The sequence below is a fragment of the Quercus lobata genome, chromosome 10 (genome assembly GCF_001633185.2).
Source record: "Quercus lobata isolate SW786 chromosome 10, ValleyOak3.0 Primary Assembly, whole genome shotgun sequence".
Lineage (NCBI taxonomy): Eukaryota > Viridiplantae > Streptophyta > Magnoliopsida > Fagales > Fagaceae > Quercus > Quercus lobata.
In genome coordinates this window covers 13,359,350-13,413,691 of record NC_044913.1, presented here as the reverse complement: position 1 = coordinate 13,413,691, position 54,342 = coordinate 13,359,350, and the positions used below count along the sequence as shown (strand labels likewise).

The following is a 54,342-nucleotide window of genomic DNA, read 5'->3' as shown; positions in this document are numbered from 1 at the left end:
TCATTCTGAAATGATAGCCAGATAATTTATTTAGCATAAATAAATAAATTTTTGTCTATAAAGGGCAAGATAAAAAAGAGTTTGTATTTTTGTTTTTTAAATTAATAGTTTAATACACCTAAAATGAAATATTCTCATGAGAAAAGATTTTTTTTTTTAAATTTATTTTTTATAAATGACTAATATTAATATATGATCTCACTATAAAATAATTATATATTCTTTCACATCGGTCCACAATTAGTTCCATTAAAGAATAGAGATTAACGCATTTGATTACATAATGAACACATGACTTTTTTTTTTCTCATCATCAATATTTTTGAAATTTCATTATTATCATGTACACACTATTAATACATTACTAGTCACAGATCCCTGCGTTGCGCGTAATAATTTTTTAGGTAAAATACTATTTGTCTCTAGACTTTATAAAGAGTTTTTTTTTTTTTTTTTAATAAGTTTTATCATATTTTTCATAATCTTGTCTATAACGTTTTTTTTACCATTATCATAAATTTATTGGTTGATTATTTGCATAACATAGACATTAAATAAGATGAAGAACTATTCAATAGATTTTTTAAAGTCATGGTGTATGAAGATTATGATTATATATATATATATATATATATATAAGGTTAAATGAAATGTCAAAAAATGAGATTATAAAATTTTCCAACTTCATTTCTAATATAATTTCTAAATTACTAAAGAACATCTCATTTTTAGTTATGATAGGAAATATAATTTCTCTAGTTAGAGTTTGATTAGTTTTAAGTTTAAATTTTGTATTGTTATATTTAATTCTTGATTACTGATTATTGATTTAATTAAGTGAATGTAATAGTTGATTTTATTGCGCTATAAAGTTTTCAATGTCCACGGTATAGCCATTTCTATTTTATTTCTTACTCCTCTTAACCACCTTTTTATTTTCCAATCAATGATTACTAATTGACGTTTAGTTTTTTTTTTTCTTTATCTACTCTTTATTACTTTGTATTGGTTTTTTTTTTCTATACCATCTCTCTCTCTTTCTCTCTCCATTGGCAACCTATCGTTTTCCAAAATCTGATGATGATTCTATGACATTAAATATATAAAAAAGGAGTGGAAGTATAAATAATTTAATGATATATATATGGGGGATGTGGCTGAATTTAAATGTTAAATAAAATTATATGAGAAAAAAATAAAAATAAAATACATAACAATAAACACTAACTTATCCAAATAATTCTATATAATATAATAATAGTAAATTCTTATATACTATTTTTAATTATTTATAATGCAATATAATAATATTTAACAATCAAAGTCATAAAAAAAATAATAAAAAACTTAAAACACAAAACTAAATCCCATCAACCAAAATAGAGTTCTAAAAAATACAAAACTTTATATCAAGCTAAAATTGAGATGCAGGAAAAATAAAAATAAAAATCCACCAAAAAATTGAGGGAGAAAGAGTGGGAAATAACCACTTTTTTTGTGAGAGAAAATTATGTAAAAAATGGAAGAGTGAATGACAAATTTATACTAAGAGGATGATAATAAAAAGAAACAAAATAAAGGAAGATAAAAGAAAAGAGGAAGAGTGATATCAAGGTAGAATGTTTGAGGAGATGAAAAAGTAAAGAGAAGGAGAAAGGTTGGAGAAAGTGTAAATGTTAAAAAAAATAAGTACAATTTGATGAGCACAATTTTCTTTTATTTGAATTTAACTAAAATATTACTTTTTTTTTTAAACAAAAAGAGAGAGAAAATATAAATAATTTAATGATAAGGAGAATATGGTTGAATTTCAATATTGAGTAAAATAGAAGAGAAGAAAAAAATAAGAAAAATTTAAAGATATAACAATAAACACTAAATTATTCAAATTATGCTATATAATGGAATACTATTTTATTTTTATCTACTATCTTTAATTTTTTATAATGTAATCGGATAAAATTTAACAATCAAAGAGCAAAATAATAATAATAATAACTTAAAACACAAAACAAAATCGTATCAACCTAAATTAGAGTTCTTAAAAACACAACAATTTATCAACCTAAAGCAGAGATGCAATAAAAAATAAAAATCCACCAAAACTATGAGAGAGAGAGAAAAAAAAGTGACAAATTTATAATAAGAGGGAAGGGACAAGAAGAGACAAATAAAGGAAGATGAAAGGAAAGATGAATAGCAATATTAAATTGGAGAGTAGTGGGGAGATGAAAAGGTAAGGGAGAAGAAAGGTTAAAGAAAATGTAAATATTTAAAAAATAAGTGAATGTAAAAAAAAATTATAGGAAAATTGGAAATAAAAAATAAATATATATAAATGTTGAAACCGACAAAAATGAATATGTAAAGTCAATAATCTATTTATATATATATTTGTAAAAAAAATAGGAATAAATAATAATTAATAATTATGTGACGAATGACGTGGCGATGAAGTGGCGCAATAGGAGATTAGCAGCAATAAATGTCATCCTTCAGCTTTTAGTAATATATAAATAGATAAGAGTAAATCTGTCAGTCTTAAAATTAATAATAATAGAATGTCTAATATCATGCAAACATGATATTTGTAAAAAAATATTTGTTAAAAAGAGAGAGGGAGGATCATTTTCAAAAGTCACACATTCACTTTAGTGACTGGTTTCAACTTTCTCAATGTTTCCTTCATCTGCTGAAAAAGAAGACTACAAGGTGTCCCGGTTCCCTGACTGGTGGCAGACAATGTATTGGGTGCGTCCAGCAATACCCATCAGAGACCAGCCTTTAATTTGGAGGCCCCAACATCAAAATTATTACCCCTTCAGAGCTTTATAGCATTTAGCGTCCATTCAATTGACAAAAGCCTGAAAAATCTCTTTGGCCCAACAGAATAATCATCCCCTCCCATATGAGTAGTTCCATTCTGTAAAATTCCAACAAGAACCAATTCCAAACAAACTACAAGCAAGTTTTGTTTACATATTGATATGTCAACATCCAACCTTAACTTTTTGTATTCAGAAACCTAGTCCAAGCTTCAAAATTTTGGAATTAAACAAAGTCATTTGAGGATAATGTACAATAAAACGCCGTCTATGTGTATAACAATTCAAAAAACTATGTTATGGATTCTTTACAAAATGCAATAATTATCTTATGCATAAGATGTATGCATCCTGCTCTCATAGCGTGTGGACATGCTATGAGAGAGAAGATCGGATATACACTTGGTGAGAAAATGGATGCATGTATTCGTTGATCGGCCCATTTACTTATATATACAAGGCCACAGCCTTTGGTGTGTGCCTGAAGATTCATAAAGGTAAAGGCCCAGCAGCGTTTGAAGAGAAACACCAAAGATGACAAATATAAAAAAAGAAGTCAATACCAAGGAACAGACACTCTAGCCATAGAAAATGAAGCCACACCAAGCTTTATATCAAAGACGGAAAACAGGAAAATTGGGCTTGCCAAATGGTTTGTAAAAGGAACTAAACACAACTCTACATAGGAACTATTCAAAGCTCACACTCAAAATCAGCAACGTACTGCAACTCTACCAAAGACTTAATACCTTATGAACACATTACACATATAGAAGAAACGCAATTCTAAAATCTCTTCTTGTATGCTATAACAGTTGCATCTCAAGTCTTGCTTAGAACCCACCATCCGTGTGATATAACGTTATAATATGAAAACTTTCACAGTACTATTCTGCTGCTGCATTCTCAGCTACAGCTACAGCTACCACCGTAACTTGTTCATTCTTGCCATTGCCAAATTGGCTGAAGTTTCCCTTCTGCTTGAATAGTTGGGTGTGGTGGTGCTTACAATACAGACGATGTTCATGGGCTACATAGTTTGATGGGCTGATCACACACCCTCCATGAGTGCACCTGAAGCAAGACTTATGATATGATTCACCATCAACCGCCACCTGTAAAAAAAGGCAGTCAGGGTAATGTACCAAGAAATTACATTGTTTTCAACATGCACATGAACATTGAAACTCTCTCTCTCTCATAGATATGCACACACACAAACACAAACACTCTTTTTGAATCTTTAAGGCTGATTTAACAATTTCATGAGGGTTTATCTTCAGTCAGTAGTATCTTCTCACATTGGAAATTTTGGTTTAATCGTTTTGGGTTGTGGTTTACTAATAACTTCATAATTTTCCACCAAAAGAAATAATTAAAAAAAGGCTAATTTTCGCTTATATTCTTCAATAGTGGGAAAATTCAAACAGGAGTACCAACTTAAATCTTTGAGTGTGCTTAAATTTTGTCACTCATACTGTAGATATGAAGTAATCAGGGCATCTGATTGATGTACAAGTTGTACCAGTTGTCCACATATCAGGGAAACTATTATGGATTCTCATATTTAAAATTTTTTAGGTACCTCCATCTATCTGATATCATTGTAATGACTGCTAATTGATCCAGAGAAGTGGCATGTAGTTAGAAATATTTTTTTCAGACCAGGTGATTGCATTTAAAATACAACTAAAATAATTTCTACTCCACTATTACAAATGAGAGCTAATTGCAAGAGGATATTGCTTTCAAATTAAAGTACCCTTTAAGTACAACAAAGAGTAGTGAAGCATAGATGTCAATTTATGAAAATATTATGTAGCAAATGTCAAATAAGCAGCTTGTAAATAGCCATTTCACACATTGTTCAAATTTTAAAGCTTTTAATCTATCTTTTATATCTCAAACACGCTTCTTTATGGTGTTCTATTCTTCACTATAATCTTATTTTCCGATTACACTTTTTTTCTTACAGGACCAGAAAAAATGTCAAGTTTACTTGGACCTCTTCATAGCTGGGAAAACAGAATTACTTTTTTTTTTTTTTTCTGTTTGAGGACACCTGGTGGTTGACCATGACCTAGCAGTTTCTGAAGCTCCCATTAGACAGGCGCAGATGCCACAAAGTGACACTGCTTATAGTAATTTGTGAGCAAATACTAAGATTAAAAAATAAATGTTATATTCTGACTACTTGAAAGGTACTTCAAAATGGATTGGTTTATACATTTGAAGCTCAGTGTAACAGTCAAATGAGAGCATGAAAGGTACTCAAATTGAGGACAATAACTTTCATGCTCCTTAAAACTAAAAAACTTTAATAAATAAATAACTTATGAAGAGCTCAACAATTGTATACTAAGATATTAAGATTTACCTTTTCAATTGGGTAGACAGTTTTATTGCAAGCAACACATTTTTCTTTAGTCCCACCAAACAAACTTGAAACTCTGCTGTTGGTCTGGACCTGAACAGTTCCATTCCCAATAAGAAACAATTTAAGTAACTATTTAGGACTTCAATATCACTTATAGGGAACATTTCATTCCAGTTGATAGTTATAATTTCAATGAACAAAAAAGAAGAATTAGCAAAATCAAGCCTTCAAATACCTGATTGGCAGATCTGTCAGCTCTAACAGTTCTTGGAGTACCTGCAGAGGGGGAAAAAGAAAGAACAACATATGAAATAAGCATATTAACCAGATCAAAGCAGAGGTAAATATGCCTAAAACAACTCAAAACAGTCAATCACCTTCAAAACTTTTATCCAAGCTGCCAGTCATTTTAAACAGTTGATCAAAGTGAGGCTTGCAATACAAAACACCCTCAAAGGAGCTATAATTGCTCAGCTGCAAAGAAATTGCAGAAAATGAGAAATAAGGATAAAGTAGAAGCAGAAAAACCACTCTCTCTCTCGCTCTCTCTCTCTCTCTCTCTCTCTCTCTGTATATATATATATATCAGCATGTGTTGTGACCAGTCAATGGAAAAGCAGTTCCTGAGATGACGAACATCCAAATGTTGAGGTGAAGAGAATTATAAATAAATTACAATTAAATATGAGATATGCTATTAGTGTTCCAAACTTCCTATTGTTGAAGACAGAGACATAACAACCATTAACCTTTAACAGGTAAGAAGGCAAAAGAGCCGAATAAGACAAAAATAGCATTCGTGTAATCCTTATATAATTCTAGAAGTTAGTAAGAGCAAATGATGAAAATGGTAAAGTTAGTTATCTAATGACCTAAGGCATCAACCGTTGGCTAGTTAAAAGAGATGTCACTCTTGATCTAAAAAATGAGATACTGCAGAAATATGAAATTTGAAGTTCTATTAATCATTGTAATAAGCTACAAAAGTTTTACATGATTCCACTTTATTGCTGAACAAGCCAAGAATTGACCCCAAGATTCAAGCACTTCAAGAATGAGCAATTAATTAATGTCATGAAATTGGAGTAATACTTGAACAATGTATCTATATGGCAGATAAATCTACTGGCAGATTGACAGTGAGTTTAATCTTTATTCCATTCATTTTGTCTTTAATTTCAGCTATTTGGAAGTGCTAAGAGATTGTGGTTGAGTCACAACAAGGAGACAACTTCTTGATACTTATATGGCAGAGAAGAATATAAATAATGATTATTGCACTGAAGAACAAGTGATTTGAAGAGTTATTTTTTATGTTAGGCAGATTATCTTGGTGTAGAATGTGAAAAACACCACCCAAAACAGGACCCTTTGTAGCACTTGGAGAATCCCTTTTTTGTGCTTGATCTATGATCTGGACTGGTGTTGCTTAGTTAATCTCTGGTTGTTGTCTTATCCAAGTTGTGGTCCTGTTCATGTTGTATTTTCTGGTTATGGCTTGTGTTGTATTCTAGTTTGATGCATAAGCAGTGTGCTTTACTGGTTTTGTTTCTGAGTAATGAATTATCATTCATCAAAAAAAAAAAAAAAACTGCAGTCATTCATTGAGGCAGTCATCTTAGGCTCACAAATTTAATATCTCGTTCATGTCTGATTCTCTATAGATGAAAATAGAGCTAAATAATTTAAATTGACACTTCCATTTAAAGCATGGTTTCCTGGGGGCTTCTACTTATTAACATTCTGAATAAATTCTCTAAATTTTGATTTATTTCTGAATTACATTCAAATTTTCAAAGAACAAATTCAAACCTACTTTACCGCTTATAATTCCTTGACCATTCAAAATATAGTAAATCTTATTTGATCCAAATTTTATATAAAAAAATAGTCCAATTGAACCCATTTATGCAACACAGAACTAGCCAACTTCTTAACAAGTGAAATCATGAATAAAGTTAGGATTGTAAATAGAGAACTAAATATAGCAATCATCATTAATATTCACAATCAGAACAATAATTATCAAGATGCATGAACCCATCATCAAGCTAACACAGTCAACCCACTTAACATAATAAAATATTTCCAAGTACTCCATATAAGTTCATGTCTTCATGATCATAATCCTTAAACAAAACCCAGATATAAGAAGATCCATAACCAAGTACAGAAGTGACAAAACAAAGACTTGCATGGTTACATACATATAAAATCAAATAGAAAAAGCCAAAGAGCACTATAAAAACCATGAAACTTCAATGTCAAAGAAGTGTACCCCATGTGTCCCAATGTTCAAAAGACTCCATCTTTATGGTTATTACCTTAAGGGTACCCTTACAGTGGTGACATCTGAAGCAAGCCTTGTGGTAGACCTTGCTATCAGCAGTAAGCTGATCAACAAAGTACACAGTTTTCTCACATGCCTTGCACTTTTGGGTAGTCCCTGCAAACGTTGCCATTCCCAAAAATCTTCCAAACCCAGAAATCTAATAAAATTCCAAAACAACAACAACAACAAAAATATGAGCAATATTGGAAACTGTCCTAGTTTGATGACTTTGTCTCCTTCAAACTCTTTATTGTCTCTTTCAAACTCTCAAGTATGAGATTTACAGCTAAGAACATGTCAGAGCAAACCAAACCAACTCACTAGTAGTGGGTCTGACTTTAGGCATATACAAACTGCCAGCTGTGCATACCATTTGGACCAAACTGTATTAAATTATGATTGTGCCCTCAGGAAGGTCAGGTGTCTTCGTACAGTTTTTCACTAGAGAACACTGAATTAATGCTTTCTATGACCAGAAGAGTAAGTATATAAAGTTGGTGTATTTAGTACACAGAATGGTACATTTTGCGATTTTCTACGTGGTGGGAATTTTATTTTTTATTTTTTTAGCAATGGGTGAGGTGGGAGACCAGTAGCTTCAGGAATTTTTTTGAGAATGATTATTAAGAAACTTAAATTATACAAAATTTAATAAAAAGAGAACATATATTAATAACAAAAAAAAAACACACACACACACATGCAAACATACTTATAATTTCCTTCTACAAATTTTCTTATCTTGAAATCGTTATATAAAATTTTCATTATCAATGTTGCAAGCTACATTTAAAAAAAAATTTAGTTAAATAAAACTTTTCTTGCACTTTTTTTTATTTTTATGTAAGAACTTAATATATTGTTAAGGGGACTAAAGTTTAAAGACAAAATTTGGCTACAAACTAAGTTATAGCACAAGGAAACAACTCTCACTAAACAAATTAACATTGCTAACATATTTTGCAAATCTAACCGTTGAATTACATAGCTATTGATCTTTGATTTTCTTAAAATTTTGCAAGTATAGAGAATATAAGAAGAAAATGTAATTAAATGGTGGATTTGTTAAAATTCACAATCAATAAAAAAAAAAAATATTGAATGGAGTTGTAGCCTTAGCTTAAAACCAAGTTTGTTGCCAAATTTGTCAAAAGTTTAGTTATGTTGGGCCTAAAAAAAATTTAGGGTTGTCACAAAAATTTTTTAAGGATAAAAAAAAAATCATAAATTTTTAAAATTTATACATAATAATAATTATTTTTTCTTGGCTAGGTTGGTGTCGTCAGTGTGGGAGACTGATTAATGCACATGTAAATGTCATTTACATCATCATCTTTATTGTATATCAATCAAAATCTATCACCTCCATATTTGAGAATTTTTTTTTATGTAAGATTAAAGAAAAATGAATAATATATCCAGGTTAAAAAATATGGTATTACCATATTTGATGTTGGTAGAGTTTTGGAGGTTTTGAAAAAGCTCAACCCAACACCCAATTCAATATGTCGCATTAATAGTTGGACCGCTCAATCCATTTGAAAATCAATATCATATTTGTGTGCTTTGGTGCGGCTATGCAAGGTTAAGTAAGCTGGACGATAATTTAATTGGGAAAACAAATTCTAATATATTATTTCTTAAACTTTAGATAGTAAAATCCAAACACCTCTAGATTTTAAGTTTACAATTTAGCCTTTTTTTTAGAACTTAAAAAACTGTAATTAAGTTTTTATTTTTTTATACAAGATAGAAATTTTACTTTAACTTAATCTAAATATATATATGTTTAGTCTAATATAAGTGTATATATATGTGAAACTCCCTTTTAGAGACTTGAACTCCAACCTTTGTCCCTCACACTCCACAAGAACTTATATTTATAAAGTAATTATCGCACCAAGAGCGCGTGATGTAATTAAGCTTTGTTAATAAAATGAAAAGATAAAAACTTAAATTTCATTAATTAACCAAAGATTTAAGATTTTTCAAAACCAACAAAATTGGGCTTGCACAAGTTGATGCAGTGTCTTGAACGCGCCTCAAGATGGAGTGGATAAGCAAAGTAATAGTATATAGTAGCAAGCTAGTCCAGGACGTAAAATAAGTAGAAAAATAAATTTTGTAAAAATTTCAGAAGGCATCTGTTTTTGGGTTTTGAAGTTTGAACCCAAAAATTCCTGTTTGGTCCATGACTCATCGATAGTTGATGAATCATTTTCAATTTTAATTTTGCATTTTATTTAAATTCTTCGACAATTCTCTCCAGAGTCGAGTGTAACGCACCATTTACAGCTCAACTCCAATCATGCTCTACATTTTATTAATAAAAAAAAAAAAAAAAAACCACGCTCCACCACTTCTTCAAAATTAAAACTGCTCCCGCCGCATTTTAAGAGTTTGTTTAGAACCATTTATTTAGTTAAAATCAAATTTTTATTTATTTAAAGTGCTGTAAATAAAGTTAAAATTAGTAGAAATAGTGAAATTCATAAATAGTATTAAAAGGTGTAATAAAATTCAAGAATATTAATAAAAATAAACTGAATAATAGTAAAAATAAGCTAAACAGAAGAAAAAAAATGTCTTTTTTTAGCCAATACCAAACACAACCTAAGTTTTATTTATCCTCTCTCTCTCTCTCTCTCTCAAACTTTGTTTGAGGATACCAATTTTTTACACAATTTTTAAAATGATAGGTTGTGACTTGTGAGTAATAAACAATAGCTTTTGTATGAAATTAGCCAATTTCTTTACAACTTTTTAAAGTAACGGTATTTATATCGGTTCGTGAAAAAAATTTCGACTATTTTAGCTTAAAAACTTACTTTATTTATTTACATATTTTTTAAAACACCCCACATCAGATTATTTATTTTACACTATATTACATTAAAATGTCAATTTTTCTTAATTTTTTTAATTGTTTATCTTTCTTCACACATATTAACCATCACCCACTCTCTTCTTTTAGGCTTAGAGTACGTAAATAAAGAATAAAAAATTATATGCAAAGTAAATAGTGTCAGTATAAATTTACATAATTATTATAACAATTTTGTAAATTTATATACTTTTAGCTTGACCGATGTGGGTGATTTTGGAGATTGAGTATGTAGAATTAATAAATTTTTATATTTTGCGTTATTTGATGCAAATGCTCAAATAAGGTATGAATAGTGAATAATTGCTTTATATTAACCTATCCCTTTTATTTTCACCACTTATGACTTGCTGTTTTAACAATCTGAGAACAAAGTTTTCATTTAATTTTTTTTTTTAAAGTTAACGTTTAAGATGATGATCTGTTGTTAATTAGTTATGTACTATTATATTGTAATTTGGTTGGTACGTGTAATGTAAGAGTAATTGACAGCACATTCATTTCTTATATTATCTTTATATCTCACTGCACTTTTTAGTACTATTAATGAGTCATACTGAATTAGTCAGCTAATTTTTTACCTTTATCTATAGTACTTTCAGTAAAAGGTTTTCAGTTTTAACAAAATAAGCGAATCCCAATTGTTCTTTCTAAATTGTTGATTGGTTGACTGTTAAGAAAGATGATGAATAAAAAAGAGTCATGTTAATGGATGCTTTTAAAGAAATTGCTAATAAATCATAATAAGAAAATTTTAACATCATTTTTATAGAAAATATAAAAAATTATTGAAAAAATTAATTACTTTATCATTTTCTTATAAAATATTTTTAAAAATAGTTCTTAAACCAATACTGTTAAAGCATTTGTTATTGTTCTCCGTGAAAATGATAGAGCATCAGAGATGAACAAATTTTGTTCCAATCACAACTTCGGTTAATAAATCATAATAAAAAAGTTTTAACATCATTTTTATAGAAAATATAAAAAGTTATCGAAAAAATTAATTACTTTTTCATTTTTTTATAAAATATTTTTAAAAATAGTTCTTAAACCAATACACTTAAAGTATTTGTTATCGTTCTCCGTGAAAATGATAGAGCATCAGAGATGAACAAATTTTGTTCCAATCACAACTTCGCCAAAAACTGTCTCTAGTCTCTACCCCACAACTTCAATGTGGAGATCCCATATTAATATTTGAAATCCTTGGCCTTGCTTGCTATCAGTGAAAATTTTATTAGAGATCCTCGCTTTCAATGAAAACTTTTCTAGTCAACACAGCAGACTTTTGAGCCGAAAGTTGTACTCAATCTACCACACAGAGTCACCACCCCACATCACGTAGTATTAAATTATTAATCTCACAAGCCATCGTCTCTGTTGGTGGGCAGTGGGCTCCTCTTTGTATAATCTGGTACCATGCCAAAAAGAAACAATTTTTAGTCACGCTCAATAACATTTTGTGATTCTCCTTTTTCTTTTCTTTCATTGGGGGCAAACCAAAAATTGGCAAAAAGTCATTTTTAGTGAGGACAAAAGAAACATAGTTTCAACACTTTGTAATGAGACAATCAGATAGCAGCCAGTCGAAGCAAAATATTTACATGAAAATGTAATTTGAAGTGATTAGGATGTTCTAACCAAACAATTAGAAATTAAACCCAAAGAGTGAGACTCATGGATGTAACATGAGATAAGCTTGAGCAATTCTAAGTTTCTAACTACTAACAACCTTTCAAAGTTCAAATTAGTCTAAACTTTTGAAGATTAACCTCTCATTACGATACTCATTATGGCAGGCTGTCCTAGTCTAAATAATGATTAGATTCCATTTGGTCTTCATTAGCATATATCCACAGTGACTTTAATTTCCCGCTCACGTACAAGCAGCATGTTATAATGTTAGTAAACTTATTGCAGCTTAAGAAGAAAATAGCCATAGACCAAGTTTGGAATTTTTTTTTTTTGGGGTTACATTTAATTTCTCTTTGCTGTGATGGTGTTGTTGAAAGCGTGGGAGAGCATCTAGATGAATAGACAGTGGGGGATATAATAGTGTTGCGAGTGTTCCAACCGCAAGTCTCAAATTTCTTTTTTTATTTTATTTTATTTTATTTTTTTTATTATTTACATAAAGATGGATTCGGGTAATATCTGTACCCAACCCAAAATTTTGGATCTTTATCCAAAACCGGCCCGGCCCAATTCTCCCTAATTACCCATGACATATCAGGTAAACCTGAAAGCTTCGGATCAGGTCGGGCCAGGTACATGTTACCCATTGGATTTGGCCATCCCTAAGACCAAAAGAGCAGAAGGTTGGGTTCAAACATTTGATAGAATGTTTTCACTGCTTATTTAACCCAGACCAAAAAAAAAAGAAAAGAAAAAACATAGGCAATGACAATAAGTCTAACACAATCTTACATTCCCTCCCCAACTCACCAACCTCCCCCCCTCCGCGCCCGCCCCCCCCCCTCCCTCTCTTATTCTTCTCTTTTCTTTTTTTTACTTTTTTCTTGGTAAAGAAGTCCTGGAGTTATCACACTTCATTATGCACTTCCACCTGCAGCCCCTGCTTTTTTACGAGCTTCTTCTCGCATTACTGCTTTAACATATATTTCATAGCAGCAACCTGAAACATACATACATCACAAATAAGAATGAAAGCTTTAGAAACAGGTAACAAGAATACAATTACTTTTAACAATTAGCATATGCAGATATCCTCTTATCATTCCCAATATAAACAACCATATTGATAGTTTATCTCAAACAAACAATTGATTCAAAATCACAATAAAAAGGCAGTCCCTTTATATTGAGCATTGTATAAGTAACTCCTGTCAACCTATTCCATAGGTAGAGAATGATGTGGTTCAAATTGAAGCTATAAAGGGCAATGCCATAAGAAAGACAATTACAACTAGTGAGAGAAGACAACCTGAGCCTAGCCAGATAACATGGCCATGCTTGATGCTAACAGGGAAAAAGACTTGAGTAGCCAAGTAAAATCAATTTTGTCCAATGATGAAGGTTGGTTGTTGATTTGTCATGACTGAATTCACAGACATAATAGGTCATTTTGTGCCATAACTAACACACAATAGGTTCTATAACCATTCAGCACAATAAAAGGCAGGGATGGTGTTGTGTGCATGCACATGCGAGTATGTGGACACTAGGAACTGCACAAGAGAAGAGCAAATATTTAAAAAAAAACACAGAAAAAAAATCCCAAGTTTTAGCAAAACCCCACTTGGACAGGTTCCCAACATAGTGCTGCTTTTCACTCATCCTTCAGGGGATTACAACTTCCAAAATAGAGGGCCCTAGAAGAAGCTCTATCAGTCTAGTCACCAAATGAAATTGTGAAAGAAGCAAATTCCCCAATCCAAAAGATGCTTAAATCTATCAGTCCAGTCACCGAATGAAATTGTGATAGAAGCAAATTCCCCAGTGCAAAAGATGCTAAAAGTTTCTTTTACCATTTTTTGTTTTTCTTTGAAATGATGCAAGTCAAAAGGGCCTTCTCACTTAAGATTGGCCACTTCACACAATAATTTGTAAGGTCATTCAGGCCCTATTTTTTCCTCGAGTAAAGGTCGCTCAGACCATAACATAAAATTTTCTGCTGAAAATTTTACATGAAAGGAATAGAACATTTCCTATTGTCTTGAATTTAGATTCGAGCTGCTTGCTCAAACTCTACTGTTCAATAAGATAAATATAATCCAAAAAACTCTCAAGCTTCCCCACCCAAGATAATAAATCAAGTTTACAAAAGTTGATTCATATGGCTTTATTAGCAGTTTAATCCATTCTTCAGGAAGCTTGCCAAAAAAGTTTGTCAAATCTAAAGGTTCTAAACATCACACGCACACACATCATGGCAAAAATGCAAACAAGTAACAACCACGAAACCATCAACTCATTAGCAAAAGGTTTAACGTCAAACAAATAAGAGTAATAATTTTTGTAAAGTATAAATGGCCGGCTGTAATTAAAGCAATATCATTTTCGATTGGGTATACCACCGGTACCACTTTTATTATCCACCAATCACAATAGGCCATATCAACAATTGTGAAAAAAGTTGTAGAAGGATGTCCCTAGACTTTCTGAACAAAAACAATTCTCATAATACAATGTCTCAGATTGAGGTTTTATCAATTGCATACTAGATTTACTCTCGTTCCTTTTTTTTATTTTTATTTTTTAACTGCTAATTGACATGCACCAAATGGGTCTAGAACCCAAGACCTCCCCCTCCCCCTCCCCCTCCCCCTCCCCCTTGCTCTTATAAGAGCAGGAGATACCATTTGAGTTAAAGCACATTGGTAATTAACTCTTGTACTCCATACTCGATTAAATTTGGAATTGGCCAAAATATCACAATTTTTTAGCTTAGGTGCAGGAATCTAGCATACTAGATGGTGCTACCAATAGAGAATGCTATTTTCTGTTTCTTGCTACGGAGCTTATATAACTTGTAATGTGTGATTGCCTATGTAATTATACAAATGTAGTAAGCTCTTACAGAAAAAGAATAGGATTGCAAATGCAAAAATAAGTTCAAACTTGGATCTTAACAGATTACTTGGGCATATTGGAAATCAATATAAGGGAAAAAACCGAGGAGGAGAACGGGGACATTCAGTTCTTTGACATACCATGGACAGAACAATTATTGAATAGAAACAATCATATGACTGAGAAGCTAGAACCAGCTGGTACACTTCCTACATCCTTCAAATTTTTGGAGTTCTTAGAAGAACATGTTACCTTCCCCCACTACCACTTTATGCTTCTAGTGTTTGACAGATTAGAAAGTTTTGGACAACTAAAATAGACTACGACTAGGATGCATGGACATGGGAACGGGTATGGGTACAATACTGCGACACGAGCAATTTTTGAACCATTATAATATGATACAGCAGATAGGACACCATTACAACATCCCAAATAAAGTGTCTGTGCTTCCTAGGACTAATATAATTTGAAATTTTTATTTTTATTTTTATTGGTGAGTTGCACATGCATATGGTTGATCTAGATCACTTCACCCTCTACCCTATCATGTTAGGAGCAAGCCTTGGCATTCGAACATTTAAAATAATTTTTTTAAAAAACTTAAAAAAGAACAAATGACATATAAATTGGAAATAAATCACTATACTACACTTTAATTCAGTGTACCAATTATAATAGCCTGCACATAGAATATAATGATTTGTCAAAATATAAAACGAGTATCGATAATTTCAAACACCCTTGTAATTCATTTCATGATTGACGAAAATTCCTAAACATGAATTCTTTTTAGATACCTGAACAAATTACTTTTGTTCCAATATGTCCATTTTGTATTACACTTCATGTCAACCATATACTCTTCAAAGGAACTTAAAGTTTTGAGCAATTGCATAAACCATTAACAGATAACACTGTGTTACCTGCGACAACGACAATAGTGAGAACATCTCCCATTCTTTTAACTGCATTAACACTCTTCTTATGGGATTTGAATCGCTTCAAAGCCGGGTCCTCTGCCAAGAGCTGCAAAGTTTAAGCAACTTAGTACCAACACCACAATTCATTCACAAAGACAAGCATACTTAAACTTAAAATTCAGAAATGCATCAAAATTAGGATTCTTTAGGTGTTTGATTCAGTGTTTCAGCTACTAGCTTGACCAAATCTAGATAAATTTGATATGCATGAATATAAACCCTAACAGATATCAAACAATAAAGATACAGTAATAGAGCAATACAGAGAATAGAGAGAGAGAGAGAGAGAGAGAGAGAGAGAGACTTACGGCTTTCTCGCGAGCCCCGAGTTCGATGTGGTAAGCGCGGCGCGTGTGAGAGAGCGCGTCCACTGTGTTCTAGGGAGAGAGAGAGAGAGAAATTAGAGGATCGAAACGACGAAGGAAAGGGATCGAGAAGAGAGGAAGTGCGTAGTACCTGGGAGTGAGATCGGAAATGCGAAGCGATGGAGGTTTTGTTAAGCAAGAACGCCATTTTTGTTGCGCTGAGCTTCAAAGCTCACAGAGAGAGACAGAGAGAGATTGAAAATGAAAATGCTAAGGAATTTTTTGTTTTACTTTGGTGCCCCTGTACTTTCTTAGCCTTTGACCACTACGGTACCAATGCTAGGTGGCATTCTCCTAATTAGACATGTGTCCTAATCATGGTATCTTACGTCACTTTCTTTATTCCATTTAGCCCAGAAATGTGTAAATTTGCCTAACATAAATAAGTGTTGCGGGTGGATGCTATTTTTGCATATCATAAAGGCGAAAAGCACATTTTGATTTCTATATTTTCGCACGATTCTTACTTTAGTTTTTAAATTTTATTTTTATCGTTTTTAGTCTCTGTTTAGAAAAACGTCTTCTATTTTAGTCCTTTTCATCAGTGCCATTAGGTCACTGATCTATGTGGCAAACGGAATTATTAAAATAATAATAAAAAATTTTATTTTGTCATTAAAAAATGCCAAGTCAGCATTTAAATTAAAAAAAAAATTATTAAATTTAACTAAATAAAAAAATAAAAAACAGATATAAAAATAAAAAATCACATTAATTAAGATTGAAGTGTGTCTTGAATAAGAACAACAAGAACACATACACAAACCCAGAAATTAAAATTCAAAAATTAAAATTTTCAAAATCATCATTTTCTCAACCCAGCAAAATCATCAAATCCTAAAACTCCAAACTACCAAATCAATCCAAAAATACCTCACAACCAATCCAAAAATATTCTGCACCGTGGAGAAGCTCAGGAAGCTTGCGTCTAGTGACGCGAACCTCGCGAGCGTCGAGCTCCAAGTCGGCAGCCCTATGGTCCTACATGATCTGATCCAAATCTCTCTCGTCCTCAAGCGAGTCATCCAGTCCCACCGACTTGTACTAGTCCTGCTCATCCATTCTCCGATAATCACTGCATTTCATTTCACCAAGTCCCACATTTTTCAACAATTTTCAAAAAACGAAGGAAGCAAATATAGAGATCGGATTGTGAGTCGAGAGAGTACTTACTCCAAGAAAGTGTCGTGGAAAAGGTCCTCTCCGTCGTCCTCTTCCTCGACCTCTTCCGGCTCGTCTCGGATGATTTCGGGATCCACGTCGGCCTCGTCGTCGATGTTGATGTCGTCATCGTCCGTGAAGTTCTCGGAAGTGCGAGGGATCTGATCGGTGTTGAATCCGGCGGAGGTCGGTGATTCCGGCGTTGAAACAGGCGCCGGATTCTCTTCGGAGTTCCCTCCGTCTTCTCCTCCACACCATCTCCAAACTTTCATGTGTATGTGATGATTTTGAAAATTTTAATTTTTGAATTTTAATTTCTGGGTTTGTGTATGTATTCTTGTTGTTCTTGCTCAAAACACACTTCAATCTTAATTAATGTGATATTTTATTTTTATTTCTGTTTTTTATTTAGTTAAATTTAATAAATTTTTTTTTTTAATTTAAATGCTAACTTGGCATTTTTTAATGAGAAAATAAAATTTTTTATTATTATTTTAATAATTCCGTTTGCCATGTAGGTCAGTGCCCTAACGGCACTGACGGAAAGGACTAAAATAGAAGGCGTTTTTCTAAATAGGGACTAAAAGCGGTAAAAATAAAATTTAGGGACCAAAGTAGGAATCGTGTGAAAATGTAGAGACCAAAATGTACACTTTTCGCCAATCATAAATAATAAATTGTTATTAGTTTTAATTTAAATTTATTATTGAAATTACTCTTTTTTTACCAAAAATAACTTATAATAACTTATCACTTAAGATTTGTTGTGAAAATATTAATAACATAGTATTTCTCTACATTAATAAGTGTATATTTGTATAAATTTACAAGTTTACTATAGTAACTATATATATTTATTTGTAGATGTGTACATGCTATATACAAATGTCGCTATATATACTGGCGCTTTATAAAATGTTGCAATACCAAGGTCTAGGGGAGCTTGGGCTCACTTGGATTTTTTGGTGGTGGCAACTGGCAAGTTGGTTGTTGAGTAAGGATTAGTGCAGATTTGTTTCGGGTCAGGTTGGAGATGGTTTTATTTTGATGGGTTTTGGAGGCTTCACTAAGATCCATAAATGGTTGGATTTTGCGACGATGGCTAATTGATTTTCTGGTTGGGGTTGATAGGTGGTAGGATGGCTAATTTTGTGTCGTCACTTCATAGTGGTGGGGATGGGTTTGACAATGTGGGTTTCTCTTTGCTTGGTGGGTTGCATGTTTATGGTTATGAATTTTTTGAGTTGCTACGATTTTTTGGGTTTATGGGTATGAAATTTTAATTGTTGTGACAAGAGATTTTTTTATTTATAAAACTTTAAATTTTCCATTAACAGAAAACCTTATCATTTGGATTTAGTTGCACCATGAATAATTCTCTTTGCTTTAAAAAAAAAAAAAAAAAAAAAATTCTCTTTATGCGCATTTTAATAATCAAACTTCTAGCCCACAAATTTTTTACAGGAAACTCATGAGACTTGCTTTCAAAATTAACCACATTAATGACTAATATACTTCTGCTGCTTAATATAATTATTAGTTGTAAATATGTGATGGAAACTTATAATCTGTTTTTGTCCAAGCCGACCACCTTTGGAAGAGATTTTGGAATCACGAAAGAAGAACAAAAGTTAGTAGTGTTATTTTGTAGGGATTACCATAATTGAGGTATATGGTGTTGAATTATGTTAGGGATTCTGTTTTTATCACAAGATGTTTATTTGGCTGGAGTTTATAAGTTCAACTTTTTTTTTTCCTCACTTTTTCAAAGTACAAATATACTTCTAGTACACTTTCAGCAAAATATTTTCAATATAAAGCTAAATAAGCTGTTCTCAAATAGATAAGTATATAATGATATAAATGCTTAAGATGTGAACTTGTGCTCCATAATTGCAAGAGGTCAGAGCTTCCCAGGCTTGTTCTTCATTTGATTCCATATGTGATGTTCAAAAATGAGCTTGATCTGAGCTCATAGCCAGAACTTGTAACAAGAGAAAGAGGTGTGGCAGTTCTTTAAATAATTAGACTCTTTACCTCAAGAAAGAATATAATTTTGTAACCCTTTTTCAATATTGCTGCTATATCATTTGTACAGAACACATGTAAATTTTAACTTCAATTATATTCTTCAATTAATTTTAGTCATAAAAAAAATCTAGTGAGTTGATGCTCTTATAATGTGCACAAGGAAGTGATAATTTTCTTTTGTTGGACAAGAAAAAGGAGGAAGAAACCTCACTTTAGAATTTCTAAATTAGAGCCATTTGGTTGTTAAATCATTCGAAGCCACTATCCAGTGTGAACTTCCAATACTTAATATGGATTATTATGAAAAGTTGAGTTTAGAGAGTTCTAGATGTTTATGGCAATTAGTTTTTGTTTGAAATATGACCCCCCAACCCATTCGTGAAGTGTTCATATTTTTCTTGGATTTTGGATTTGTTGTTTGTGCACAAACCGGTCTCAATGGAATAAGTCATTACCTTAAAGAATAATGACTAATCGCCAATGCTACTTAGTTTTATTTTTTTATTTTTTTTTGCTGAATACAATACTACTTAGTTTGCTTCCACCTTTTGTTCCTCTCAACTCTCTTTATAAATGAGCATGAATTTAATTATTTAATTATTATTTTAACACTTCCATTCACAAACTCAAAAAAAGAAAAAAAAGAAAAAAGTCTAATGTTGTGTGAACTGAAACTTCCTATTAATGAGTGAGATACAACACATAAAATTTCTTAAAATTTTAAACTGAAAATAAAGTGGAACATAGTTTGAACTTTGGGTTATCTACTTTGGCATTATTATAAATTATTACTTATCTTAATGAAATGAAAAATGCTACATCCATAATATTTTCACAACACTTTCACAATAAATTATAAGTGGGAAGTTGTTATTAGCTCTAATTTGAAAATACAACTTAAATTATTTTTTACCTGTCCATAACATTTAATAACAACCAACTACTTATAATTAATTTTGAAAATGTTGTAAAAATATTGTGGATGTAGCATTTCTTTAATAAAATTATTAATTTGCTCAAAATAATAAATACTACTGGCATTTTGGATTGAGAAATGATATGTGTACAATATTTTTACAACAAATCCTAAGTGGCAAGTTCTTATTGGTTGTTATTGTTGAGTTAAAAAAGTAATCTTAGTGCTAAATTCAAATTTGAACCAATAATAACTAACTACCTATAATTTATAGTAAAAATGTTACGAACGTAGCACTTCTTTTTTAGATTAGCCAAGAGAATTTAGTATTCCAATGTTTTATCCTAATAATAGGGGGTAAAGCAAATGTTGTAATTCAAAAATCAAAATTTTATCATATATCAAAAATTTTTAATTAAAAAAAAAAAAAAAAAAAAAACATTTGGTTCTACTTTCCGAACGTATTGAGTTAGTGGACGATTGGAGGCCTAATAGGCAAGTATTCTTTGAGTGAAGCCCGCATTGCCACGTGTATGAAAAAGCAGCTATGAACATCACCAACTTTGGATTTAAGGAAACGAAACAAACACCGAATCCTTCAAAATTCAAGAGCTGATTTTTAAGAAAAGAAGCAATGGCATTGAGAGGAGCTGTTGTCACAGCTTGTAACGTTGGAGGAAGACACAGAAACCCATCTCTCCTATCAATTCCTCACTATTTTAAACTCAAATTCCATTACCCTCCTTCACATGCTCTCCATAGATTCACAGCTTTTCCTATATACCAACCCGGTGGTGAGTCTCTATCTCTGTTCTCTATTTTCATCTTTCAAACTACTTGGTTCTTTCGGTTTGTATAGAAACAATAAAAAGCAATTCTCATTGAAAACCAAGTTTTGGGTTTAATTTTTTTATGGTATTTTAATGTTTTTCTTAAAGAGAATATAACTTTGGACATGATAGAATGGCAAAAAAGAACTTATGTGACCGACCCTTATTAGTTTGTTGAGGGTTTGTAGGATAGCCAGTTCCCACTTTGTTGTTATTGTTGTTGTAAATGTTTTTCCTTCATTATTTGATAGAATAGAACCAATTTTAGGTGGAAACTAATTTAACAATTTTGATCAGTAACACTAAGAATTGAAGCAAGTTTTGTTGGTTGTTGTGCTATTTAAATTTATGCAGGACTTAAATATCCAATCCGTGCAATAAGCGAGGCTACTGTGGATCCCTTAACACCCAAGAAAGAAGATGAAGAACAATCACCTCAGAATTGGACAATTAAAATGTTATATGATGGGGACTGCCCACTTTGCATGCGTGAGGTCTGTCTTCAAGGACCTGTTTTTTTGCATTTCTTCAAGAACACACCTGATTTGTGTGTAAAATGTGTTAATTTGTGAATTTGGTCATTTTAAATATTTAAGTTCATTATATGTCAGGTCAACATGCTCAGGGAGAGGAATAAGGACTATGGTACGATCAAATTTGTTGATATAAGTTCTGATGAATACTCTCCAGAGGAGAATCAAGGCCTAGACTACAAAACTGTATGTTCCAAACAATGCTGAAATTTGTAGTATACACTGCTTGTTGGTCGAAGAGGGCTTGCTAGGATCTGTAAGATAAGAAGTAGAAAATGAAGTATATGAGTAACTGTAACACTACCTGTTAGTCATATCCAATATGACTTCATGGACTAATTTACTCTTTTTTATTTTTTTTGTTGGCTCTTATGGATCATTAGAAATTTCCTGAAAAATCCATGTGCAATCATGTGGCTCTGTGCTTTGGCCATAGGAAAGTAAATGATAACTTTGTAAAATACTACTTAATGGTATGCTACAATACAAATTTTAGAGCATCTCTGTGTCAGATTTATTGCAATACAGTGATGAAGTTTTGTTTTTTTGTTTAGGTAATGGGAAGGATTCATGCCATCCTCTCTGATGGAACTGTAGTCACTGATGTTGAAGTACGCCACATTTCCTACCCCTTCCATTTCTCCTATAATTGTATTTTTGCAGTATTTGCTCTTCTCATTTCATGTTTTACTTTTATTTCCAAATTTCCACATTATATAAATTCACTATCTTGTATTTATCTGTGTATGTGAGTAAGCATGCATGTGTGCTTGTCATCTATGTGAATATGTATATACTTGTGTTACAGTGGTCCAACCTGTGGAATATATAAGAATAATGGGGGAAATAAAACACCATCGATCAATAGGTTTGGAAACTTCAACTAAGGCTATTCCATGACTAGAATCAATTAGTACAAGTACATGATCGTAAAACCTTGAATCTAAGAAGTGTTCTAGACAATCACTAACTATTCAAATATCTAAACTCTAAAGGAGGCCAAAGTGCAGCCTAGGATGTGGAACTATGATCACCTCCATGATTCTATCATTTTACCAACGCTTGCATGGAAAGTTTATTGGGTCCTATTGTAGGCACGTGGACAATGATTCTCTCTAAGCCAATTTCCTTCTCAGTCTCCTTTGCAATTCAATAGTAAATGTCAATGGTCTGGGACACGTTTGGACTTCTTTAGGTACACAATCTGTTTGAAGAAGATGGCTAAAGAACCCTGTTAAGATGTTACTTTAATCTGCCACTGCTTTCATTATCTGACATTCTCATTCTTGCATATGACAACTTTACAGGCATTTAGAAGACTATATGAACAAATTGGTCTTGGTTGGGTTTATGCCATTACCAAATATGAACCTGTAAGTTTCTTTGTTCCTAATTTTACTTGTAGTTCAGTCGAAATGCTACCATTCTCTAGACGCATAAGGTTGTGGATAATGCTCCCTTGCCCTCTCATCATTATTTGTACTAAATTACTAAATATAACAATATGCATTTAACAGATTGCAACAATAACTGATGCCGTATATGGTGTTTGGGCTAAATATCGTCTTCAAATCACAGGTAAATTTGTATTGCATAAACAATTTTATGTTATGACCCCTTCAAAGTTCTCAGGCAGTCGTGCCTTCTTTGCTTCAGTTAAAAAAAGGTCTTGCTATAGCTGATTTTTTCCCCTTGGATATTACATATTATAATAGAGCAGCACCAGCCTTGTGATACACACACCAAATTCAGTGACTCTTTTAATTGTTGTGATAAGGAATTATTTCTTTTGATAATCATTATATTGTCCACTAACAGAAAACCATATCATTTGGATTTATTTGCACAATGAAAAAATATCTGTGCGATTTTTTAACTTCTCTTTATGCACATTTTCAAAATCAAACTGAGCCTGCAACATGCTTCACTGGAAGCTCATGAAACTTGCTTTGAAAACTAACCACATTGATGACTAATCTGATTTTGCTTTGCTCAATCAAATTCTTAACTTATAAATATTTTATGCAAACTTATCTGTTTTTGTCCAGGCCGGCCACCTTTAGAAGACATTTTGGAATTACGAAAGAACAAGGTTTGTATACCACTGTGCAGGGATTAGCATATTTGGGTATATGGTGCTGATTAATGTTAGATGTTTTGTTTTCATTGCAGGATGTAGTATGTAATGACAGAAATTCATGTAAGAAGTGAACTTGCTCGATAATTGCAAGAAGTCTGAGCTTTCCAGGCTTGCTCTTCATTTTCTTACATATATGATCTTCAAAAATGAGTTGCATGTGGGCTCATAGCCAGAAGTCGTAATAAGATGAAGAGGTGTGGCAGTTCACATACACTTTTCAATTGATTTTAGTCATCAAATTGTGTAGTGATATGATCATTGTGTAATGCATAATGATGTGATAATTCACTTTTGTTGGATGGGAAAAAGGAGATAACCAAGAAATCTGTCTTTAGAATTAATAAATTAGAGCTTTTTCTTATCATTCCAAGCCACTTTCCTCTTTGAACTTCCAAATGTTGACATGGATTATTATGAAAAGATGAATCTAGAGAGGTCTAGACGTTTTGTGGCAATTAGTCTCTGTTTGTATATAAGGTTTGACAATCTAATTGATTCTCAAACTTTAATATTTCATTCGTGTACATATGACTTGTGGTTTCTGTAATGTATCAGTTTTGTTAATTAGTAATAGGTGTGGCAGACACATGATATAGGTGAACAGTGTCAAAGATTTATTAGTTGATTAAATTCATTTTTAAATGGCTGGTTAGGCTCTGTTAATAGTATATGGAGAATACAGAGGTGTGAATATCTGAAATTATTCTAATGAGAAAATCAGTTTTCATTCTCAATTTGATATGACAAGAAACAGAACAAGGAACGGTGGATCATATAGTGAAATCTATAGAGTGGCAGATCAAATTTCTGTAGAACATATTGGGTCAACTTCAAGAAATAAACATTGTAGCGCCTAGACACTGATCAATAGCAGTGGTAGACAATGCCCTCTAAAATGGGGGGTTTTAAAGGCCCCTAGTTCAATTGGGTTTCAAACGTTATTTTATCAGATATACTGGAACATCATGAAAAATGTGGTGAGGATATGCAATCACATTGCAGTGCTCGTGTTAAGAGAGAATCTATCCAGAATTGGCAAGTCCTGCAGTGGGAAGTCATTTTGATGCTATATGGGAGCAGGATTTAACAGAATCAAATGGAGGGCAACTGCTTATGTGCAAAGACAGATCGGGCAATAAAGTATTACCAGGATGCCACTCTTGGGAATGTGACACAAAACGATACTGCAATCAATTTAACTCTTAGACCAGCTATGACTCTTCAACTAAAAAATGGAATCACAAACATCATTATCCTATCAAGTGGTAGTCTGCAGATATTAGTTAGAAGGGTCCATTCCTGCATCTTGACAAACATAACCAATCTGGCTAATGTAGCACCATGACTGTATATGCATGTTTATGGTTTGAAGCTTGGGCAATTGTTTTGTCTATTTGTATTATTTTTCCATGGCTGCCGTGGTTGGGTCAGATGTGGTGTCCTAATATTCTGGTTTGTTGTGTTTCCTTAACAGATGAATTTTTGACAACATCACAGAAACAGGGAAAAAAAAAAAAAATCTTGCTTTCTACAACCTTTTTAAACTATAGAAACCTTGTTTTTGAAGTTTGAAAAATTGCATTACAAATTTTATTATCTTAGCAGTTGGATGTGAGATCTTTAGTAAAGTATAAAAACATACGGTGAATATATTATAATTAACCTTACTTTGAATAAAGTGTAAATAGAATCAATTTTCCATAAACAGGAAATTACATATGTGAAAAATTTGCTTGCTTACGGTTCGTTTGGATTGAGTTTATTGTTGCTGAAACTGAAAACTGAAAACACTGTAGCAAAATAATTTTTAAATGTACAAATAGTGCCGTGGGATCTATTTTTAATATTTTTTAATGTGTGAACAGTATTAACACAGTGCGTGAACAATGTATTTACTGTTCATAACAGTAAAATTTGTCCCCCCAAAGTCAACAAATGCGGACCAAAAAAAAAAAAAAAAAAGGAGAAAACGTGAACTCCAGAAAACGCGGACGCAAGACGCAGAGCCCAATCGCTCAATACATATTCTTGATTATAAATTTTTTTTTGAAAAAAGACCACTTAAACAATTTCTGCAACCTGATTGTTATTGTCTCCTCGTTCCCTTGAAAGAAATGCTTGAAAAGCTGCTGATTGGAATCTCTGTAGGAGCCAGCCATATATCTGACAAACAAATTGATAAATTTGTTTGTACGAACACAGTACCCCTATGATAAGGATTGAACATAAATTAACCATGAATAGCCAAAGGGGAGAAATGAGTATTGAGGCAGGTAGCTCAATAGCAATGGTTCCAAAAATTAGATAGATGAACCTGAGTATGGAAAGGTACTCAGAGATTTTAGGCGGTACCGATATCAACACATAAGCAAGGCCGTAGACGAATATAGCCACAAGGAAAAGCAAGAAGATAGCATAATGTGTTTCAAGTGGAGAGACGTCCGAGGAGCGAAAGTGAAAACCAATTATGGCGAACAGAAGCGCAATGAGGAAAAAAAAGGAGCTTTTGAAATGCTTCAAAGAAACCGAGAGCTTCCTCACTGGCACAAACACAAACAAGAAATCCTTCAGCTTTAATATTACTTTTTCTTCCAAACATAAGGAAATCAAAATCCCACAAAATCCACTTAACTTAAAAAAAAAAAAAAAAAAAAAAAAAAACTAAAGGAAATAACCTCAGATTTATTAGGTTTCTCTCCCAAACCTACCAAAATGAGTGCAATACAACTTGAAGAGATGAACAAGCCACTAACAATAGTATTTCATTCACCCTTAGTACAAGAAATAATTTCTGAAAATTTGTCTTATCAAGAATTCTAAAAATTCACTCTTTATATGTGTGACTGCAATACTGAGTTTATAATAATTAGAGTCATTCAATAAGCTATAGGTCTGATACAAGACTTATTGTTCCTCATACATGCAGCAGTATTGATGTTGAAATGTAAACAACAACAATCAAACCTTAGTCCCAAAACTTTCAAATTGGCTTGGGAGCCTTGATAGACTAATGAAAGTTGGCCACATATTTTCTTTTCCACCATTCTATCTTATCCAAAATCGTACTCTTTGGTTACCTCCTTAATTGATATGTCCTATTTTGCTACTTCCATTAATGTTATTTTAGATTTAAAGTAAACTAGTGAATAAGATGTGGCTCCTGTGAGCAACACTAAAAACATATAGTAGCCAAAACAATGGCTGACAATCTGTCCACAAACAACCAGTATTCTCACAAAACAATCACCCACACTCCTATCAACAACCCAGCAATTAGATAAGCAACACAACAGTTCCAAACTAACATATCTGATGCAGCCATGGAACATTAAAATGTTACTACTTTACAAATTTGCATATTCAAGATTTATTTTCTGGGGCCATGCTTGAAGTCCAGTTGAATTAAAAGTCATGTGATTTAAAAGGTCTAGTTGTGTGTCTTTGGGTTAAAACAGTTTTTGATATGGAATTTTATTTAGTAAGTTATGGTCAATTTTGTATTTAGGAGCAAAATTGTGATTTCTAAAATCCCTATGAATTAAGGATATTTTGGTAGTTTAGTAACTTTAGTTGAGTCTAGGATTTTGTAGGAGATGTTAAATATCTTACTTTTTATTTTGTTAGACTCCAGTGACCCATGGATCAAAGGTGGACCATAAAAGACAATGGGATGCACTACTTGATTAGGCTAGAGTGAAAGAAATGGAAGAAGCACTTGCTTTTGATGAGCTAGGAATTGAGCGTACTCTTCCTTTGGTATGGAGACAAATTCTATCTTTAGAGTCATCTTGGGTGTTTAATGTGGCCAATGAAGGACAAAGTTCAAGCATAGTATTCGCTGCAGTTTTGCCTTTGAATACAAAATTGACCAATAACTTGTTAAATAAAAACCTAAATAAAAACCCATATTAAAAACTGTTTTAACCTCAGGACACATAAATAAACGTTCAAAAACAAATTATTTTTACTTTAATTGAATTTCACACCTAGATCCTTAGAAGAATTTTGAAGTAATAACAAATTAATCTTCAACAACTACATCAAACCAAAAAAGAAAAAAATTGTAACTCTATTACAAAAACATACCATGAATTGAGCAATAATTTAGAAACTCAAATCACGTAAAACAAACCCCAAATGAGAATGGACAGCCCAAAAAAAAAAAAATCAATTATACAGCCATGAAACAGATGGTTAACAATAAACTTCCCTTCCAACTTTTTTTTTGATAGATATAAAGTTCCCTTTCAACTTCAACCAATAATTTTAACAATTACATATTAATAAATATAATAGACATAATAATATGCTTTATCTAACCCATCGAAATAATCCCGAATTATGCATATCCAGAAGCTAGCCCCTAAGTTCAATGAGCTATACAAGCACATATAAGTACATACATGAAGAACATATTTATACAAGAACCCAACTCTGTTCAATAGGTGATAGAAAGCTTCCAAAATTGAAACCTTCAATAAATTAACTGCCGAATTTAAGTTGAAACTTGTAAAAAACTAAAGGGCAAATAACAATCAAATTTGAAAAATTGAAAAACGAAGGATAAACCAAACCTGTTCAGTACGTAAACAAGTGCTTCAGAAATTAGTTTGACCACTTCGATCGCAGCAGTTTTTAAGCTGAAACTCGTAGAAAACAAAAGTTAAGAAATCAATTATTAAACAAAAATTGATCCAATCATCTTGAAAAAAATGAAAAACAAAGGTATAGAGTTATAAAACCAAGAACCAAACCTCTTCAATGGGCCATAAAAAGCTATCGAAATAAAAGCTTTCAATCTGTCAGTTGAGCTCACAGCTTCATCTGAGTTGATGCTGATTAAGAATGAAAAATGAATATCAATTATTAAACAAAGAAAAGATGCAAGTAACAATAAAATTTGTAAATTGGAAAACAAAAATAAAGAAAATCAGTATCAATGCGAGCTATTTATGCCCAAACACAGAGGTTTGGGTTTGGATCCAAGTTCAACCTCAGTGAAATCCACATATGTTAACAGGCCTAGACCAGCAATCACAAACTTCCATTGAAGCTCACAACGCTTCTGTTCGCCGCCGACCGATGCGGATGCCATACCCATCAATATTATTATCGATGAGAGAGAAGCGTTGAAGGGGATCAGAAGAGAGAGAGAGAGAGAGAGAGAGAGAGAGAGAGAGAGTGATTTGTTGCCGTTAACGATTAACGGCAAGAAATCATTAACGTTAACGGTTAACAGCCGTCTCGGCCTTTTGGCTAAGATCAAGTGCAGCCGTTTTCTCTTAAAACTCACGTGTTTATTTATTTATTTATTTATTATTATTATTTTTAATCCTTGTCCAAACTGAAAATAACTAATAAGCTGATAAGAAAATATTGTACAGAAAATAACTAAAAAGCTGATAAGAAAATATTATATTGAAGAAGAAAATGAAAACACTACCTATCACCACTCTCCATTGCTTTGAGACAACAGATCTATGAGTCTTCCATTACTTTGAGAAGGAAAAATTGTGTGTCCTTTGAGAAGCATATGTTAGTCCTTTTATATGGAGGTAGTCTTGACTGATCAATATATGTTGTTACTACTGAGTCTTCCAGCGGGATTGTGGGAATTAATATATGTTGTAGACTTGTAGTATATGTTACTTTGATCAATATATGTTGACTGATCAATATATGTTGCTAGTATATGTTTAGTATATGTTACTTTGATCAATACATGTTGTAGACTTGTAGTATATGACTTGTTGTAGACTTGTAGTATATGTTACTTGGATCAAGTTACTTTGATCAATATAGAATTATGTGTAAAGGTAGTCTTGACTGATCAATATATGTTACTAGTATATGTTAGTTTGATCAATATATGATACAGGGATTGTCGTATATGATCTACTGAGTCTTCCAGCGGGATTGTGGGAATTAATATATGTTGTAGACTTGTAGTATATGTTACTTTGATCAATATATGTTGCTAGTATATGTTTAGTATATGTTACTTTGATCAATACATGTTGTAGACTTGTAGTATATGTTACTTGATCTATGTTACTTTGATCAATATATGATATAGGGTTTGATCAATATATGATTGGGGATTGTCGTATATGTGCGTGTTGGATAGGGAATCTGCAAGATCGTTGACAATGCGTATTAACTTCACACTTTTGGCTTGATTTTTATTTATTTTTTATAATAAGTGGATTTCATGTATACATTACCATTAATGGGAGATTACTCCTTATAAGCATATTTTTATGTGCTTTTCTAGACGATGTGGGACTATAGAATTGTTTCTCTTTTTGGTCCTTCGCACAATACTTTACTAAGAGCATCCACATTGGTGGAGCTATTTTTTAGCTATTTGACACTACAAAAAGTCATTTTATTTATTTTACCTTCTTACTTTACAAAATATCCAACATCAGTAGTTCCATTTTTTTTACCTCTTCATTTAAATATTATTTTTTTGTTATTTTTTTATTCTTTCTCTTTTCTTCCATCTCTCTCTTTCTTTGAAGGAAGAACAACCATGAACAAACCCACAAACCTAGCAAACCAATAGCCACCACCAGCCACCGCCAAGCCTATAACCACCATTGCCGCCCATAACCTCCACAAATTGAAACTTCCGGCCAAAACCAAACCACAAACTCACAACCACCAACCCAACCCAGCCACAGCCACCCACTGCCATAACCACAACCAAACCATCGGAACTCTAATTTAAAAAAAAAAAAAAAAAAACCCTCACCACAAATAGCCACAAAACCAAGCAACCCACCATTGCTGCTACAAACACCAAAATCTCACCCACTGCCGCCAATTAATCTTCTATATCTCTGTCTTTTAGGTCAAAACTCAAAAATGGGTTTTTTATTTTTATTTTGGTGATATAGAGCTTTGTGGGTTTTGCTAGATCGACCAAAAGAGAGGGAGAAGACATGGTGAGGTGAAGAAAGAGAAAAAAGTGAAGAGAGGAAGAAACAATAAAAATGCAAGATTTTTTTTACATATTGTGTTGTCATTGTGCTCCTTTCTTTTTCTTTTTCATTTTTGCAAAAGATTTTGCAAAAGCATTCATCTCAATGTTTTGACTGATCTCATGGTGGTTAAGGCTTCAACAATAGTGATAAGGTGTTGTGAGCCTATAAAATACTAACTAAAAAAAAAAAAAATCTTCCTTTTTTTTATTTTCAAGTTTTCTTTTCTCAACATCAGATCTTTTGTCATCTTTATCGTATATTACAGTTCTTTTTTGCAATGATCTAAATTTTAACATAGTGGGCATTTCAGGGGCATTTCAATTCTTTGAGTTTCTCTTACAAATATTGTAATATGTTACTTGATATATCCTATTGTCACCCTAATACTTCACCTGTATTTAATACCCAATTTTTCTTTACCACACAATTTTTTTCTTTACCATACATTTCAGAAAAGGTATCTGACCTTTAAATTTGCTTTGACATTTTGCTGGCCGGTGTTACTGAAAAGAGAAGTCCTTGCTAATAGGGGAAAATTTTCATGGAGAAATTTGTTTGAAAGTTGTCCACAGGAAATAAATGTCGGAGAGAGGGAGAGAGAGGGAAAGAAGAGCGTACAAAGATTTATTTATTTATTTATTTTTTTTTGAGAGAAAGCATACAAAGATAAAGATAAAAGAAAGAAGTGATTTTTTTTTTTTTGATAAGGAAACGATGTTTAATTTATAAAAATGATTAAACGTTGTGTCTATAGTTTAGTATAGGCAGTTGGGCTCTTAAGGAGCGTGTATAAAAGGCAAAAAAGAGTCAAAATATTTTGTAACTACAGTCCAAAAGACAGAACATTCGATCTCTAATTTACTATAGATGATTGATAAAATGGTTCAGACAAGTGAAAATATCACTAAAACTTCCATCAAATGAAAAGGCACAATTGTTTAGGTTTTTTTAAATACACGTGGCATTAATCTATGTAGTCATGTAGCGCAATGAGTAGCGGTCAACAAAAAGTCAAACGTTTCGACTATTAGTTATTACCAGTATTTAACCCGAACAATGCACGTGGTTGTTTTACATATTAATTAATTTTGCATCTAACATAAACTTAGTTATCATACTTCAACTACATATATTCAAACTTTAATAACGTAGTATATTTAAGCATATAGTGTCCAATATCCTCTAAAAATTTTAAAAATTAGTTTCTTCAAATCACTTCTTGTGTGTACTTCCCTGCTATGAGAGACTTACATGACAATTTCAAATAGCAAATCCGCTATTCCTAAGAACCCCAATGAATCACACCAAACTAAAACTTGCAAGACAATTTCAATTTTACAACCAAAATGTTTAAAAGGAAATAATGGCTACAGGTTTATGAAAGCCATTCACCAAAACTAATGTCTAGAGTGAAGTTGCAATATCATAACCAACTAAAAATTTGTTTCTTCAAATCACTTCTTGTGTGTACTGCCCTGCTGTGAGAGACTAAAAAAAAATCTGACTTGAAGCAAGCAAAACTTACATGACAATTTCAAATAGCAAGTCAGAAAAATATTAGTCAAATAATAATGCATAATTAATGGTACTTGGGAATTTCAAATTGTAAAACCAAAACAATGCATAACCCTTAAAAAAGCGACATTGAATCCAACTTTTTAATGATAAAAGAAAAAAGAAAAAGCTGTAGTGAATTTAACGTTTATACCTACAGGCCATTGCAAACAAAGTAAATAAATCTTACACAGTAGAACGAATCAAGTTTGTAGAACGAATCAAGTTTGTGTAATATACAATCAACCAAAAGCAACTATAATAGTTAAATAATTATAGTTCAATCAGGGCTAAACTCCAAATATAACAGTTATATACAAACATATATATATATATATATATATATATATATATAAAAGCCACCTTTGCAGAAAGTATTCGCACAGTATATGTAACTGTACTTCTGTAATATTGTTACTACGGTACACGTATCTAGCAATCAAAGAATTTTACACACTAAAAACTTTAAAGTTAATACGTTGTTACACCAGAGGGCCTGATCAAATTGCCCGACCTAACTTTTGAGTATATGTGATTTAAAAAAAAAAAAAAAATTTACAGTTCATTAATATTAGATTATTAGTATTTGGCACTCATTAACTCACTTGGCACAAAGATTAAAAAACTTAAGTAGATACATGGCAAAAACTTAAGTTACAAAATTTATTGTAGCCAAGCTACAAATTCTTTAAAAAATTAATATTGTCACATATTTAAAAATTGAACCCATTGTATTGCATGTTTTTTACATGTCAAATTTGGTATTAATTAGATGTAATTTACTATATAATCCATAAACTTATATGTTATTAATATATTATTTTAGACTATAAAAACTGATAATTTAAATAAATGTTTGATAACATAGTTATTGATCTTTATCTTCTTGAAATTTTGCAAGTATAGAAGATATAAGAAGAAAATATAATATCTTCCAATAAAAAAAATTATTGAATGAAATTATATCTAGGATACAACCAAGTTTATAACTAAAATTTCTCAATACATTATATAGATTTGGATTTTTTTTTTCAAACGTTGTGTAGCGTAGGGAAAAAAGAAAGATAAATAAATAATCCTCATATTTTCGGACGTGTTAAAAACAGAAGGCAAGTAAAACCTCAACTTTCCGGGAAGAAAAAAAAAAAAAACTCCGAGTCCAAACGTAGGACTTCAGCGCCTAGCTTCCTTTCTTTTCTTTTTCTTTTTTTTTTTTTTTTTTTTTTTTTTTTTTTTTTTTTTTTGAGGGACTCCAGCGCCTAGCTGGAACCCACCAAACCATCAAAATCCTTCAGCAACGCGGTTTCCTCAAGAGGCCTTGCTAATAAGAAAATATTGAAGGTAGAATGTATAGTAAAAAAACGAAAATGAAGACATTAATTTGTATACTAACCTGTCATGATTGCTAAGATTTAGCATCACATTCGGAAATGGAAATTGTGAGATTTGTCCCCGACTCCGACTCCGACTCCGACTCCGTGCATCTTCTGGCCATATATATATTGTTTTATAAACCACTTACATGGTTACATATCTATAGAATTTAGTACTGTATTTTTTTAGATGTACCAACTGCAAGGTTATGCACACTTTATAGCAAGAGCAAAGATTTGATTCGAAAATAATAATAATTAGTTATAGGCCCGTGAGTTGCACGGTTTTATGAAAAAACTTATAAAATATATGTATAAATAATTATATATTTTAAAAATTATTATAACAAAATAACTACTAATTTGTTAGTGACTTAAAGTATTGTTAAAAATAATATCAATGATTAAAAAATGTTAGAAGAATTTTTTTCCTTTGGAAAATCTTTGAATACTTATTTGTACACTATGTTTTTAGAGTGTTCTTTATTAAAATCTTTAGATATAGTATTATAAAAATTGGCCACTTTTATTTCTCAAAAAAAAAAAAAATGGCCACTTTTAAGAAATAGAACTATTCGAAGAATATTAACCTTTAATTTGTTCTAATTATAGAACCTATCATAATTTTTGCTTCCTGTACGTTGCACGATTTTGTACATAAATTCATATAATACACAATTTATTTGAGAAACAAAAAGAAAATGAATAGTTTGAATTGTAAGAGAGACACTATGCGTAAATGAAAAAAAAAATGGATTGGAATCTTTTATGACAAACCTGGAAAACAAAATCAAGAAAAAAATTAAGCCGAGTTATAAAAAAAAAAAAAAATTGAACCATATAGATTGTAAAATTGCATATGAGTCTATGACTATTTAATACCAGGCTTTAAAATAAAATTTTTTCTATAAAGAGCTATCATTTCCACTTTGATTGTACTACTTTAGTCAAATAAGTTCCAAAATCGCAAGGAAAAAAAAAACCTATTTTATAATGATGGTCCAAAATTTTGCAATTGAAAGCCAAAAATATAAAAAGATTAATGAAGAATTTGTTGGGAATAGAAAATTATACTAATAATTAGCAAAAAAATATTAATTAATGTTGCAAATGGATACATAATTCTATGCACGCTTTACATAAATAAATGCTGATATTCAAAATAAAAATAAAAAGTAAAAAGGGAACAACATGAATAAATCATACTTGACAAAATTTATTTCATTTTGTTTGATAAATTATATAAAATAAATCCTATTAACTTAGTTTTAGTGTATTTAAATGATCTAGAAAAATAATGAAGCATATACTTTTGAGCCTAATCACATCTAGCAAAATAATAAAGCATTCAAAATATTGAAAGGCAATTTAAGTTCATATATGCTTGCATGAGATACGTACCTGTCCATAGTAGCAATGGAAACCTCATCTTTGAGATAAAGAATCAATGTAATGCGAATAAAAAATAAAAATAAAAAAAGAACGTGGTTGATTTTTTATATATAAATGATGCAAAAATTCATATCTAGTTAAACATCTAGATGATGAAAGACAACCTGTAAAAATGACAAATTTAACAAAAAGAAAAACACGGCTAGGTTCTTAGTTGTGTTGACAAAAAAACAAAATGTATCACAGATAATCAACAAATATTAAGCATTGAATCCAATACTACTTTCACTCATCATCCTTATCATCATCGGCTACGAAGTTAAAAGCATTCAATCTCTCAATCAATTTGGCATTCCTTTCCTCGTATGAAAGCTTCTTCAAGTCAAACCTCTTGTGTTCCTTTGGAGGTTGTTTCTCAGACTTCTTATTCTGATAGTTTTTTTTTTTTTTTTTAATGTTTATTTTGATAGAAATTATCAAATTAATGGAGATATATATTGTTTTTTGGCATAGATAAAAATTATCAAATTAATGGAGATATATACTATTTCTTGGGATAGATTTATATTAATCACCTCTTGAAGAATTTGGATTTTGCTTATCCCTTAATAATCAAGTTATGTAACTTGATATTCTGATAAAATAATATTAATTTAATAATAATAATAATAATAATAATAATAATAATAATAATAATAATAATAAATAAAATTTAAGTTGCAACTTGAGGAAAATTGAAACAACAAAAACGTGGGATGAGATTTAAATTTAGAAAAATTTTAAAATAGACTTTTAATTAGAGTAGAATTAAACTTTTGAAAATTTAGATGATAAATATTATCTAAATTAAATTTTGGTATGTTAAATATTATCTCTTAATTTAAGAAATATATCCTAACAAATAAAAAAAAATAATGTTAATTAGATGATATATATTATCTAAATTAAATTTTTGTATGTTAAATGTAAGAACTTGATTTGAACTCCTAGCCCAAAAGGTAGGTGGACTTAGGCCCAAAAAACCCAAAACAATAAATTTGTAGAGAATGGGTTGGAAAACTGGGTTTTAATGAATTATGCAACAAATAAACAGATCTTGATGGCAAAGGAATGAAGGTAACAAATTTACACTAAGGAAAAATGTTCTCGGCAATGTCTGAGGAGGTTGGTTCTTATATATTGCTTTCGAAACTCGATTACAAGTTTGATTCCTGATTGCTACAGTGTTTCTCTTCTTAATTTCTCGATCCCCTTTCTCCAGGGGTCTCTTACATTAAATATCCCATTTTCCATGATCTTGGCCCTCCATTTGTTGATCATTCAAGCCACTACTTGAGTGCTTGTCCTATTGGACATCCTCTCTGGTCCTCTGTGAGTTGGAATAGCTAAGGCAGCACTATTCAAAGATCTTCTCCACATAAATAAGTCCAAAAAGTTAGCTACAGAGCATTCAATGCGGTGGCAGTAGCTTTTCCCTAGGTATTTCTGAGCTTTCATCCCCCTTGTACGTTCATAACACACGTCTCTATCAGTAGATCGTCCTAGAAGGTTACCTTGTATGATAAAATATATATTTGATCCGTGCTTTGCTCATCCGAGGAGATAATCCTCCTTGGACCACTTTTCTCAATCTTTCCGTTTGCACCTTACTCATGGGATTTTGAACTTGACATCCCCAATATTGTTTATCCTTCCTCAGACCAACCAACGTCCTCAGTCAAGGCCCAAGGCCTAATATACAAAACCGGGCCATTTCCCCTACATTAAATATTATCCCTTAATTTAATAAATATATCATACAAATAAAAAAATAATGTTAATCTAATTTTATTTAATGATAAGAATGAATTAGAGTCCTGGTAGTATACTATTCCTTTTTAGTTCTTTAAAAATCTAAAAATTTAATAAAATTTTTGCAATTTGGTGAAGTCACGTGGTGCAGTTACGGCGTCTAAGCCCAACTTTTATTATATACTAGTTAAAGACCCGTGCGTTGCACGGTTTTATCATAAACTTATAGAATATATATATTTTCATATATAGGAAGTGTTTTTTTTTTTTTTTTTTTTTTTTTTTTATAATAATTTTTATATCTAAATGCTAATTTCTTGAGATTTCGGGGAAGGGGTAGCACATATCTTTAGGGTAGGGTGCATCCAATGGAACTTCAATCATAAAAACATTGAGTACCTGTAATATAACTATGCAATCCGTAACAGTTCTCAAAGCTAAAAAAAAGTACTATTATTAAAATTTAATGATATACAAAATAATAGAAAATTTAATGATTGATAAAAGTCATAAAATTTAACGAACAATTTATCATCAAATTTATATTAATATATGCTTAATAATAAGCTAAAAAGAAGATTGTTCTCTAAATCAAAATTGTGAGGATGAAAGTAACATTTCACCATTGAACCCGCGTCATAACACACACACACACAAAATCATGTCTAAGCATATTTAATGATTGATTCTCAAATCACAACCATATAAATTGGATAAAACTTAAGAAAATTAGGTTAAACAAAAGACAAAAAATACACAAAACCTATTCAATTTGATGGAAAAAAAAAAATAGAGTAAACAAATGATTCACTCATCCAAATTTGTTCTTTTAAAAGTATTAATTAAGAGTATGTTACTATTTTAAGTCTTAAAACATCATTTTTTTTCATGAGTAATAAACTTTATTAATAATGTAGATTATTAATAACTAAATGAAATACAAAAGATTATGGATGAAATGGGAGTGATTCCATAAAATCTATAAAGAGTGTTGCTATTTGTAAGACCCCACACAATGAGACCTATATCATGAACCATACAAATATGACACAAACACAATTATACATCAATTCTTAAACACACACATGTTTATCAATTAATGGCTTAAATACATGATTAGTCAGTAAAGTTTAAAGTGATTATGTTTAAGCCCTTAGATGACGTGGTCAAACAAAAAATGCTCCATAGGGACTAAAAATAAATCGTAATTAATATCAATCACTTTTTAAGTTTTTAAGGAACTAAAAACAATAGCTTTAAACTTTAGTGAAGTACTAAAATCATTTTTGGCCTAAATAAAAAAGATACTTTTAAAAGTATAAAGAAAATAAATAAATAAATGAAGCCTAGGCAATCACACTCTTATTGAATGCAATATATTTGAATTTTGACAAAACGACAAATAAATAAACATTCATCAGTTACTTTTTTCTTTTTTCTTTTTTGGATTAAAAAAAAAGACTGAGAATAAAGATTAAGAAATTAAATATGAAAATAAAAATAAGAAATTTAGTGTGAAGGAAGAAAATTACAATTTATTGACAATTTTGTGTCTAATAGTAGGCGTAAGTTGAGCTCTGCAATCATCGTTCGATGGTGCGGAGGGTTTGGTTTTGATAGTTTGTTTGTGACCAATATTCTCCTCCATTTTTCTAAACCACCAAAAAGCAACCTTAGCTATTTTAAACTTTTAAAGGAAGAGTTTTCAAAACAGAAAACGAAAACCAGAATAGTAATAAAGACCTAACGTGTTATTGAAGAATCCAAAAGCAGCCAAGGAATACACAGAAACCTTGCTTACAGCTTTCTTTAGATTTTTGCCTTGTAATTTTTCTTTTGTTCTTCTTCTTCTTCTTGTTCGGGGAAGAGAGAGAGGAAGTCGAAGAGTTTGCGGTATTGGAATAAGATTATGAAAACGTTATTTGAATGTTTTGAGGTTTGGCACTTTGCTTTTGTGTCGAAATTGGAAATATGTGCTTTTATAACCTTAGTTATTGTTTCACAAAGTTGAATTGCGCACGGCCCGTGTATTGCGTATCCATCCCATACATACTGTAATTCTCACTGATCCAAACTTCAAGTACATAAGTAGCGTAAGCTAGATTGTTATTAGATTTTTTTTTTATTTTTTATTTCTTATTTTTATTTTTGTTGTTTACGTTAAAATTAACGTGAAGAAGTATTTTATTTATTTATTTATAGATATACAGTTATTTTAGACATGAAACATTTTTTTTTTTTTTGAGATAAACTACTTAATGATAAGAAATAAGAATGAATTAGAGTCATGGTTAAATAATATCAACAAAGTGTACAGTAGGAAAAGGGAAAAATACACCAACTGTATATATATCCCTACTTTTATATTAGATAATTTTAAGTTGTGAAGAAATTGATAACTTGATATGAACAAAAAGAAAATGGAGCTTATCCAATCAAGAAGTTTAGGTATATTTTATCCCAAAAAAATAGTTAACGTTATTAGTTAGATTGTCATTAGATTTTTTTTATTTTTTATTTATTTATTTTTTCTTTAGATAAACTACAATGATAGTTACATGAAGCACAAGTAGGTGATAGTTTTTTATTTATTTTTTTTATAGATAAATTACTTAATGATAAGAATGAATTAGAGTCCTACTAGTATACTATTTTTTTTTAGTTCTTTAAAACTCTAAAAATTTAATAAAATTTCTGCAATTTGGTGAAGCCATGTAGCGCAACTATAGCGTCTAAGCCCAACTTTTATTATATATAATATGATATTGTCAGGTTCTAAAGACTTAGGAGTTTATGTATTTAGAACTCTAATTTGTATTGTTGGCAAATCATGATCAAAACAATGTGTTTAGAAGTGTTTTAGTCTAGCTCAAAGTTGTGCATTTATGTAAAGTTGGAATCGAGTTAAAGCAGGAAAGCATTGTGCCTTTCGGCCTGGCTCGATCGATCGAAACTTAGGCTCGATCGATCGAAGTTCGGACAGAATGATTTTCTGCAGATTTTTCCAACTCAACCTTAGGTATTTTAAAATGTTTTTAGGGTTTCTTATTTGTCCTAAGTATAAAAGGCAAACCCTAGTCACGTTTTAATGTTGCTTATATTGCGGTTTGTGTAAATATCTTGTGAGATCTAGAGGAGCTTTCCTTTACACAAACTTAGGGTTTTCAAGGAGAAGATTTATCTACACCTTGATAATCAATTCAATTATTGCCATTGAAGCTTAAAGAAAACACAAGCGGGTGTGCTTGTATCTGGTGGTGAATCCAAGAAAGAAGGAGTCCGTGGATTCGGAGTTTGCACGTGGTCGTGTCAGTAAGTTTTACTGGTTGGTAGCAATAAGAAGTCGAGCGTGGGGGCTTGTAAGCCTTATTGTAATGTTGCTCATATTGCGGTTTGTGCAAATATCTTGTGAGATCTAGATGAGCTTTCTTTTACACAAACTTAGGGTTTTCAAGGAGAAGATTTATCTACACCTTGATGATCAATTCAGTTATTGCCATTGAAGTTTAAAGAAAACACAAGCGGGTGTGCTTGTATCTGGTGGTGAATCCAAGAAAGAAGGAGTCTGTGGATTCGGAGTTTGCACGTGGTCGTGTCAGTAAGTTTTACTGGTTGGTAGCAATAAGAAGTCGAGCGTGGGGGCTTGTAAGCCTTATTGTATGAACTTCGATTCTTTCAAGATAGTGGATTCAAGTTTACCTTGAGGATAGCTAGGTCAAATCCTCCCCAGGTTTTTATCGGTTTGGTTTCCTGGGTGATCATATCTTGTGTTATTTATTTTCTGCTGCTTTGCTTGATTTGATCATTGTTATTGTGATAACCTAGACTTGTCAAATTGGACTAAATAACAACTTGGCTAATTACCTAGGTTAAATCAATTGGTTTTAAGGGGTCTAAAAACTATCAAATATAATATAATAATAATAATAACAAAGCTTTTGGAACTCCTACAATTTTTCACATCAGCATTAATTAAATTAAAATAATAATAATAATAAACAGCCCAAATTTTTTTCCACAATCGTGGAAAGCAAACCCGATACCCTCTCTAACCGTAGTCAATTTTTTCCACAAAGCCAACTCTGAATCCTTTCTCTCTATTTCTCTACCCTTCTCCCCAAAACCCAACTTTGAAAAGAACACCGAATGCCATCTTCTTCTCCTCTCTCTTCTCTAAAACCAATACTTCCCTAAAACCTTCTCTTCTCACCTCCCTTGGAACCCAAATTTAATAATCAACCTTCTCTCTCTAACCTTCTTCTCTCTAGGCTGCCTCACAATACCTCTTCAAAAACAAACCATCCTGGATCAATGGGAAAGTCCCTCTCCAGTTTCCGCACATCCAAGTGAGTGTTGCCCTATAATTTCTCAGTTCGATTTCTGATAATGGTTTTTGTTGATATATTATTGCAATTTTAATGTGGTTTCCTTCCCTTTGTAAATTTGGATTTTTTTTTTTTTTAGGTTTCTATGTAGGCACTGATTTGTGGGCCTTTGATTTACAAATAAATTCAAAATTCCATAGGAAGTTTTAGATAATAATTTTTATGATTCATTTATGTTGGGTTTGTGCATTAACATTAGAGTTTGGGAATTTCTCTGCAAATTTAAAATTTTTCATTGAGAATGAATTTGGGTCTAATTTCTTTGCAATTTTACTGATTTTGATTTTCGGATCTGTGAAGGGTTTTTGCTCATCGGACCTCACCTCGACCCAAAGCTCTAACCCAAAGGTTTCTCTCTCTTTCTCTCTCTCTCTGTGTGTGTTTGTTTTTCTATTTTCTTTGTTTAAGTTTTGTTTGGTTAGAAAGTAGTGTTTTACACGCTTTGATTTTTTTTTTTTTTTTCTTGAAGAAGATCGGAGTGAAAAGTGGAAGAGTGGTTCCTCAGTTGAGCTAACCAGGTCAGTTTTTTGATTGTGCTTTCTCTGTTGGGTTGCTGAGAAACAAACAAATAAGAAGGATTGTTGTTTTTCCTTTTTGACGTAAGAAATAAGAATGAGCTGAATACAGCTGTTTGGTTTAGTTTACCGCAGTCTCTAGGCTCTCACTTTTATTATTTTTTGTTTTTTGTTTTTTTTTTTTTTTTTTTTTTTTTTTTTTTTTTTTTGTTTGGGGAGGAAGAAGCAAAAAAAAAAAAAAAATTTGATTGATGTAGTACAAAGATGCAGAGACAATAGAGTGTGCAACTGAATGGCCTATCTTAATTGATTCCCTTATTCCCTGCAGTATACTCCTAGGGTTGGCCACAGCCTTCACTTGCAATGTTGAGGCTGAATTACTTGAAATAGAGATCATGTCTATTGATGAAATAGAGAAGCAGAAACAAAGCAAAAAAAAAGCACTATTATAATAGTTAGCCTTTTCTGTTGTGCACCGCCACTGTTGTATAAGCATATAAATCTCCTTGAAGCCAACATTTTATGGCTTTTCATGCTTAGCAATTCTTCTTTTGATGTAAATAATGAAGATCTCAACCCAAAATTATCTTTCATTCATTCTTTGTTTTCAACATAATTGCTAATGAATCCTCATCCTTCGATGTTAATGAATTGGAGATAATTATACGATTTGCTATAGAATGTTGAACACCCATATATCCCCTAAATGTATTTCGAAAGGGTTTAGAACAAGTCACACTTTTTTACTTCACATTGTATCTGAGCTAAAAAGTGATCAAGCCATACTTGGTCCAATGAAGAAATACTGTTGGAAGGCTTGCTTCTAATAGGAGGCATCAATATGTTTCTAATTTGTATATTCCATTATTCTAAATATTCTTTAGGGACTGGAAATATTGCTTCCCTCTATTACAACACCTCTAGATTAACCAAGTTCTATTTCTTGGTTATATATGCTAAGTGTTTGACAAAAGGCCTCTAAGAGCAATTGGTTTTACTTGACATTTTTGCATTTATGTTAGTTTACAAGCCTATACAGGTACTAGGATTATAGTATAGATGAACTATCATAAACTATTTGATGATGACCCACTATGTTCTGTATTTATGTTTATTTACTTTTATTTATCGCAATAATCATAAATATCTTAGACATTGTACCAAGGTTATCGATTCCGTACCGTATCGGCCGATACGGCCGGAATATACCGTATCGGGCAGCAATCCGGTACGCTCGACTCTCCCTGTTTCGTACCCGAAAAAATACCGGTCGTACTGGCCGTACCGGCCAATTTTGGGCAATACCGGCCGATACAAAAAAAAAGTTTTTTTTGTTTTTTTAAGTTTTGTAATTTTTGAATTTTTGTTAGGACAGAATTGGTAACTTATTTTGCATTAACTTATTAGTATTATTTGTATATACTACAGAATTGGGCTGCCTATGTATATATTTGGATTTAGAAAAATGCAAGGGTGTTTAGTGGCAAAGTATTATTAGAGGAGGCTATGCTATATTTGTTCAATTGTAAAGTGTTTAGTTTGTCATGGGTGTAATTTTTTTGGGTGGATTTAAGTTGTAGTAATTTTAATACTATTTTACCAAAAAGTTGTTCTCTTCCCAAGTTTTTGTGTATATTAAGTCATGTTTTCCTGTTTATGATGTTAGGCATAAAGAAAATGCAAGTTAAATTCTACTGCAAGTCTCTAATATGTCAATAGACCTTCACATCGCTATGCTTTCTGTTGCTGACTTCACTAACGTAACAGAGCTATTTGGAAGTAATCTTTAAGTTATGATATGATGAGTGGAATCCTGTTTTACATTTAAAGATGTTTCTCTGCCACTCTTCACGCGCATCATTTGATCAACTTGAACTGAAATTCTTGCTTGCTAATATTGATTTTTATTGACTACAACCATAAAATAAAGGACAACATGGTCCAGCATAGAAGGTTGCCATTGTAGCTCTTTCTAAATAAATTAAAAAAAAAAAAAACACATTTTTTCTTTTAATTTTTTCCCCATAAAATTTGAAATATCTATGATAAGAGAAGTTAGACAATATATGTGATTGATGATAGTATTAACAACTATGTATGATATATGGTACCTCCAATGCGTAACGGATGAATATTAAAACTTCATTTTCATGGGAGTATTGGTACATTTGCAATTCAGTATTGTTGATGACAGTACAATATCACTTTTCTTCTAATGCATGCATAAGTTTAGTTTCCATGTATAATATATTTAAGATTGTGTTTGGCAGGGAATGATGAAAAATTAGCTGTTTGCAAGGATCGTGGAGCTAATGTTTGCATTAATTATAAGATGGAGGATTTTGTTAAAAGGGTGAAGAAAGAAACAGGTGGAAAGTGTATTTTTTTTCTAATATTAAAACCTCACTTTTCTTCAACTGTGGATTAGTGAAACTAAAGAATATAATTATTATTTTGTTAAGTGGACCTTTTCATAAGGAGGTCTTTTTTATTGTTTGTTATTGTCAAGGAAGTTTATAAGTTATTTTCTTTTTCAAGGCATATAAGCTACACTTTTGGAAGTATCTAGGGTACCATGGAAAAGGAAGAACACTGCTAAGGGCCCAAAAACAACTTTTTGTTGTTGTTTGGGGCCATGTTTAACTTTACCTTGAGGTGAAAAATGAGACTACATCATACAAAAATATAATCTCTTTGCAGAATGTACAGCAATATAGAGATACGACTGTATACAGTAATGAAGATTTCCATTCATGAAAAGTGTATTTATTTGTATGTGAATTTTTGTTGTTATATTGTTGCAATTTTAATGTGAAACTTGTTATATGAACCTATGAAATAACCCTCAAGTTACTATTAACCTTAATTTATTTGTTCATATATACTCTAGAGATAACATATATAATATTATATCATGTTAATATGAAATTAATTGACATTTTTTAATTTATTAGTTAATAAAGAAAACAAATATGTAAAATAATTAAAATAAAATTGCCAAACTTTTCCGTGCATAGCACGGGTTAGCGACTAGTTGTAATGTAAGATGGAAATGAATGTTAAATCTTAAGAAATGATTGTCACAAATACCATTCAATCAAACAAAATACATCAACTCAACCAATTTTCATCAATTCAGCATTTGATACCCAAATTAAAGTGAATCCTCCCCCTTCCCCCACTCCTTTCCCAAATAAAAACAAAAACCAGGAGTCCACCATCAGGGGCATAAACTCTAGTCAAAATCTCAAGCATTTACCATCTTAAACCAGCGTAACTAGAAACCCGACTAGCAAAGGAATAAAACCATCTCTTCTTCCTCATTTTTTCCATCTCATTCCCACTATGTTTTCGTTGGATGCACAAATCTCTTCTATTATTGGCCATAAAGATCGGAGAAGCTTGAAAACTTAAAAGCAAACATACAACTGTGCCAGTACAGAAAAATACCTTTTCCACTTTCCTTGCCAATTTTCATACTAATCAGAATATGCCCCAACAATGATAATGGACAACTTTTTTCTTAAAACAATGAGCTCAAAAACAACCAAGTAAAACAAGACATACCCCCTTCCCCCTTAAATTTGAAATTTAAAAGTATGGCTTTTCACCCTAAAATTAAAACTAGCATGAATACATGAATTTGAGATTTTCCAATGTAATCGTCATTTCCTCTATTTTCTAAGCTACAAAACGATAGGAAAATCCAACAACCTGATGTAGGATAAATAGCAACCAAAATAATGGCTGACAGTCAGTCCACAAACTAGTATTCCCAAAAGGCAATCACCCACACTCCTCACAACAACCCAGCATTTAGAAAAGCAACATAACAGTTCCAAGCCAACATACCTGATGCAGCCATGGAACATTAAAATGTTACTACTTTAGCTGATGCCGCCATGTGATTTTAAAAGTCTAGTTGGGTGTCTTTGGGTTAAAACAATTTTTTATATGGGATTTTATTTGCTAAATTATGGTCAATTTTTATTTAGGCACAAAATTGTAATTTCTGCAATGCCTATGAATTAAGGATATTTTGGTAGTTTTGTAACTTAGTTGAGTACTTGAGTCTAGGGTTTTTTAGGAGATCTTAATTATTTTACTTTTTATTTTGTTAGACTCCAATGACCCATGGATTCGAACATAAAAGACAATAGGATGCACTACTTGATTGGGCTAGAGTTAAAGCAAAGGAAGAAGCAACTTGATTTTGATGAGCTAGGACTTGAGCGTACTCTTCCTCAGGGCCGGCCCAACAAAATTTGGGGCTTAAGGCAAAAATTTTATATGGGGCCTTTTTATATGTAAACATCAATTAAATAAAATTATATAATACTAATTAAATTAAGACTAATTTGATGTAAATACAGAAATTGATGAATAATACTAGTTAAACTAAGGTTAATTTCATATAGAAGATTGAATATTATAGTTGAATCAAAAGGAACTTATTTCAACTTGGATATATGATTATGCATAGTTAAGTATAATTGTAATCTAAATTTTAATTTTATATATTCTTTTTAAGAGAAAAAGATAGATATATATTATTTAATGTGTGGCTTAGTAGGAGATTAGTCATCATTGATGATTTATCACATTTGCAGCATTTTATTTGAAACATCTTAGGGTTTCAATTGGGTTAAATTTTTATTGGTCTCCTATTTTAAAAGCCTTGTTAGAAATGAAAAAGAAAAATACTAAAAATACTACAAAATGTTCACAATAAATATGATTATGACTGTAATTGATAAATTTCAACAACTTAATTTATTTGTGTTTGAATTACTTTTTTATGTGATTGGTGATATATCAGTTAAATCTATAGTAAAATTTGTGGTATCTTTGGTATCACTCTTAAAAAAAAGTACCAATTATTTAAAAAATATTATATTTTTATAAAATTTTGGATTTTTTACTAAGGGAGATGGGGCCTTCTTTTAATAGGGAAATTTTTTATTTGTTATGGGGCCTTAGCCCTAGGCCATGAGCCGGCACTGCTCTTCCTCTGGTATGGAGATCAATTCTATATCTAGAGTAATCTTGGCAGTTTAATGTGCCCAATGGACAACAAAGTCCAGGCATAGTATTCATTACAAGTTTGCCTTCAAATACAAAATTGACCAATAACTTGTTAAATAAAAACCCATATTAAAACCGTTTTAACCTAAGTTAAACCTTCAAAAACAAATGATTTTTACTTTAATTGAATTGAGCAATAAATTAGAAACTCAACTCAAGTAAAAAAAAAAAAAAAAAAAAAAAAAATCTCTAATGAAAATGGACAGCCAAAAAAAAATCAATTATACAGCCATGAAACAGATAGTAAACAATAAACTTTCCTTCCAACTACAACTAATAATTTTAACAATTACATATTAATAAATATAATAGATATAATGATATGCTTCATCTAACCCATCTAAGTAATCCCAAATTATGCATATCCAGAAGCTAGCCCCCTAAGTTCAATGAGCTATACAAGCACATATAAGTACATACATGAAGAACATATTTATACAAGAACCCAACTCTGTTCAATAGGTGATAAAAACTTCCAAGATTGAAACCTTCAATAAATCAACTGCCGAATTTAAGCTGAAACTTGTAGAAAACAAAGGTTAAAAGATCAATTATTAAACAAAAATTGATCCAATCATCTTGTCGAGAGATAAAAAATGAGAACCCAAACCTCTTCAATATGACATAAAAAGCTTTCAATCTGTTAGTTGAGCTCACGGCTTCATCTGAGTTGACGCTGATTAAGAATGAAAAATGAATATCAATTATTAAACAAAGAAAAGATCTAAGTAACATTAAAATTTGTAAATTGGATAGCAAAAATAAAGAAAATCAGTATCAATGCGAACTATTTATGCCCAAACACAGAGGTTTGGGTTTGGGTTTGTGTTTGGATCCAAGTCAAACCAGATCTGAAATCCACGTTTCTTAACAGGCAATTACGGAGCCCTAGACCCGCAACGACAAACTTCCATTGAAGCGCACAACGCTTCTGTCCGCCGCCGACCGATGCGGATGCCACACCCATCAATATTATTATTATTATTATTTGGCGGGAGTTTCTGAGAAAAACGAAAGAGGAGGATAAGAGAGAAGCGTTGAAGGGGTTCTGAGGAGAGCGATTTGTTGCCGTGCGAGAAATCATTAACGTTAACGGTTAACCGCCGTTTTCTCTTAAAACTCAACATTTTTTTTTTTTTTTAATTTAGCTACAAAATTAGCAGTAAATTTTTTTAGGACGAAATTAGTTGTAATTTAAATGTACAATCTTATATATTCTTTATGTTTTTAAATATAAATATTAAATTTTGTACAAATTAGATATTATTTACTATATGATTTATAAGTTTATATTTTATATATAATTTTAAATTATAAAAAATTATAATTTAAACAATTTATTGATTATATAGTTATTAATTTTTAATTTTATAGAAATTTTATAAGTATAGAGGATGTAAGAAAAAAAATATAATATATCTAATAGTAGATTTGTCAAAATTCACTACTAATAAAAAAAAATTGTTGCTTAATGTTACAACTAATTTTGAGGCTACACTTTTTATTTTATTTACAGCTGCCCTGTGGCCTGTATGCAGCAACAGCCGCAGAAAATCCTTGTCCAAACTACAAAAGACATCATGAACAGAGAAAGGTTTTTCGAGGGAGTGGAGTTTTGAGACAGAGTCAGAGATAACGAACCTATAATCCCGGCCCTCCATGAACAGATTGCAAGCTATACCTTCTCAGCATCCACACATTTCCTCAAAACTCGATGAACGTTTTGTGGAAGTTGGCTTGTTGTTGGCTTACGTACGCACAAGCCAACTATGACCTGTTTACCGGTTTGGCTAATAACTAATAAGCCAACTATGACTAGAACATCAAGCGGTGGGAAATAACTAATAAGCTGATAAGAAAATATTGAAGAAGAATAAGAAAATGTTGAAGAAGAAAATGAAAATAGTACCTATTACTTCTCTCCAAAGTCCAACAGATCTATGAGTCTTCCAGCCATTGTGGGATGTTTTTGGAACCTTAAAGTATGTTTGAGGTATGTGGGAAGTGTTTGCAAGTTCAGAATGGGAAGGTATACATGTTCTTATATAGAGAATACAAATCTTCTTTAGTTTAAAATTTAAAAAGAAAAAAAGAAAAAAAAAGGGTGTCATTGGCTGACACTAGGGACGCTTTAGTATAAGTATTAGCTGATTGTAGATAAAAAGAAAAAAAGAAAAAAAAAAGGGTGTACTTTTGGTTTTTATGTATTAGTATTAACTTCTCTTTTTTTATGCACACCTTTTAAGTCAAACTTCTACCCTGCAACATAGTTCACAGGAAGCTCATGAGACTTGCTTCTAAAACTAACCACCTTAATGACTAATATGATTCTACTCTGCTCAATCAAATTATTAACTTATAAATATTTTATGCAAACTTATCTATTTTTGTGCAGGCCGACCACCTTTAGAAGAGATTTTGGGATCACGAAAGAAGAACAAGGTTTTTATACTAATACTACTCTTCAGTTATTACCGTTTTTGAGGTATTTGGTGCTGATTCGTGTTAGATGTTCTGTTTTCATTGTAGGATGAAGTATGTAATGACAGAAATTTGTGTAAGATGTGAACTTGCTCAATAGTTGCCAGAGGTCAGAGCAGGGACGGAACCAAGATTCGAAGTTTTTTGGGGGGAGTATAAATACAAAAAAGTTTATGAAAATCAAAACTAACATTTATTGAGAATTATGCATAATCATATCCCAGTGAATATTTTTAGTGAGCATATTTTCTGTTTTTAATTTTCAAATATTTGCAACAACACCAGCCATTAAATCTCCATTTTTATATGACTACTAGCAATATGGGAATTCACTCCTTTCCCTCAGTTTTCTCATTGAAAAAAATCACAACACTAAAACCCTAATTCTTCACAAATTTCAAGCAATTATTCAAAAAAAAAAAAAAAAACCCAAAAAGGATTAAAAAAAAGCACTAAAAATTTCTGAGACACGTATTATATTTATTTCTGGTACAGTGCTATATTTTTTTCAAAATATTTTTGGGGGGGGGGGGGGGGGGGGGGGGGGGGGGCAATGGCCCCCCTCTACCCTAACATTGGTTCGTCACTGGGTCAGAGCTTTCCAGGCTCGCTCATCATTTGCTTCCATATTTGATCTTCAAAAATGAGTTTTATCTGAGTTCATAGCTAGAACTCTTGTGACGAAGATAAAGTGGTGTGGCAGTTCTCTTTAAATAATCAGTCTTTTTACCTCAAGAAAGAATATACATCTGTAGACCTTTTTTCAATCTCGCTACTATGTTGCCCGTACAGCAACACAAGTGTAAATTTTAACCTCACATACAATTTTCAATTAATTATAATCATCAAATAATCTAGTGAATCAATGCTCTTATAATGCATAATGATGAGATAATTCACTTTTGTTGGACGAGAAAAGGTGATAATCAAGAAACATTACTTGAGAATTATCAAATTAGAGCTTTTGTTCATCATTTGAAGCCACTTACCACTTTGAACTTCCAATACTTGATCTGGTTTATTATGAAAAGATAAGTCTAGAGAGGTCTAGATGTTCATGGCAATTAGCATCTGTTTGTATATAAGGTTTGACAATCTGATTGGTTCTCAAACTTCATAAAAGAGTTTCTCAAAGAGGTATCTCTTGGTTTTATGCTCCAATTTTAGTTATTTCTCAGTTTTGCAATAAATATTAGCGCCAAAATTGATTTCATATACTGTTAATTGTATTACTTTTTCTGGATGAATACCTCAATTGAGATTCTTCCTTCTAAACTCCTTTTCTTTTGTCCTATACCCCTCCTTGGTTGCTTGCAACCATTGTGACATGAACCTAAAAAAGGAAAAAAAGGGGACATGAACCCATTTCTCTTTCTATATTTTTTTGTTACCATAATTTATATATTGAATTTTCAATTTATCTAAAATTTTCGATAATTATCTAAAATATCCGTGTTGACGGATTAAAAAAATTATAAAACCTCAAAAATACCCAAAATCAAAATAATGAAGCGTTTAATTGCAACTGGCTTTTAGTCCAATCCACAATTTGCTTCAACATCTGAAAGGAGGAGATAAAGGGCCGGTGAGAAAACTCAATAAGCAGAACCTTTCAAAAATAACTCAATATACAGTAAGTACGATGGGGCATGGGGATTAGCCATTTAGTAAAATGTTACATTTTCTACAAGTCCAGTACTTCTATTAGGACTCCCTCTTTGGAACCTCCGACTGGAAAACTCACTATTTGGAGCTACCAAAGGCGCATTGAGACTAGCTACAATATCGTACTTCTATTCATGACATGCCTCTGGGTATTAAAACCATTTCTCAAAGTGCTCACAGTACGTAGGCTTCAAAACTAATCAATTTCATATATTATGTAAATCTTTCCAAAACAAATGCTTTCCATCTCATGATACTTTCGTACCATTGGAAGTAAACTGCTGTGCACTGGTAAAATAAGAGTAGGAATTAGTTGTATTTGAGACAACAACCCTCCAAGAACGTATTAAGAAGAGAGGAATTTCTGGAATTATAATCTGATGCCTCTTATTATTCACTTCCTCCTTAAATACATAATCTGTGAAATTCAAATTACAAAAATAACTCCACAACAACCTGCTAATCGACTAATCCAATCCAAAGATAACAGGGGAAGTCGAATAATCAAGTAGTTACTTATTGATAACAGCAATCCTAATAGCAAAAATCCTAATATAATTCAAATAACAGCAATCCTAATTGAGGCATTATCTTCTCAGCAACCATCTTCTTCAAGTCATTATCTTCAGATGCAACACTTAATCCAACGTGTCCCTGGAACATAGCATAAACATGAGCATGTATCAACATAAGAAGAGCGAATAACAGAATCTTAAAGGCTCAAAATGGTAGACAACTAAGACAAACAATGCATCAATTTGGTACAAGACATGGAACAAGCCCTATTGGATCATTTTAGTGGAATATTTTTTTGTAGCATATGAATTCTCTGTAGAACATATTATGAGTCAACTTCAAGCAATAGACATGTAGTTTCTTAGACAGTGATAAATAGCAGAAGTACACAATGCCCTCCCAAATGGGTGTTTTAAAGGCCAATAATCTTAGATAGATTTCAGAAGTTATTTTATCAGAAATACTGGAGCACCATGATAAATGTGATGAGGATATACAGTCACAATGCAATGCTGGTGTTAGCAGAGAAAGGATCCAGAATTGGTAAGTGCTATAGTGGCAAGTCATTTTAACACTAGATAGAGCAGGATCCAAAAGAACCAAATCACGGGCTACTGCTCATGTGTGCAAACACAGATAAAGCAATAAAGTATTACCAGGATGCCACCTTTGGGAATGCAACACAAAAAGGATACTGCAATCAGTTTTTTACTCTTAGACCATCTATGACTACTACACAGGAAAGGAATCACAAACATCGTGATCCTATTTAGTAACCACAAAGTTTGTAAACATCAGTTAGAAGGGTCTATTCCCAGATCAGACTAAAGTAGCACCATGACTATATATGCATGTTTTTTGTTCTAAGCTAGGGCGACTGTGTTGTCTATTTGTAGTATTCTACCATGGCTGCTGTGGTTGGGTCAGATGTGGTGTCCTAATGTTCTGGCTTCTGTCTGGATTAAAAAGAATGAAAATCCAGGTTTCCCTATACCTTTTAACCTTTAAATCTAGTTGCTGAAAATTTTAAAAATTGCATTCCAAGTTTTATTATCTAACCAGTTGGATGTGAGATCATTAGTAAAGTATAAAACATATGTTGAAATTAGTATAATTAACCTTACTTTTAACAAAGTGAAAATAAATTCAAACTTCCACAGGAAAATTGCGTAAGTAAAAATTTTGCTTACTTTCTAGGTAGTTAACAATAACAGGCCACTTAACCCTGGTTAGTTTCTGCCTGCTGCATCTCAATGTCTCCTTCCCTTGAAGATATTGCATCAGAAGCTCCTGAATGGAATATTTGTATGAGCCACCCATACATCCAACAAAGTAATCCATAAATCTTGTTATAAAAGATATGTACTGCCTTGAGAACCATACCAGCTGTGTTGTAGAGATCCTCATAAATTTGTCGGTAGCAATGATACAGTATCCCAATCCCAATTATCAGGATTGGACATAAACTAACCATGAATATCCTAAGGGGAGAAATTATTAATGTGAGAAGCAGCTCAGCAGAAAAAATTCCAGATACCAGACAAACGAGACTGAAGATGAAACGGTAGGCAGCATTTTGCGGTTTTACTTTTATCACCAAATATGCAGTGATATAGACAAGTGTAGCCGCTATTAAACACAAGATGATACCAAGATGCGTTTCAAGTGGCGAGACACCCAAGTAATGAAAGTGTACACCAATTATGACACCCAGAATCGCATTGAAGAAGACAAGAACCGCATGAAATGCTTCAAAGAAAATGAGTGCTTCATCACTAGAACATATACAAACAAAAAATCCATTAGCTCCAAAATCAACTTAACTTCTCCCCAAAAAAATAAGAGGGAAATTCTTTTAGCTTCAAAGATTTCTAAGATGATCTTGTTATATGCATTAATCTGAAAATATTATGATTTAAGTTGAAGGTGTAAAATAGGTTAAGGAAATAAAACAATTTGGGGTGAAGAGTGTTGAACAGATATAATAAATAGAAAATTAATATTGAATTGACTTAAAATAATATGTAAAAGAAGGATTTGTGTAACAAATTCCAATTAGGTTAAAATAACAGGGAGATGGTTTGTGAGATGCTATTAACACATATAAGCCTACTCTCCACTATTTTACAATTTAAAGAAAAATATGATGTGTAAAGATTCTAAAGGAAGGTTTGAATATTGAATAGAATTTAAACTCAATAAAAAAAAAAAATATATATATATATATTAGAATAATGATGTGTAAAATTGTAAGGCCTCAGCAATTTGTGTAGCACAATATTATAAGGCCAATTAAAAGTCAAACTTCTTTGATTCTATCTATATTATAGATTTTCACAATTATACATTAATAGAAAGATAGATTAAATTACAATAACCTCCCTTGAAGTTTGGAGAAATTTTAGAAACCCCACATATTTTTAAAGTAAAGAGAATAATGGTGGTAAAGTAGGGTATCAATTCTCATTCCTTTTATGACCCATGTCAAAACCTCATTTATTTTTATAAATGACACCTCACCTCCTTGAGGTTTTGATTTATACAACAAATGATTCCTTATAACCATTAAGGTCCATCACAAATTAAGTAAAAATACATATTTTTCAACTTAAATTCTCATCCAAAATAACCCAAAAATAATGCTTACTAACCAGTTTGGTTGTATAATAAGATTTAAAAAATA

The 54,342-nt window shown here is 31.6% G+C and overlaps 4 protein-coding genes across 11 annotated transcripts in view; 1 reads left to right on the top strand and 3 right to left on the bottom strand.

The window, feature by feature from the left end:
• Positions 1 to 3,404: 3,404 nt before the first annotated feature.
• On the bottom strand, positions 3,405 to 7,881 carry LOC115962857 (LIM domain-containing protein WLIM1-like). The gene is made up of 5 exons (XM_031081733.1): positions 7,527 to 7,881; positions 5,580 to 5,676; positions 5,438 to 5,478; positions 5,203 to 5,292; positions 3,405 to 3,940 (listed from the first exon to the last, which is right to left on the bottom strand). Exons 1-5 carry the CDS (start codon positions 7,662 to 7,664, stop codon positions 3,713 to 3,715), a joined length of 594 nt encoding a protein of 197 aa, XP_030937593.1. The 5' UTR covers positions 7,665 to 7,881; the 3' UTR covers positions 3,405 to 3,712.
• Positions 7,882 to 12,721: 4,840 nt separating this feature from the next.
• Positions 12,722 to 16,548, bottom strand: LOC115962870 (succinate dehydrogenase subunit 7A, mitochondrial). Its single transcript, XM_031081749.1, has 4 exons — positions 16,394 to 16,548; positions 16,246 to 16,314; positions 15,881 to 15,983; positions 12,722 to 13,056 (listed from the first exon to the last, which is right to left on the bottom strand). Exons 1-4 carry the CDS (start codon positions 16,448 to 16,450, stop codon positions 12,974 to 12,976), a joined length of 312 nt encoding a protein of 103 aa, XP_030937609.1. The 5' UTR covers positions 16,451 to 16,548; the 3' UTR covers positions 12,722 to 12,973.
• A 4,434-nt stretch (positions 16,549 to 20,982) lies between these two features.
• LOC115963484 (uncharacterized protein At5g50100, chloroplastic) lies at positions 20,983 to 49,580 on the top strand. 3 transcript variants are annotated; one of them, XM_031082486.1, is made up of 8 exons: positions 20,983 to 21,201; positions 21,595 to 21,734; positions 21,852 to 21,959; positions 22,328 to 22,384; positions 23,081 to 23,146; positions 23,291 to 23,351; positions 23,822 to 23,865; positions 23,946 to 24,424. In XM_031082486.1, the coding sequence occupies exons 1-8, from the start codon at positions 21,045 to 21,047 to the stop codon at positions 23,982 to 23,984; spliced, it is 672 nt and encodes a 223-aa protein (XP_030938346.1). In that variant the 5' UTR covers positions 20,983 to 21,044; the 3' UTR covers positions 23,985 to 24,424. The 3 variants fall into 3 exon arrangements, with proteins under 3 accessions (XP_030938346.1, XP_030938345.1, XP_030938344.1); XM_031082485.1 differs by lacking the exon at positions 23,946 to 24,424 and adding an exon at positions 49,527 to 49,580 and having other exon boundaries at positions 20,986 to 21,204; XM_031082484.1 differs by having other exon boundaries at positions 20,988 to 21,204.
• A 1,924-nt stretch (positions 49,581 to 51,504) lies between these two features.
• Positions 51,505 to 54,342, bottom strand: part of LOC115963485 — a 3,786-nt gene continuing 948 nt past the window's right edge. For 3 of the 6 annotated variants that reach the window (XM_031082487.1, XM_031082488.1, XM_031082490.1), the window contains exons 3-4: positions 52,850 to 52,949; positions 51,513 to 51,797 (exon numbers count right to left, since the gene is read on the bottom strand). In XM_031082487.1, coding sequence (XP_030938347.1) covers positions 51,769 to 51,797; positions 52,850 to 52,949 — 129 coding nt within the window. In that variant the 3' untranslated portion in view covers positions 51,513 to 51,768. Of the gene's footprint in view, positions 51,798 to 52,849; positions 52,950 to 53,042; positions 53,435 to 54,342 lie in introns of all 6 variants that reach the window. The other 3 variants (XR_004085841.1, XR_004085842.1, XM_031082489.1) reach the window with 2 other exon arrangements.

What these genes read in the sequence shown, in the direction of transcription:
- LOC115962857 (XM_031081733.1), bottom strand. Translation starts at nt 7,664, where the DNA reads ATGGCAACGTTTGCAGGGACTACCCAAAAGTGCAAGGCATGTGAGAAA. An exon ending in CTTGGATAAAAGTTTTGAAG is followed by an intron (nt 5,479 to 5,579) that starts GTGATTGACTGT and finishes CCCCCTCTGCAG; the next exon opens with GTACTCCAAGAACTGTTAGA. An exon ending in CTGTCTACCCAATTGAAAAG is followed by an intron (nt 3,941 to 5,202) that starts GTAAATCTTAAT and finishes CTTTTTTTACAG; the next exon opens with GTGGCGGTTGATGGTGAATC.
- LOC115962870 (XM_031081749.1), bottom strand. Translation starts at nt 16,450, where the DNA reads ATGGCGTTCTTGCTTAACAAAACCTCCATCGCTTCGCATTTCCGATCT. An exon ending in ATTTCCGATCTCACTCCCAG is followed by an intron (nt 16,315 to 16,393) that starts GTACTACGCACT and finishes CTCTCTCCCTAG; the next exon opens with AACACAGTGGACGCGCTCTC. An exon ending in CACTATTGTCGTTGTCGCAG is followed by an intron (nt 13,057 to 15,880) that starts GTAACACAGTGT and finishes TGTATGTTTCAG; the next exon opens with GTTGCTGCTATGAAATATAT.
- LOC115963484 (XM_031082485.1), top strand. Translation starts at nt 21,045, where the DNA reads ATGGCATTGAGAGGAGCTGTTGTCACAGCTTGTAACGTTGGAGGAAGA. An exon ending in CTGTAGTCACTGATGTTGAA is followed by an intron (nt 22,385 to 23,080) that starts GTACGCCACATT and finishes ACAACTTTACAG; the next exon opens with GCATTTAGAAGACTATATGA. An exon ending in TGGAATTACGAAAGAACAAG is followed by an intron (nt 23,866 to 49,526) that starts GTTTGTATACCA and finishes TTTTCATTGTAG; the next exon opens with GATGAAGTATGTAATGACAG.